The sequence below is a fragment of the Pterocles gutturalis genome, unplaced genomic scaffold, assembly GCF_000699245.1.
Source record: "Pterocles gutturalis isolate BGI_N339 unplaced genomic scaffold, ASM69924v1 scaffold6791, whole genome shotgun sequence".
Lineage (NCBI taxonomy): Eukaryota > Metazoa > Chordata > Aves > Pterocliformes > Pteroclidae > Pterocles > Pterocles gutturalis.
This window is the reverse complement of record NW_010100195.1, coordinates 69,242-135,364: the sequence shown is the minus strand read 5'-3', so window position 1 is coordinate 135,364 and position 66,123 is coordinate 69,242. Positions and strand designations below refer to the sequence as shown.

Sequence of the window (66,123 nt, the reverse complement as noted above, 5' to 3'; positions counted from 1 at the left end):
GAAAGAGGTGATTGAGTTTCGCTGTACAATGTAAGGCTGGCGAGCCCGGCCGGTAACGTCAAACCCGCTGTTCTTCCCGCGATGCACGGGGAGAGCAAGCGCCCCGGTCCCCGTCGCTCATCGGCAGGACGGGAGCGTGGGAGAGTAGCGCTGCCTCCGCGCAGAAATGATTGAAACGCTTTAAATAAATGTTGCACGGAATATACTCATCTTCCTGCCGATCACAGAAAGTAATGGGTAAGGAAAGAGCGATCGCCAGCGCTATAAATCAGGCGCTGCGTTAGGCTAACGCTCTCCCCGCCGACCTTGGCTCTCCGAAGGCTTTACATCATCGCGGCTCTGATGGGTGATGCGCGTTTGCGGATCAATGGCTCTGTCAGATCTGACCCATCTCTGATGCTGCCCCGGCTCTGTCTGACGCACTCGCACCAGAGCGTTGTTCCCCTCTCTCCAGCCTGTTCTGGGTCTCGCTCTGTCCGTCCTGCATCCCCGCGCTGTCGCTGGGAGCGGTGGGGTACCCGCAGCCCTGGGGATGTCCACCTCCTGTGCTTCAGATCAGGGTGAGCTTTTTCCTGGCCCTGCTGCGCGCTCCAGGCCAGTACCTGTTCCTCTGCAGCCCACCTGCCGTACCAAGAAGTTATTCAAGGTTCTAGCTTAAATCTTAAATCCTATGTGGTTCAGATCACGTTCATTTTGGGGCGAAGCTCTTTCCTGGACGAGCGTGTCCCATGTTATAGCCAGAGGCGTGTGTCTGCACAGTAGCTTCTCCTTGCCAGGTGACAGAAGCTCTTCAGTCCCTGACAGCAAGGTGCTGGAGTTAAAATTCAGACAGGGGAAGATGTAGTTATTTATTACTTTCTATAACTTGGATATTTTATAATGGGTTCTTAAATTCATAGTAGGAAGTTACCTGATTCTCAAAGCCTTGATAAATCTTTGCTTAACTTGAAGCAAAGTTGTTTTATAGCTGGGGTTGGGTTTGTGCCACGTACGTTCTCAGCAGAGGATTATTGCAAACTGATACCTGATAAAAGCATAGCAGCCTGGCTCCTGGCAGAGTGGATCTATAACACGCCGTATCCGTTGGTACCCCGTGTTTTTCTCCATGGTGCAGGTCACCTGAGAATAAGCTGCACTACAAAATGCAGAGATCATTATCCCAGCGACGCTGAATCTGCACCTGGGGCTTGTCTGACCGACACAGGACCTCGGTTGCCGCAAGACAGGGAGTTGTGAGTGAAGGCAGCTCAAACCTTTCACTTTTCCCTGGCCGGAGGAAGCCCGGAATAAACAGCAAAGCCCTCTGAGGCAGGTCTCAGTGGAGCTCAGGGATTAACTTCGAGTCCCTTGTCCTCTGAAGCGTGTCCTTTAGTACTGGCAAAGCAAGCTGATGGTCACCACGCTTCATCCCCTGTTTTGATTTGCTTTTTCTTTTTTGTAAGTTTTTTCTCCCAACTGTTGTGGGTATGTGATAGACCAATACCAAAGCTAAATCTCTTATCTCATGCAGGGAGGCCTTCGGCTAGGTTTTTGTTTCACAGGCGCGAATGCCGTAGCGTAGCTGTCTGGTTTAACAGTGAACTGTGACTTTCCTATGCCGCTCAGAGCGTTTTGTACTTCCACTTTTGCCTTATAGAAACAGATTGTTTTCTTAAGGATTAACTTGTCCAACCCAATTTCGAAGCTTCTGTTCTGGGAGAGCTTGGTAATCTCATGCTATTTTTTTTGCAAAAAAAAAAAAGATACTTTCTTGAAGCAGGGAGAAAATGGCTACAGAGGGATAAAGTAGGCCAGTAACCTTTAGCAAAAGGACAAAGATTCTTTGCAACGTGTGCTGTCATTATAGAAATGAGAAGAAACCTACTGGGAGCCGTACATTGCTCTCAGGAGGAAGCACGGAGCCCAGGTGGACTTTGAGCTGTGGCAATCCAGCTCAGGGTAACAGGATGAAGCTCTGCTGAGTCACAGAAGTTTTTTTTCAGAAGTCACTTGAGCAGATCCTAGTGAGATATGGGTTTCAGGATATCCAGGATAATCTGATGAAAATATTGGGAGCCCAGGGGCTTTCTACCAGTCCTCCTTGATGAGAAAAAACACCGGAGCCAGGGAGTTTTAGGGTAGGAAACTTGATGGAAACTTGCCAACTAAGTTATGCCCAGGATTAAGAAGATAAGCTTAAGTGCTTTGTTTATTTTTATCTGGCTCCGTATGCTTCCTGAGTACAGCCTTCATTCTGGCAGCGGTGCCAGTTAGTCCTGGTGTGTGCAGGGGTGATTTAGGGCTTTACCTAGCTCAGGAACAAATTGGAAACTTTGGTATTGTCCAACCTAATCTTGAAAAATCGGAGTTTTGCTCTCCAGACTCCTTTGAGATATTCCATGCTTATTTCTCCTCCTTTGAGCTGTGCTGCCTTCATAAAAGCTCTGCTATTACTGCACCACCTTCTGAATCAGATACGTTACTATCTCCTTGCTCAGCACTATTTTTTGTAAATGTTTTGACAATAAATGCAGTGAGTTCTCACTGACTGAAGGCAACGAATATCTAATCTAGACTTCCTTTTCCAGGTATTACCCATGCCTGCTGCCGGTTGTTTCAGAGCCCTGTGAGAATGCTGTGCTATACAGGTACCCCCTGTGCTTGTCAGCCAGCCCGTGCAGTATCCTGGAAGTCTTAGATTTAGTTCCTTTGTAGCCTCCTTGTCCTAGGTTGGAGGACAGGTAATTGCTGCAGGCTCCTGGTTAGCAATCCCCGTAAGCCGCGAGTTCTGAGTAGTCCTCACCCACCCTCTGCTAACACCCGCTCTACACGTAGTATAGAAAACAGCTGGAGGCTTCGGTATTTTCCGCTTCTCCGAATGTGACATTTCTCTCAAATGTGTGGGTCACTCTTGCTTTCTGGAGATGGGAACGCATTCCTCACATCTGGCTGTGATAACGCCTCAGAGGAACAAGCTGCTATTGTCTAACTCTGCTGTGCAAGTCAGCGTTGTGGCATTTGGATGCTCTGATGGAGGCGGTGTAACTGCTTTGGATCTGGACTAGTTGATAAAATATTTTCTTGGTTCAGCCAAAATGGACTGGGGAGACGTGTAAGTCAATAGGAAGTAGTTTCTTGCACGCAGGGACTGACCCGAGCGGAGCCTGTGATGGTGTGAGTACTGAAGCTGGTAAGTGCTTTGGAACCTGGTATCTCCCGTGCTCCGGTTCTTCTGGCAAATAACACGTTAAAGAGTTAATACGAGCAGTAGTGCAGGCAGAGGTAAGTCTGTGATGACAGCAGACCTCATCCTTCCTGAGTGATGAATGTAGTCCAGGGGTTTTCTTTAAATTAAGGAGAAGGTTCTCCATTCACAGTGAACAGGTGAGGGGTCTTTATTTTTTCCATACATTGAGCTGGAAGGTATCACACACCACTAGACAGTCAGGGTGCCAAAAGTGAACTGCAGCCACTGTCGGAACAAAGATCTGTCAGGTTAATTTAATAATCTGTGCCTGAGCAGTGCTACCTTTCAGTTGCAGAGTATGGCAGAGTGGCTTGGGGCATTCAGGATGGAAGCTACTAGTGAAATGAATGCTAAATACACATCTTGGGCAGATCCTCCATCTGTTCTATAGTCTATTGAAAAATCTATATGCTCTATGTGACAAAGAGCGTGGTTTACTTAAGAAGTAGGAAGGTCAGAGCTGCTCCTTCCAGGCAGGGTGAAATGAGCAGCCTCTCTGCGAGGACAGGTTTCTCTGTGATAGGCGCAGAGTTCTTTGCTAGAGACTGGATGCTCACGTGTCTCTTTCTCTTCTAGGTTTAACTGGACTGAGCTGATCCCTCTGCGGGTATGGGGGAGGACCCTAGGCTTGCAGACAGAAAACTCGCAGTTCCTCCTGGAAGGCATGCCTTTCCGCATATTTGGAGGTTCAATGCACTATTTCCGAGTCCCCAGGGAATACTGGGAAGACCGCATGCTTAAGATGAAAGCCTGTGGCTTAAACACCCTCACGACGTAAGTGTCCCCGCTCCCTAGGCTCTGTCACATGTCACCTTGCAGCCTCTCCCCTCTTCCATAGGCGTTGGTGGACTTTGTCACTAATTCCAGTGGGCCACGACAATGTCTTTCTGTGCTTGTTATTACGAGAAAAGGCACAGAAAAGAGTAGCAGGGACTCGGGTTTTCTTTAACCGTCGCACACTTGTAACGTGTACGTGCAGTAGTCTCTGGATTGGTTCCTAGCAAAGGGAGCGCACAGATTTTTCTGTGTTTCACAAGTGCCATGCCCTTTGAAGCCCTCCACTGTCCTGACTCTGCATTTCAGGTACGTGCCGTGGAACCTTCATGAACAAGAAAGAGGGAAGTTTGACTTCAGTCGAAACCTGGATCTAGAGTACGTGGTACAGACAACTCTATTATTGAATACTCCTGTTCTGAGGGGAGGGCGTGCATGTCGGTTCTGGATGGAGATGTCATTTCCAGTTTCCGAAGCGAAGCCTGTGCCTTGGTCAGGCGATGGAGGCTCTCGTTCCTTCCTCTGCTTTCTGGAGCCTGGGGAACTTACAGGTTTAGTACCAATCCAGCGTAGTTGCTTCACCAAGCAATTCTCTTCTGGTTCTGGTACTGAAATGTCATGGTGATTGGTGTATTAGGAGTGCGTGGAGTAGGGATTCTGCAATCAGACGATAATTATGCTGTCTGGATCTCTAGGGCCTTCGTTTCACTGGCAGCTAAAAATGGACTGTGGGTGATTCTGCGTCCTGGACCTTATATCTGCTCTGAATGGGACCTTGGTGGCCTGCCCAGGTAAGTGTGTAAGCAGCTCAGTTGAGGGAAGCATTTGGGACTGTGGAAAAAAAAAAACAAACACCAAAACCCATATCGTACAGTTGTACCTCCTCCCAAGATGTAGAATAGCTGGCTGTCAGATGGGAATATTTATTTCCTGTGTCCCCAAAGCAGGTGAAGACCCGTTATGTGATTGAGCTCTCCTAAGCAGTACAGATAGTAAGCCTGGAACCAGAATCTCTTCTGAGCAGTTATTCTTTAAAATAATAATTGGGTGATGGCATAATGGTTACAGGAAGAAAACAGAATTGGGAAAACTCATCTTCCATTGCTCTTGCGACTTGACTGGCTGTGTAACATGAACAGGAGTATTAGCAGCTTTATGTAAGGATTCGCTTCATCTCAGATCTATTTTAGAAGTCCTGCTAGAACATATGTACTATATAGCTGGCAGTAATAAAGACCCATAACTTTTCCAGCCTCCTACTGCATTTTCTCCTACAGCACACAGCTTGTTGGTAAGAGGCTTGGAGATCCCAGCTGAATACGTCAGCATTGAGACTTGCCTGGTTACTAGATCCCAGTGGAGCCAGTGCCAGTTCCACTTGTTTTCCTCACCTTCACAGAGCATAAACCCCAGTGGAGACACCTGCCAAAATATAGGGATTCTTTCTTTCAATCTTGTAATTTTTCAGAATGCCCTGCCTTTGGCATGGGAGAGTTCAGGTGGAGAACTGCGAAGGTGTGCCAGGGACTCACCACGAGAGCATGGCTGCTTGTGAGCAGAGGCAGGAGCTCGTTCCACGTTAGATTAGGAGAGGTGGATATATTGTCAGTCGTTGCCACATCACCGATGTATTTTTTTAGCAGACAGATAAAAGATTCTGATAGCGAGCAATGGCTGGTGTTACCTCGTGCAGCCTTGACGGGACAGCAGACTCTAATAGATTCTGTTTGCCGCTTTCCTCCTAGCTGGCTCCTGCGAGACCCAGAAATGCAACTGAGGACAACGTACAAGGGCTTCACAGAAGCTGTGGATGCCTATTTTGACCATCTAATGCCTATTGTAGTCCCTCTTCAGGCAAGTACAATCCGTTACCCTCGCTGTCCACAGGTGGGGACTGTCTGCACAGAGGAGTGTGAGCTGTGTGTAGTGGCAGCAGGTTGAAGCAATAACAAATCTACCAGCTTTGCTTTAGGAGCCAGTATGGGCTGCAGCTGTCTGTGTCAGCTCTCCAGATCTAGCCGGGGGTTTATGCATAGACTTTGGGAGGATGAGGGGTTGCAACTGAGTCTGTCTGAGACTTGTGCATCTTTCCTGCAAGCCAGTGACACTGTAATTTCAGTCCCTCTGATTAGAAATCATTGTGAGCAACGTCTCCCTTTTGTTCCCAACAGTACAAGAAAGGAGGACCCATCATTGCAGTACAAGTGGAGAATGAATACGGTTCCTACGCCAAAGACCCAAACTACATGACCTATGTCAAAATGGTAAAGTTAGCACATTTATTTGCTTTTGTGATGTATCTCTCTCTCATGCACCACCTTCCTTATAGTATTTTTGCCTTCTGAATAACTTTTGATCCCGGCTTCAGAAACATGATGTAACATTGCTTAGAAGGTTAATGTGAAGCGTGTGTACAAACAAGTTAAAGAGTTAATTGCCAATCTGAACTGATAATGTCCAGATTGTTACATCTACAGTTTCCCTGCCTGTGTCCCACCAGTGCAAGCATATAAGCAAATGGCTTTCAGAGCCCTAAATGAACGGGGCATAGAGCCCCTGTTGTGTCTGAACACATTCCGACTCGGTGCTTGCTTGTCCATATCTCAGTGATGGAAGAGCTTGTGATGTTTAACAGACTTGTCGGAACAGATCATGTTTCCTTGCCAGGCCTGTGGGTGTATTTTTGCAGCTTTGCAGTGCTGTTTGCTCATATTCTGGTATTGTGTGCAACTTGCATCTGAGGAAGTATATTATAGTGGTTGAAGATGAAAATGTGGGAAAGCAGGATTTGCAGGGCTTCCTTTTTGGTTGGAGTGGGATCTAATGTGAGGCGGAGCTCCTGGTCTTTGTTCTGGTTTGAGCCTTGAGCTTTGAATGTGGCAAACTGATTAATTCCTATCTGCATCTCACACATATGGCAATGTTGCAATCTTCCTGGAATTAATATATTTACTAAACCGCCCCCCCCAACTGACACAAAACCTGAAATCCCTGTCCTTGTCTCCCTTTTGTGGGTGCAGGACCTTTGCCTTCCAAAGCATCTAGACCATGAAAGAGTGCATGCACACACCTGGGGCTGCCTCAGACCCTGGTTCTATTCCTGCTTTCTCCGCTGCTCCCTGCAGTCCTGGAATGCATTTCCATGTGTGGCAGCTCTCTGCTGTTTCTCTGTTTTGCCCTTATATTCAAAAAGAAGGGAAGAAACTTCGTATAATGCAGTGCTCAAATAATTATCTTAATAAAGAGGGTTTCATTTGCAGCTAGGATTCCCTAACCTCTCCTTCAAACATCAGCCACTATTCTGTAAAAAAAAAAAAAATCTGTAAGAGAGAAATCCTAATGGGAGGAGCTTGTGTGTGCATATGCATTTTAAAAACCAGAGAGTGCTATTTCATACGGTGCTGTGATATTGAGGAACCGGTGAATTCATTCAGACTATTCAAGAACATAGGTACCTGAGCTGTCCTGGGATGGCATTCGCTGGCACTCAGCTATCTCCTCCTTTCAGCTTCCACTGCTAGTCAGGAAGGGTGAGCTGCTTTTCTTTTTCTTCTTCCACCTGAAGCCCTCTTTTGATGGAAAGCAGTGAAGCTATTTATTAAACTGATCTCAGAAGAAGAACATAAAATCCTGAAGTTTGATGCATCAGTGAGAAACTGATCCAGCTTTCTAAAACAAAATAAGATCTTTCAGTTGTATTTAAGCTGGAAGAAGTAGGCAGGGAAGCTTCAGGAGGTGTCACAGGAATAATATTTCTTACCAAGCCACTACCAGTTTGAAGCTATCCCAAGAAAAGGTGATAATGTACTTTAATACCCTGACAAATACTAACCTCAGGCTGTTAACACAATGGCTTTTCCTCTTTTTCATTCAGGCCCTGTTAAACAGAGGGATTGTGGAACTGTTAATGACCTCGGACAACAAGAACGGGCTGTCGTTTGGCTTAGTGGAAGGAGGTACGTGCTTGTAGGAGGGCAAGGAAAGACTGTTCTTGGTGGCAGCTGATGAAACATAGCCTTGAATGAGAGCAGTAGGCTTCATTCGCCGAGCTGCGCCCATTAACTGTGTTCTGATTGCTCCATGGAGAGGCAGCCTCTCTGCTGTCAAGGACATCACGCGTGTGCAGACTAAATACCTTGCTGCCTTCTGTCTGGTATAGGCGACTGCGCTTCCCAGTGAGGTTAGCCAAGAGATGGCAGCACCTAGCATTTCGTCATGCTGCTTCCACCAGATTAAAAGGCTGAAAATACAACTTCTTATTGCTTCATTGGGATATATATTAAACGAGTACCTCAGCAATTACTGATAGTAGTAACTTATTCTTAAGATACTTGCTTTGCAGTTAAAAAGAGAATAAAAAAGTCCATCAAAACCTTGATTCTGAAATGTAACATTCCAGAAGTTTAGCAGTAGTTTGCGGGGCAGCCCTGTCTGCTCATCAGGCTTGTGCTGGGGTATATAGCCTTTGGGAGGTAGGTAAAGGAGGGTATCCATTTGCCAGGATGTCCCTTTTCCCTTTCCCTTTTAAAAGTGTCATTCTTAGCACCCCTCCTGCTTTTCACTGTGAAGAAATGGAGGTACAGCAGTTTGTGTTTCACTGTGCCCTAAATCTGACTGCGTGGGGCATAGTGCAAGACCGATTTTCAGATTTCCAGATCCAGTTCAGCTGAGATTTACTATGTACTTGGCCTTTGATCCCTCCTGTGTTTCTATCAGTTGCCTGTCTGAGTAGTAATTGCTTCCCTGAATGACATGTTTGCAGGGTGCAGTCTCTGAGTGCTCCTGTCATCGCTCAGTTGTAAATACTGATAATTTTCTAATCTCAGGCATGAGACAATTAAAAGGAAAGACTTTTCCCTCTTGTATTTTTCTCGTTTGTTTTTTATATGACAGTACGAGAGGGACAAATTCAATAGCTCTGAAGTCCACGGGCCTTCACCAGTATGGTGGTCTTCTCAGTTTTGGGGTTTTGTGTGTGTGTGTGCAGCAGTTTCCAGCCTTGACCACACAGCGTCAGTGTCTCCCTGCCAGAGAGCTGATCTGCAGCAGGGCTGCTGTGCAAATCCCTGTCTAGCCCTTACCAGCTTCTGCGGGAATGTTTACTGCCTCGGAGCTCGTTCTTGCTTGCAGTTGTCTTTTCCAGCGTGTTGCATGCTGAGAGCTCTTTGATACCAATTTGCCTCTTAGATGTCATAACAGTCTGCTCATTAGAGTCAACATGTCAAATAATCAGATGTGCGGAATAACTAGGGCTCAAAGCAGTAGAGCTGCAAGGCGGTTATGAAAGCGCTAAAGGAGGGAGAACAAAATCCAGAATGTAGAAGTGTAGCAATGCATAAGAAAATAGAAGACTCCATACTGGAGTTGAAAACTAATGCAGTGATTCTGTGATTTTGTTTGTTCTGTTCATCGGGGGTGTACCAGCCTCTTTCCAAGAAGCATTTGTAGGTTCCTGTTAATGCCAGGAGCAGTCAGTCTGGTGCTCTGCAGAGCAAACTGTTGGAGAAGGGCCTGAGACTAAGCGTTGTAGCCCTTATTCAGTGGCTGCAGCACATTTTCAGGGGATGAGGAGGAAAGCTTTTGTTGTTGTGGGTCCCTTCATGCTCACAGGTAGAGTGGGATGTCCCACGCTGTAGGGAAGAAATCTCGGTCAGTCTCAGAGTACCTGTGCAGCTCCTGCAACACTCCTCCCTTCCCAGGCACCGTCAGTGGCAGGAATCCCAAGCCGGGTGGCTCTAATCTGCCCTGGTACTGTCCTTCTGGGAGCTGATGGGTGACAAAAGAAAACCTCTGCCCTCCCTCCAGGCCATTGCTGAAGCCGCATGGTGGAAAGCTGTGTGTGTGTGAAAGCTACCTGCTGTGGAAAGGATGAGTAAGGCTTTGAGGACTAGTTCTCCAAGGCTTTACACCGTTTTCAGTGGTGTGCTGTTAATCCACAGCAGAATTGGGCATGTTTGCCTTCAGGATGGCCAACTAATGTATTAACATCAATGCTAAATCCACATTTTGTTTTGTTCTCCCATCATGTTTGCCTGGGCCAAATTCTTTAGCTCAGCACGCTACATAGGTCAGCCCAGTAAAATCAGGGTATAAATAGTGAGAAGTGAGCTTGTGCTTCTGGAAATATTCTGTTTGAAGTGCTCTGACACAACTGGGGCTGGATTACAAGCTACCTTGTAAGAAGTCAATTTTTAATACAGAATCATATAATTGCTCCTGCATTTTCAAAGTTTCTTGGGAGAAATATCCTTAATGTGACCGAGGGCTGGAAAAGTATGGAAATGGTTCAAGTGTGTACCAGGGCCTGGGACACTGACACCAGATGAGTGTCTTCTAACACATCAGCTCCTGCTGACAGGTCTTCCCACTCCAGTGCTTGAAGATCACGCGGCGGCTTTCGCTATACATGCAGCACACGCAAACTAGTTGCCGGTTCCCCCGTGCTGCACAGGGCAGAAGCACAGATAAAGTCTTCCAATTACAATTTCTATCTGGTTCACTTGTACTGTGGTTTCTCTCACCCACCCCCACAGACATGACAAGCTGTAAGATATTGCCTGGGTAGCAATTCCTGCAGCTAAAGCCTGGGAGATCAGTGTGGCATCCAGATAGGACTTTCTAATAATGTTTGCCTTTATGTGGTGCCTTTTATCTGAGGATCTCCAAGTACTTTACAGCCTCTAATTAAAGCTTGTGACACCCCGTGAGCTGCTCTGATGTACTCTTTCTAGTATCTCTGAACATTAGAGCTGAAAAGATGGCCTGCAAGTACTCCACTGTGTGCTCTGGTCCAGTTGGAGTCTGCATACTAAGTGAAGACTTTGATGGGAAATTTCTGAGGAGGTTGTATTGGTGGTTCAGAAGATGTTCCAGTTCCCTCTGAGCTTGTGCTGGGCTGATGCCTAAAGTGACTGTCCCCGAGGCATTTTGTACGTGTCTAAATTAATAAAAACCTTTTCTTTTCCCCATAGCACTGGCCACTGTTAACTTTCAGAAGCTGGAACCTGGGCTACTGAAATATCTGGACACAGTACAGGTAAGACGCAGAAAAACTTTGTTCATCTCGATTTTCCAGGACAGCATTAGAAATGAAGCACTCAGAAAAGATACACCCCCAGGGTAACTTCACAAAACACCTTCCACACGGCACAGTCCCAGGCTCTTCTGCAGCCCAGCCTACTTGGCATTTAACAGAGAAAAGCATTCAAATTCAGTGTGTTGCTCGAGTGTCTTCAACCCCCCGTGCTGTCAGAGATGTGAATCAGGCACAGGGAATTGCCTAATGAACACTTGATGCGAAAAGTATCTTGATTGTGTGATGAGGGAGTAGTGAGGGAATAAGCGTTGATTTTTAGTGACAGGTTTTCTTTCTCTTTGTATCCTCTGTCCTCTTCTTTCCCTGTTGTTCTTCTTGCTCCAAATATCAGCCTGGAAAGATGTGAACAACTGACATCTGCCCCTGGTCGTGATCGATTCTCTTCTGATGTCTTCTCTTGGCTTTTGCCTGGACTGTGAAAGGCAACCTTGCTGCTGGCATGCTGAACATTGAATCCTACTGCTTTAATTTTTCTTTTCCTGTACAGACAAATGAGGCTCTGCTGCCTGTGCTTTTTCCTTCTTTAAAACCCTGCAAATGAACAGGAGGTGGCACCTTCCCCACCACCTGAATGCAACCTGGCCCAACAAAGGCAGCTCCTCCTTTGCCACACGTACTAACTGTAAGATAGGAAGCCTGTCATTTATATTTGGAAGGATTATGAAGCTATGTTATTTTTCCTTGTTATGGTCTTTTATTCCAGAGGGTGATAAAACTCCTTTGACTGCGGACGAATTGATTAAACGTGTTTCCAAGAGCTGGTCTGAACCTGGAACAATCAGATTGGTACAGGCACCTGCAGTTGTTTTCTCCTAATGGAACACGAGTTTCTTTAATGCCATTTACCTTGGCTATTTCACGTGGCATCAGATAAAGCCCTTATCAAATAAAGGGCAACATTGCCTTGATGAGAAATAAATACCACGAGGAGGGAGTGCCAGCCAGGCTGAGCAACTTGTTGTGCTGCCCAGCGTGATGGGAGTGGGTGGAATTCGACAGGAGCTGAGGGAGCTGGCAAGCGGTGCCAAATGGGAAGCAATTGCTCTGTGTGCAGAGCCTTTTTAATGAAGACCTAATTCCTGCAAAGGCTAATTCTTTCCTGCCAACACCATATGCAGCATTAAAAAGGCATTAAGCCGCTAAGGTCTGCTGTTCCTACCTTGGCAAGCACTGGCTGCAGTGCACCTGCAAGCTCTCAGCTGGCAGTGGCGTAGCTGATAAGCAGACATTTATAAATTTGTGTTTCTAGCAGAAGCTAAACAGTGACAGTTGGTTTTGCTACAGCTCTACCAAACAACAAGATCCAGAACTGTTTGGTATCACCTGATTTGTGTGCCGTGGTTTTCGCTTTGTGCCTAGCAGGGTACTTCTCTATGCCAGCTTGAGAAGAAGACACTCTTGTAAACCACGTCGCCAAACTGCATCTGAACAAAGCTTCTTTGGAAAACAGGAATGGGTGCAAGACTGCCCTGTCTCCATTTTAACTCTGGTTTTGTTTTGATACAGAGAGATCAGCCAAAGATGGTGATGGAGTATTGGACCGGATGGTTTGATAACTGGGGAGGCCCGCACTACGTCTTTGATGCAGACGGTGAGCACCGTATACTGCTGCTCGCGTAGACAGGCGGGTTTATTGCTCAGCAAACAGTCCCGGAAAAATGACATCCAGCTTTTTCAAATTTTCTGTCCTGCTGTAACCCTAGCTTTGTGTGAATCTTTGTAAATGAATAATCTCTCAGTGAGTGGGTCACATTGCTGTGCCTTGGATTTTCTCTAGTAGTGTTAGTAAACAGCAGCTCTTTTTAAAAAAATATATTTTTTTTCTTTTTATTCCTTGAAGACCTCTGGGGGGTGTGCAGAGAGCCAAACATCTTAAGATATTAGCGTCAATGTGTCCTAAGGCCTCACGCTACTCTATGTTGATTTTAAAACTGTAGCCCAGGGATTTAAATCACCTCTTTTCACCTCCTGGGGTAATCTAAATCCTGTGAGGACTTTATTTTTTTTTTTTGTAAAAATGTCCCAAGTTTTGCGAAACCTCCATCATAATGACATGACTTGTCTAGTGAATATGTCAGTAGATGTGCTGCCCTGAGTGCGGGCAAAGCACGGATCACAACACAAATCCCTGTAATTACACAGGCGTGACTGACGGACAAGGACCAGAATGGGTGTGTCTGCTCTGAATGACTGGAAGAGTGTTAGCCTAGCTCCTTGGTCTGTGGCCTTCCTGGCACTGCCCTTCCTTTACAGAAATGGTGAACACTGTAGCAAGCATCCTCAAATTAGGAGCATCCATCAACCTCTACATGTTTCACGGAGGCACGAACTTTGGCTTCATGAACGGTGCGTTGCAGGCTGATGAATACAAGTCAGACGTCACCAGTTACGGTGAGTTTTCTTCCACTGCCTTGCCCATGTGCCCATTGGGAGAGTGCGGCTCAGACCACCCTTGAGGGTAGTTACAGTGGACAGAAGCATTGAGAAATGGTCAGTACAACCACTGTGTCATGGAGAGACGAGTTGGAACATAGCTCAGAAGCAAATGCCCATCTAAAAGGGGGCTCACATTAGTATTTCCTATTTCCAGACCCATTCCAGGATGTGGAGGATTCCCTCATTCTGAACTGGGAATAGAAGTCACAGATGATGACTTTGCTTTACGTTATCTCCATGCTGGCTCTTCTTTCTAGGGCATGGTTGTGATCCAAGATACAGTTCTGTTTTTTAATTTTACCAAGTCAAATTGTACCGTAAAGGTCTTTTCATCCCAACAGCCCTTTGTTAAAATTGTTAATTGTTGAATTGATCTTGTGTGAAATTCTGGATATGTGCAAATTAGATCTCTAAACGTATGTTGCTCCTTGGTGAGTGGCTCTTCTCCAAGTTAAGCAACTCTTGTCTAGCTCCATTCACACACACAAAAGTGTACAGGTTTCCATAATACAGACAGTGCCAAGAAAACTGTGTCTTGGGCTTTTAGTTCTTTGATGACAGTGCCCACGAAGGCTGTCCCAGAGCTGCTGTAAGTTTTTTTTCAAACATATGTGCTTCCTTTTCAGATTATGACGCTGTGCTGACAGAGGCTGGAGACTATACATCCAAATTTTTCAAGCTCCGACAACTCTTCAGTATGATCATTGGTAATTATAAATCCAAGAACCAAAATACTGTTCTATCTACAGTGTTAAATCAGAGACGTGTTTAACCCGGCCCTTCTGCCGGAGCCCTGTGACTCTGGCTGGTTGACTAGCTGGGTGCTTTTTCCAAAAGATGGGAGGGAGGACCAAAGGAGGTCTGGAGGGGCCTTAAATCTCTGTTGGCTTTTTGCATCTGAAATAGGTTCCATCTTTCTCTTTCTTTTTGCATCACAGGTCAGCCTCTTCCTCTCCCTCCCATGATTGAAAGCAAGGCATCGTACGGTGCAATCCTGTTGCATCAATATATCTCTCTCTGGGATGTGTTACCATCTCTTCTACAGGTACTAACGGATTTTAATGCATCTTCGTACTAAAAGGCATCACCTCTTAGCTGGAAAAGGTGATGAGTACACTGGCTTGTTATCCCATGAGGATAAGGTTGGGGAATGTTTTGTCAAGGATATGCAAAGGAGGCAAATCTCACCTTTTTTACTGCTACTTCTGTTCTCTTGGAATTCCAGTTTTGCAAGTGCTTGGCTCCCTTTTCTGGTACCTTGTCCTCATTGCGGTAGCTTTCATAGAGTCATAAGATAATTCAGGTTGGAACAGACCTCTGGAGGCTTACAGGGTAGATGTAACCTGTGGCAGAGTGGAACACCTATCTTAAATGAATTGCCTCTATGCGGCTTGTCGATGCTGAGAGGCTGCTTCTGCTGTTAAATGTGTTTCTCCTTTGCAGCCCATTAAGTCTGAGCTTCCTGTTAACATGGAGAATCTGCATCTAAATGACAGCAGTGGGCAGTCGTATGGATATGTGCTCTACGAGACTGTCATATTTGGTGGTGGACACCTGCATTCAAGGGACCATGTCCGTGACCGAGCACAGGTAAGCGGCAGAGGGCAACAGGGACTAACTTCAGTCAGATGTAAATGCTTTGCTCTTGGCAGCTAGGCAGGAAACAGGTCAGCCATGAAAGATTTGCTCTTTTCAGTTCTCAGCTAAGCCCCGAGCCTTATCATCTGTAAAACAGCTTGAGGTTCCAATCTACTAAACCTTATATCTTTAAACATCAGAATATTGAATGTTCTGAGAAATGCTGTTTGTGATTTTTTTTTTTTTCCACCTAGACTGAATCAGTGACACAGTTACGGACGCTGAGTTCTAGTTCAAGTAGAGATTATTTCCTCCCCAAATACAACTTCAGTAACCTAGGCAACACATGATTATAGTATAGTTGATGAGAAGTTGCTCTCCTCTCTTGTGCTCTATCTGCAGGTGTTTGTTAACACCATGTACGTTGGTGAGCTGGACTACAAAACAGTGGAGCTCTCCCTTCCTGAAGGACAGGTAACTAAACGGAGATTGCTCACAGCAACAGTGTGTGGATAACAGAACCAAGACCGCTAAAGAGGCATAGCTCTCAAGAAGGCATCTCCCACCTAATCCATTTAACTAGCTGGTACGGTAGCCTGACACAGGGTTATACCCTAATTAGACACTATTGCACTAGTGAAATACAGAGTGGTGTCACTGCCAGGTTACTACTTGTGATTGAGAAATGGTTTTTGAATACTTTCCCATGGAGAAAATTCAAGTTAGTCCTTGCGGCACGAAATTTGCCAGGCTTCCTGCCACACCCACAAACTGCAGACAGCGAGCAGGGGTAGGACCCGTGTATTCACTGAATGGGTGTCAACAGGGCTGTGCCTGGCTCCCAGGAGCAGCTGAGGGTGGGTATACTAGCTGTTCTCATGACCTGTGGGAGAGCTGTATGACATAAGCCTGTACTGCATCAAACTCCATTTCTGGCTCTGGGGGTGGAATCAAAATGGTACTTAAAAATTCAACAGAAAAAAAAGATCTTTTATGAAAAGGCTGAGAGTTCCTCAGTGGCATAACTGTTCGCAGTAGCTGAAAGATCCGAGGACACTATTCTGTTACATAATCTAGAACTTTAAAGTAAACAGATAAATTGCAACTGCCAAAAGTATGGGTGCCACCTCCCCTCCTAAACACCTCTACTGACCTCTGTTAACCAAGCGTTATGGCTGATACAGCACACGCTGCATGCTGGTCCTGCTGATGCTCTTCCTTTTTTTTTTTTTTTTTAACAGGGATTCAGGCAGCTAAGGCTCTTGGTAGAGAACCGTGGTCGCGTCAATTATGGCCTGGCATTGAATGAACAGAGAAAAGGTAAGTTAAGTTCTTTGTTCTCAAACTGTCCTAGACGGTTCTCTGAGTTTAAACACTGTAGAACCGTCTGTCTTGTGTGCTTTACACAGAACCAAACTGAAGACTCAACACAGCTATTGCAGTGCTAGCCAAGACTACCATCTGGGAGTCGGTGGGAGGTACTACAATGGAGAGAACTTGTTAAAAAAAAAAAAAAAACAGTTCGTCACCCCCTGTCTGGAGTGATCGTAGATGAGAAGTAGTGACTGCCTGATGGCTCGCGTTAAGGCTTCTTGTTTTATAGGGGTACAACTAAACCCAAGGCCATCAGTGGATCTTATTCCGCTCTAGATTTGCTGGGTGATGTTAGGGTACCTTTCTCTTGCTCTGTGAGCATGTTACTTCACAGGGAGAGAAGGAGAATACCTTTTTAAGTCTGCATTTTCCCCTGGAGGTTTGATACTGGAAGATCACAATATTTAAAAACTCACACAATATCAGGAGGAATAAACTGCATCCTGTTGAGCAGAATTTACTAAAATGTTCAAGTCTATCACACACAATTGTGGTGCTAGAAGAGGTCAAAACCCCAGGATTCTATTTTAGTGGGGAACTGTATGCAAAAAGTATACAAAATAGACTAATGGAGTAAGGCACATGACTGTACTAATTTTACTTTACTGCAGAAGAGGTGTGCTGCTTAGGCAGCCTCAGTTGCAGTCCTGTAATTAGGAGGCTGGATTAGGACCCAGGCTTTGCCTGCTGCATGGAGAGTAACTTTATCTAAAGGTAAATTACTTATTAAGGTGTTTTAAGATCCTTGGATGAAAAGCACTGGATCAGCACTGGACACGAGTGCTTGCCCATGTTATATTTTTCTGTGCCTATTAGAGAAGTAACTGATCTACTGCTTTAAAAAAAATCTATATATGGACAGCTAACTAAAAAATAACAATATAACAACAAAGCCCCATCTGCTGCGTGTGCCAGCGCTGTTTTCTGCTTGGAGGGTGTTTAACGGCTTGGTGAGTTGAAGCAAAGAAGAGAGTGGAGAGGCCAAAGTATAGTAATGTTCCCCACTCAATCTGGATGAGCAATGGGACCATATGGACTCTAATTCCATGGCAGAATGTGGCTGCTTTCCATCTCCTGCTGTTCTTTGCATTCAGAGAGGAAAATCTATCAGCTTTAGCTGTTTTTCAACTCTTCATTACCCCCATTGCTCTTTCAGGCTTAATTGGTGACGTCTTCTTGAATAAAACCCCCTTGAGGAACTTCAAGATTTACAGTTTGGAGATGAAGCCTGATTTCATGAAAAGGTTTGTGGGATTTAAAAATTTTTTCTTCCTCATTTGAAACCAACTGGTAAAACCATCAGTACAAAATCTATTAGGCAGCGGATAAATGTATCAGAAAGGCAACACAAGGTAACAGTAGGTAGGTGGATTTTTGCACTGGTAGGTTCCTTGCCGATACCTTTGCCTGAAGTAGTGCAGAAAATTGTGCCACTTTATCCATTATTTAGGGGTGAAATGTATTCCTGTACAGCCTGTACAGCAGGGTTAGATCAGGCAGGTAAAAGCGTGGCTTACTCAAAGGGCTGGGTCCCAACACACCCACATGTTGGAGAGGTTTGTGTCTTTCTTGAAATTAGCAATGTGGCTGATATATTTAGTAATTCAAACTCACAAGGGACGGATTAATTCTGGGAAGCTACTAATAGTACATTAACAAGTCCAGATGGCTTCCTCTCTTTTAAGTTATTTTGCTTCAATTCAAGAAAAACTGAAAAAGAAATTTAGTAGGGGTAATTCAAGGAGCCTCTGTTAGTAGATATAGAAAACCTCAGCAAATGTTTAAGGCAACAGCTGCTCCATGGACTCTGCCATGATCCAGAGAGACTGTTTTCAGTTATGTTGTTAATACCGGAAAGTAACACATGTGCATCCCATAAGATATCACAGCTCCCGCATTTTGTGTCGGAAGGAGAGAGAGGCCACGTTAAACTGAAATGGCTTTTAAAAGAAAAAACGTCTACCTTGTGAAATTTCTCAGGACAATCTGAACAGGGGCTGGGGAGCTAGCTGAAGGATTCTTATTGATGGGGTAACTCGTGTGACCTTTGACTGCAGGGTTTTAGAGGAGTATTTCCAGCAAGGAACATCAAAGCAAGGGAACTGCCATGCCCAACCAAAAGCAAGATTAGTCAACTCTCCTGTTAGTTACTGGCAAGTGACCAGTAGCCATGGAACACAATCAGCCTGCAGTCACTGCGTAGGAGGATGGAGTGTGTGGTATTGTGAAAGGAATTGTCGTAGGCTTTTAGCTGAATAATTCAGTAGCAGTCAGGCTGCACTGGATCAATAACTTCCCTGAATCCAAGAGATGCAGTTCGTAAGGGTTGGATGGACCATGTTCTGACAGAAGCTCAAGGCTTCTGTGGGACTTCTATACTCTGTTTTCTCTTCTGTTTGTCCCCTGCTCCCAAACTGTTGCCATAGGTAAGAATGAATAATAATGCCAGATTGCCCCTAATTACAGTAAACTTGCAGGGATGTGTTCCTGTTTCTTGAAAGGAACATGGGCAGGAATGTCTGTTTTGAATCCTATCGATTCTGCAGGTTTTCCTTTAGCCTGTGCAAGCCACGTGCATTTAAAGCTTGCACCATGGCACTGTCATACCTGAAGGATGGGCACCTCAGCAGCCAACACGAAGCAGAGATTTTTATGTTGCTGTAAAGTATTAGAGATGGTGATAGCCCCATATATCCTGTTCTTGTACCAGAAACTGGCCTATCAGTGGTGTAGCAAGCAGGGGATAATGAAGACTGAGACACGTACCACCGGTACACTTAAGTGGAGAGGAGAGATCAGCTAGGCGCTTGCCTGGAACGCTTACAGGAGATAAACACTTCATCCCTTTGCAGCATGAGGAATATTATCTTCAGGCCCTACCACTAGAAAGCACCTGCTTCACATTTCAAGCATGTAAGGAAATAGCAACCTTGTTGTAGCAACATCCATCCGCTGTGGTAAGCAGTGGTTTGAAATGATCTTGAGACCAGTGTTGTGTTCCTGAGTGCCGCCTGGTGCCTCCCTGCTGGTCGCTGCATTTGCTCATTCTCTTCCAGCTTGCGACACACTGCTGGATGGAGTGCGGTCCCAGATTACTTCGTTGGTCCGGCTTTTTTTCGTGGAGGGCTGTGGATAGAGCAGCAGCCACAGGACACTTTCTTGAAGCTACAGGCAAGTCCTTTTTTCTTTCCCCCCTATTTTTTCTTGATTCAAGATTTTTAAAAAGCTGGTTAGAGAGACACTTGGGTAATAGCTCTGACTGAGCTCTGTCTTGTAGTCTGTAGTCAGTCTGTAGTCTTGGTCTTGGAGAAAGCAAATTATTTTGAGGGTACAGAAGTCTTCTCAAGCTAGCCAGTAATTCTTTTCAGTCTGTAGTGGTCCTGATGAGAAAACATGAGCAATACTGACCCTGCAGAACTGCTAATGAACAGTTAGTCGTCTTTATTGACATACAAATGCTATTTCTTTTCTAGCTGCAGAGGAGTAAAGAGCACAAATTACCAAGGAAGCACTAGTTTTATCCCTCCCTCCTCAATGTGATGTGGAGTCACTTCTTTGTAGACATGGCATGAGAGCTAGCATTCACATCTTCCTTCTGTGGAAGATTGCTGCTCTTGCATAGAACTTAAGATGAGATATTAAGTATTATTAAGCTTCCTCCTCTGATTTCACTCCTTTAGAGCCGAGGTTCATGCCAATCATGATTGTTCTGTGCACTTTTCCATTTATGCTTTGTTGTAAATTGTGCTAGTCAGTCGCAATAGGGTATTTCTGTCACCTGGGAAATAGGCGAGGGGAGATATTCTGTGCTTGGGAGGAAATAAAGATATGTCTGTTGAGAAGGATGAAGTTTCCTGCACAAGCATGAATCATGAATTGCACACTTTTTGAAAGCTTTATCCTTTTAATTAGTACATTAAGGATAACTCCTGTTCAACAGGGCTCACTTAAACGTTCATGGCTTCAGGGAGCTGCACGGGGAAAGCAAGCAGAAAAGCTGCAGAAAGTGGCTGAAAGAATGTGAGGGGGACCTTGCTTGGTTTCCCGTGGGGGTGCTAACTGGGCAGTACAGCTGCGTCGGTAATTCTGTGTGCTGTCCTGATTCTAGGGCTGGGAAAAAGGAGTTGTGTTTGTCAATGGTCAGAACCTGGGCCGCTACTGGAAAATTGGACCTCAGGAAACACTCTACCTTCCTGGCCCCTGGCTACGGAAAGGGAACAATGAGGTGAGAGGCTTTGGTGGCATTTCTCTGCGTTTGTTTGTATCATTAAAGATCCTGCTCTAGACATATACAGTCTATGAATTGCCTATCTCTAGCTGAAAACCAGCACAACAGAGAGGAGGGAGACTGTTGTCTCCTAAGATCTGTGAAAATCAGGGAAGGTGCTGCTCTAAAGCTGAAAATATGTCTCTGACAAGCATGAAGACATGAAAAGGATGGCAGCTAAACTTCAAAGCACTGCATCAAGTTAAAAATCAAGACAAACCTGATTTGATGCTGCTTCATTTTCTGCATCATGTGGTGCTGAAGAATAATCACAGTTACTGTTCAGACTCATATTGATTGATCTCTTTAAATGATGCTTCCTTCCCCTGCTGTGATCCTGTGCCTTTTCCTCCTAAAAATATTTGAAGTAACTCAGCCTTTGTATGAAGGAACTTTATATATCCCTCTCTTCTGCAGATTGTCATTTTTGAAGAACGCACTGCAGGACGGATAATACAGTCTGTCGACATACCTTATTTAGGAAGGACCCAGTACGTGGACTGATGAGAGCTTCTTTCCCATGTTTGGTTCATCTTGAATATTCCTGGTTGCATGTCTGGGGACATGATGGCCCAGGCACTTGGGCATGTTAATTTCCACTAGACCCAGGTAAAGGATTTACTCTTTGGCAGTAAGTTCAGAAGAGAGAAGGGCCCCAAAGGAACCGCAGTCCATTGTTTCGTGGATGGATGTGGAAGCTCATCTCCCTGCACTACTGAGGACCCCCAGCTGGGATGGCTGCGCATGATGCTATGGACCGTCTGGTGAATGTGAGGGAGTAAAAAGGTGCTGGAGGCAGGAGAGAGAGAGAGAAAGAACTGAAGCCAACTGAACTGACAGCTGAGCTTAGCTCTCCAGGGACTTTAAAAATGTGTTACTACTGGCCTCCTTGTTTTTATGATTAGATAGGGAGAAGATAGTTGACGAACATGTGAGTAACCAGGTGTGGAAAAACATTTTGTTGTGCTTCCAGGCAGAATTTAGCAACTCGCTCTGCAAAGAGGCCATTACTTGTTCACTTGTTGGAAGCCAAGTTCGTTATCAAATGACTTTAATTTGAGCTTTTTTTTCCACTGAGTTTTACTGTGGGGGTTGTCTCTCTCTCTCAAAAAGGAAAAAAAAGTTTTAAAAAGTGAAATGTGTTTTGTCCTCTATCAAATATATCGTGATGTTTCAGGTCAGGCAGGAATGAGAACTTCCAAGGAGGAGGTGCAGGAGGAGAAGAGGACAAGTTAGTCTGTTTCAGCCCTCCACCCCTGCTGTCACTGTGAAACACCTAAAGATGAAATCCCCACTTGTAAAATGAGCAGGGATCGGATTTTAGTGGGGATAGAGAAGTAAAGGGGTTGCATACATAGTTGCAAATGGGAGAGCACAGCTGTACTTTTTAGTTAAACCTGATATGAAAGCTTGGGATCTTGGGTCCTGTTTTCTTTTTTCTTTTTGCCCTTCAAAACAGAAACATGGGATTTAGGATAGCGGTATGTTTTTTTAACTCACCAGCTCCGCAGTCACTGAGGAGCTGCCATCTCTTTAGGGAGAGGCAGAGATCAAATTGAAGCTGCAAAACTGTTCAGAATCTCCACGAAGTCGCTCAGCCCCTGCTTTCTGTTCCAGTAACCAGAGGATCAGGCTATGAGAGAAACACCAAACATGCGCACTGTCTCTGCTAACGGAGTTGCGGGGTATTCTGGCTCTTAGAAACCATAATTTTATTTAACAAATTTAAGTACAGTTTGTTTAAAACTGAGAACAGACAGTGCAGCTGTAATACACTCCATCCTGGCCCGAGCCGGTCTTACTGAACCTCGTATCTCTGCTCCTGAGGACCACAGTAGCCTCTCTGCAAGTTGGAAGAGCCCAGGCTCATGTGGACCAACTTGGAGGAGAGTGGAGCATATATGCCGGGTTGTGTTCAGGACTTGATCCTTTTTCTGAAAGTTATTTCCTTCCAAGGAGGGAAGGCTGCAACCCAGCAGGGACTGGAATTAAGATTAGTGAAACAAAACATGCAGCTAGGAGAGGACATTAGTTGGAAACTATTTAAATGGCATGAAAACTTTGTAGTCCTTTAAAAATGTCTCTTTCCACTGTAGGGCTTGCTGACTGAAGTGAGCTTGGAAGGCTAATACAAGAACAATAAATCTGCCTGAGTGCAGAGAGCTGCTGGTTAAATACAAGCTAACAATGCCCGTTCCCACAGAGCAGCCAGCAGCATCAAATGCTTTCTATCCCAGTAGCGCTTCAGCCAATGCATCTAAAGGAACATTTTAGTAAAGGCTACGCAGCAAGACTTCTGTGACTGGGAACTAAAGAATGCAACTTCTCCCCAATGGTTTAGATATACAGTGGGAGAAAATAACTTACCAAAAAAATTTTTTTTCAATATTAGGAAACACACAATTGTCATTAGTCCAAGGGGAGACTTCTGCACTGTGAAGCTAACAATCAAATCTATAGCATTTTAATAGTTCTATGTGTTAGGGCTAAAAATAACCATGTCTATTTCCAAGATTACATTTTCCCTCAATTCAAAGGTAAAATTGTGCTTTAGACCTTTTTGAAAGAATTGGGACAGTGGAGGTTGATCAAAGGTTTGACAACAAGGGGAGGTAAGATTTGGTTTTCTTTTTAAAGGGGCCGGAGATGGGGAGAAGGGGTATGTTGTACCTCAGTTTCTTCCTCAGCCAGTTTCTCAATCTCAAATACAGAGTCAAGCAAGGTAGGAACACCCAGGTTCCTCTTCTGCATTGCTCAGTCCTGTGTCTCTCACTGAGAAGCAAAATACAGTTTCATCAGAGAACACCCTTTTATCAGTGCTATCTCGGGTCCTTTGACATTACAGAACAGGGAGGAGGTGACTAATGTTCTACAAAAATAGTTTTTCAACCTACCTCAAGCCAGGTGCTGAAGAAACAGAGCACTAAGCACAGGATCCCCTTTACAAGGGTGCTGCTCTATCCATCAGAAGTTAACTCTCCAATGGCTCCAGCGTGGCTTTTCACGCCAGTAGCTCTGCAGTAGTATGGCATGGCCCTGAAAAAGGGGCTAGGGCTGAAGGATACATTCCAGTAGAATGGTAAATGCACTAAAATCAGCTTTTATCATTCAATCCCTAGTTTTAAGCAGTTAACTTTATTTTTTAAGAGTGGAAATTTGGCTTTATGTAGAAGCACCCTTCAGAGAATCCCACACCTAATGCTTATGTGAACCAAATTAGAGCTAAACAGAACCGAGATCTGAGCCTGGATGAAGTGTTATGGTGCATGGCCACAACAACCTCATTAAAACCCACTTCCAATTATTTTAGCATGGATGAACAGAGAACCACATGCTGTAAACACGACTCCATCCAGGAACATAGAGGTATGTCAGAGTGCCCTCCAAACCATGAAACTAATGAAGGGAAAGGAGAGGGAATACAAAGAGAAGGGAGATACTTAATGGATTTGTTCTAACCTGCCTTGCTTTTCACCCTCCCCCAAACCCTTCCTGTCTTGTGCAGCGTAATAAACACTGATTAAAGTAGGTTTAAAATTAAGGGCTAAGGTGCCATCTCAGAAGGCAGCTGTCCCCTCCGTGACCAGAGAGCTGCTTAGGCTGTTGCACACATAGCCACAAGGTACGTGTGTCTCAGGAAAAACAAGTCCTCAGGGGCCAACACACTCCTGTGGGCATTCTCACCCTTGCTTTCAGGTCCTGTAAAACACCCCCTCAGTCTAGGCTACCATTCCAGCTGGGCCACCCGCGTCTTCAGTGCATCATGCCCTGCATGCACTCCTCCCAAACCGAGCATCTCGCGAGGCAGCTGGTCTTCTACAGAAGCTGATGTTAGTCCTGTATTTTCTGTGCTTTTTCTCCACCTCCGGAGCGTCTGGTTCTGCTCAGAGTCCAGGAGGAAGGGCAGGGGAATCCGGGTAGTTTATGTATGCAGTGTCGCTTGTTTTCAGTACGCTAAAACTCTTGGAAGTCAGCAGAGGTCCTGGCTGCTGCCTGTCTGGCTGGTTGTATGCTGTGGAGAGGAACCTTGCAGGCTGTGCGTGAAGAAATCTGCAAGAGAGACACAGTGAGCATGTGTATTGCCCTTCTGCCTCTCCGCAGTTAGCTGCCACCCCTTGGAGCTATCCCAAAACCCATCCCGGATTGCAGATCTGTGAGTACTGCTGCTAGGCAACTGGGTGTTGGTGAAAAGCAGTTGTGACAGCGCGGAAGAGCTACGGCCTCTCTGCACAGCCACTATATATAGCCCAGGTAACACGCAGCGCAGGCTTTCCTCTGCTGTCCTGCCAACGGGCCGCCACGGCAGGCCACTGCAGCAGGCAGCGCTCCGTCCCGTCAGCCCGGGGGAATGTGCTATAAGAGAGCTCGTTACTGGTAAAAATACACTGTTGCTGAATGGATTTACCCTTTTCCTTTGTGGCTTTTGCTTCTCTGTATTTGAGAAGAAAAGAGAACAAGCAGCAAGCTTCTCTCCCCTCCAGGCCTGGCTCTACGCTGCAGTTAAAGGCAGCTGTGCATTTATTTTTTTTCCCCATAATAACGAAGAGCGGCAGATCTATGGATGCAGATATAAGCGAACAGCCCATCCTTCACTCTAACAAACCAAGTGCAGAGTGCAGTCTGGAGATAGAGAAGATGAAATGCACCCAGATGCTCAGGTAATTACAGGTGAGAAGCCTGGGCATGGACAAATGAGCAGGAAGTCAGCCATCGGTGTGTGTTCCTTCCTCCCCTCCGTGGAAGAAGACACGACCCGCTCACCTTAAGCAAACACCTCGTGGGGTTTAATCCACACCCTCCCTCACCTGTCACTGACTTTGTGTGGCTTTCATGTGGATATAAATTAAACTCAGTGAAAGCTTCTGCCTGACTTAAAAATGCTTTCGGCTGATATTGCCTTAGCTTTCCTGAGGCGTTTGCAGGTGCAGGAATCCACATCCTTCACCTTGTGCTTTAGCTATATTAGTACAGTTAATAAGGCAACCTTCTCATTTAGACAAGGGTTTGTTTTTTTAACAATGCAATTTCTGCCTAAACTCACTCCCTGGATTCCTCTTCTTCCACCCAACCTCTCACCAGCTATCTCCCCTTTAGCAGCTTGTCTTAAAGATAAAAAAGAGAGGTTAACTAATGGTCTCAAGAAGTTTTGCAGCAAGTGAAGATCAGAAATGTGAAAAATGGAAATCAAAAAGCAGATTTAATAGAGCTCTTGTCTTTGTTCTGTCATTGTCTAGTATTTTCCTTTTTCACTGTTGTTTCTCATTACTGTTGAAAAATGTAGCTCTTACCTGGTGTTGGTCTCCACTCAGCCACGCAGTCAGATTTCCACGTTGGGATCTGTGAATCCTTTCTTCCCCTCATTCACCAGCACAGGCTTTTCTGTCCTCGTATGCCAGACTAAAATCTGAAAAAGCCAGAAGAAGTCATTAGCTGCATCTCTTCTCTGCACTAACAAATATTCTTGCACATTAAATCAATAGTGCAATTTAACCATCTACCCTGGAGCCTAATGGCGCATTCACAGCTGAAAGGAGGTTTGCATAAAACTTCATTTAGGCAGGCCTACTTCTATCCAGAACGCACAGTGCACAGAAATTACCCATTTTACAGTGTACTGTCGTGGGACATTAACCTGCTCCTTCCATGTAGTTATCAACCATCTTCCTCGAAAGGCTCATCAACCTTTTCAGTGATGTAAGGCAGTTCCTTCATACCCGGAGAATCACATGCATGTTTCCCCATAGACCATGTTCCTTACTCTGGTTCTTGGTTATCATGTTACTACATCCTTGGCCAGTTTGGAGTTATGTGCTAGACACAGAGTCCACATGCCAATTCTTGCCACTTCAGGTCACATCCTGACTCGTGCATTACAGGGAAGAGGCAGTTACACTGAGTACCCCCAGCTGCTCCAGTTGTCACCGGTGCCTTTGGTTGTGTGAAATACTAAAATGGATTTTTCAGCGTGTCTCTGAAAATCCATTATTGGAGGAAAGACATTAGTCTGCTCTCTAACCTCACTATCACTTCTTTTTGACTTTTAAATTCTTCTAAGACACTAGAAAGATAGGGGAGTGACACTGATCTGAGAAGTACTTACTGCTGCTGCGGCTCTCTGTTGCAACCTCTGCTGTCTCAGAGCTGCAGGGTGCAGGAACTACTTACAGAACACTCTGTCCCACATGCTCTGGGCTGTACACTGCCCTTTCATAACCCAGCAAGCATTAGCCTAGCACATCACCTCAAAAGCCCCATACCTATCTCCTTGAAATGCTGGCCCCGTGCTGCCATCCACTATTCTGCACCAGGTCCAAGACGCTGCATCACTTTAAAGCCCCTCTCTAACTTGCTTAAAGCAGAACTGAAGCTTCTACTAAAAGCTTCCCTCAGTCTTAGCAGCGAAGATTAATATAGATCAACATCTGTGGAGATGGAAAAAATACAAACTGAAGAGGTGGTCTAACATTTTTGGATGGGGGAATATTACAGGTAAACAGTTTCTACTCGCTGTGCTATACTGCTGGCGCAGACAGTTCTGGAAGCTGTTCAAAACACCCTCCCCTCACTAGACTCCATCACACTTACTGCTTTGCTCTTAGCACCTGGATTGCTGGGGGCAGCTTTATCCCTTCAGAGCTACAGCTTCCTGCTTCCCTTCACCTGCTCACATGGATATTTCCTACCTTGCAGGGGTTCCCCTCTTGTTGCTATGACAATACTCTGCACGTTTAATCCAAGTATCTGGAAACCATTTCATACCCAGTCCCCGCTTTTCTGAAAAACGAGGGCACGTTCTGTTTCTAAAGGATGAACAAAGCCCTTTTCAAACTCTTGTGGTTAAACAGCAGCACCCCCACCTTCCCAGGAAGCTGTTTGACCAAATTTGTCTCTGAAGTGAGCAGTCACCTCCTGTGCGGGGCTTAAATCTCACCTGCTAATACTAAGGCAGTAGAGACCAACTGCTGTCTGGAGTGGGTCCAAAAAACCATTTCGTCGCTCCCCCACAACCACTTCAGAGCCCGCTCATCAAACTCAGCCTTTATTATAGCCCTGCTCACCCACCGCAGCAACGCTGCTGCAATTACTGCGTTACTTTCCCATGAAAAGGCAAAACCAAGCAGGTCTGTGGAAGTGGCTCTCAGTGCCATGTAAGCATCAGTTACAGACTCCTCATCCAACAAACAGAATGTATAAACCTTAATGCAGTCCAGGTGCTAGAAAAACCTTGTAGTTAATTCTCCTTTCCAGCAGGAGCAGGTAAGAGCTCTTCCCACTTCTGACACATGAACACTCAACCCTGCTGATGGCCAAGGGCTGCGCTCTGCCAGGAACGGGACTCGCACTTCAACAACTCTACCCACATACTCATAAACAGCAGACCGCAACTACACACTATTAGCTTTTCTTTAAACTGGATCCCACTTTTGCATTGTTAAAGCCAAGTGCCAGAAAAGACAGATATGTTAAATGAACTAAAATGGACCAATTTTCAGAGCTTGCGGCTCGGTATAGCAGCGTCTACCATTTTTCATGCTGTGCTCTTTAATGCGGGAGGGAGATCACCATTTCGTACAGAAACACCTGCTCTTCCTCTCAGCCAGTTGCTTGACTTTTTCCACAAGCCTCAGGGAAGCTCTGGCTTGTGCAAAAAGTACAGTTTGCAAGTGAGCAAACAGTGAGGGGGGACGAAGAATCTGCCTTCCCCTGAGCAGTGCTCCCATACAGGTCATTTGAGGGAGTCCCGTTTAAAAATTGCTACTGCTGTGAAACACTTCCAATCCTTTACAGCCTCGCCATTCAGAATCAGAGGACTCAAGAAAGATTTAAGAGATTACAAGGATTCACCTCCACAGCAGACTTCTTCATTGTCTTCTAACAGGAAATTAAAAAGCAGAAAGGCAAAGCTGAACCTGCAAAGCTGAACCTGCAAAGCTGCACTCAGAGTTTGCCAGGAGCAGACAGCATTCAGTTCACAACAAGGACCCTTGTAAGATCCCCATGGCCTCGCTAACAAAAGAAACGCAGTCTGCTTCAAATCCTGGCCAGCAATTCCTGCTTCCTCTCCATCTCTGACCTGCAGCTCTTGTGTGACAGCACTGACACGGCAGCCTGTCTGACAGCCCCGTTTTTCTTCCTCCTGCCTGGAAATAACCTTTTCCTTCCTCTCCTTCATCCATGTGTTCCTCCACAACCATCATCTCCTATCCCCAGCTTCTAACACAGCTTCTTTCCAATAGTTATTTACAGCAGGGACAACATACCAAAGATTGTGTAACCGGTCACGGAGTGAACACCCCTGATCTTCTGTGCAACAGCCTAAAAGCAACCTGCGCATCTCCCTTGGCCTGCTGGAAACACACTTCTTTCCAGCCAGTGCTTTCTTGTTAGATAGCAGGGAATGCAGTGCCCAAGAACAGAGATCTAATTTTAATCCAATCTCTTTTTCCACCCTTGGGAGACCATCTGTGTTATTTATGCCAGTGCTGGACAGCCATAACCACAGACATGTAGATTTTAAAAATGAAGCACAGGAGGTATCAGACAAAAAACAAAATTTCTTCCCCCCCTCAGCTCTTCTTCCTTATTCCTGGACTCCTTGCCTGAGCACAGCTGAACATCAAGATCCTGGTTTTTCCATGGCTGTGGGCAGTGGAGCAGTACAGATAAAAAGCAAAGACAAAGGTTATTATTCAAATTTTTTTCCTGTCCCAAAAAGGGATGGAGACTTGGGACCAACTCTGGGTCTGCAGGCAGTAACAGCTCATCTGTAAAAAAAAAAAAATCCTCCTGGGATAATTAAGCAATAAAGACTCTCTAGATCATATCGGGTGGTGCCTATTACAGACAAAGGCATGTCAGTGCTACACAGGGTCTGTCGTCTCAGAGGACCCCCTCCATGCCTGTGGTGCTCAGCGGACCCACTCACAAAGCTTTCAAAAGCACTTTGCAGCACCTCCGTTGCTGATGTGCTGTGATTGATGCGTGTCACACTAACCAGCGTTGTCTCATTGTATGTCACACGCTCCCCTGTCATTCCAGATAGATATTCATCTGTTGTCTCTTGTCTTAGACTGGGAACTCTTTAGGGCAAGAAGCATCACTGTGTTCTGAGTTTCTATGTTATTTAGCACATAGGGGTCCTGCTCCGTGACCTGGTGGCTCCTAGACCATGTGTAGTCAAATAATTAGCAGTCATTTGACAGCAGAAAACCCTGCCGCAGATGAAGCTTTATGGAAGCCTCTCAGAGCAATGTGACTGAATGATGGGGCTGAACGGGCTTTCTCCTACCTCTGGATCCTTACAACCCACGTACGAGAACGAGACCATACCTTAGTGCAATTGGCAGCTTTCGGCTCAAGGTCATTCAAGGTCACTAGTTCCCGGAGCAGGCTGCTCTCTTGGTAGCCTCCCTTCACTCCCCGCAGTTTGAAGTAAGCCTGAGATCGCTGGAGAATCAGCCTGAGGTTCACAGCAAACCCCGCCATGTCTATAGCGAAGGGGCGGTGGGGGTCAAACACAGTTTTCCAGCCGTAGACCTTCCCTGCAGCGTTCACTTTGGGAGACTCATAGCGCAAGCCACCGACAAAGGCTACTGGCCACACCGACACCTTTCTGGTGCTGCGCATCTGGAGGCAAGGAAAGAGAAGGGTATGGTGGGTGCACACAGAAGGACTGGCTGCGTGGGACTTCCAAAACACAAACGAGCACCCCATCAGAACAACTTCCCCTTGCTCAGTCGTACACAAGCCCACAGCTAAGAGCCTGGGTGGGGTTCCCAGACACCCTCTGGGGCTCGGACCAAGCCGCAGAGCTCGTTACTCACCTGTACAAGGATGCACATCCTGGAGCTGGAGAAGCAAAGTGCTTTGGAAAGCAGCAGCTAACAACAGCGATAGTAATGGATAGCCACAGAACCAAGCATGAGTTCAGCACTAAAAACAAAGCTGCCAATAATAAACATAACGGAGATTTAAGAGTGTTTTTTTCTCCAAAGGTCTTTAGAGCTGTGGAGCATCAGTCCTCCACGTGGACGGCTGGGGAAAGCAGGACACAGAGGAGGAAAGCACCTTGTCCAAGGCCATCTGGAAATGCATGAATGGCACATCTAGGAAGAAAGGTGCTTTCTTGGAAAGCTAAGGAGTTTCAGCTGCAATCTCAACCTAAAGCCACAGTAAGGCTAAAACCATCTTTAGAGTGAGGCACTGCAGCTGTAGCCCACAACCCCAGGGACAGCTCAGAAGCACAGCCTCTCCAGAAACTCCCACCACGCAGGACAGTGCTTTGTAGCTGCTTCAGCTACCCAGCGGAACGATGCTGGATGCCTCTACTCCCTGTAGAGTCACCAGGAATAGACACAAGCCATCAAGGGACACTTCAGATGCCTGCATTTGCCAACAGAGATGATCTGAATGCCAGTCTGCCCGCTCGCCCGCCAGCACCCTGTCCTGCTCTGCTGGCAGGCTCAGCCTCTCGTTCTGCTCTGAGCACAGTCTCTTAGATCAGGGATCTCCCAGAGCTAATCTCATCACTGCTAATTACTGCAAACGAGACCAGAAGAGCTCTGGCACTTGCCCTTCTGCATTATACACATGCTAACGGCAGCCCCTGTCCACAGGGAACAATAGTGCGTGTCTTCTGCATTTCACAGCACATTTCATTGGCTCCGTGTGACCTTTAACTGCAGCTACATATCGGAGAGGAGAAGCCTCTACAAGCACAGCACACGGGTGAACCAAGGAACCCTTTCTGCTTTATTAATGTGTGGTGTCTGTCTCAGGATGCTGCCAGAACCAGCCTCAAAGGGGACTGTGGAAGAAAGACATTCAGTCGGAATTTGCTTTCAGCTTTAAAAGCGTATCTATTCCTGTGGCTAGCCAAGCTCAAGTGAAAGCCATACGGGAAGGGAAAGGGGGGTATGTATGGAGCAAATACACAGGAGATCCCTGGTATGAAAACTGGCAATGGGTGGGGAAGGAGGCAGTCCTCCTTTCTTGTCCCTTGCTGCAAGAGCTCGGCTCAGGAGAGCAAGGGAACAAGTAATTCTGAGCTGGAAGCCAGGTAAGGTACAGCGTACCTGGCACTGTAAGACCATTGCGTACCTGCAGGCAGGGCAAGGCACAGGGATTCATTTAGAGCCCCAGCAGGAGTGGAACAAACAGCAAAGGTGGGAAAGCACATGGGAATCTGTGCTACCTCAGCTGGGGATCTGTGCAGGGCAGGCACCAGGCTCTTGACAGCTACAGAGTTTAACCAGTGGACACTCTGGGATGAGAGCAAACAAATGCAAACAGCAAGCAAGAAACAGAAGCCCCTGGGGCTCCTCAAACAAGAAGAAACAGGAATTGACAGCCAAGTGCAATACATAGGGGTGGTGGAGAAGAAATGTGGGTAACATCAGATCAGGAACCAGCCGGAAATCTCCTCCAGGGTGGGGCATGGAAGGAGGATGGCTGAGGTTTCTTTTGCTAGGCACGTGCTTCTGCACAGGCACGTCAAGACAGCAGGCGCTGTTCAAGGCTCCCCACAGGGCAAGGCAGCTCCTCATTAGCTTTCTCTACAGTAAAAATTATCCACCTTCTGATCACATGCCGCAGGATAAACTGGGGTTCCTGTTACTTTGACACGGGGAAACACACACTTTGCAGCGCAGTAACCAAGCCCCACAGAAAACTTTAGGACAGCTGCAGTGGGACCCCTACCCCCAGCTGATCCAGAGCTCAGGAGAGGATGTACACAGCATCTCCTCAGCTCAGAACACAGCATCCTTTACACCCCACATGCTGCTTTCAGCCAGTTGGGGCCCCCCCAGCAGGGTCTTACCTCCTCAAAGAGCTCCAGGCTGTAGGTGTTATCATCATCGGCAAAGTAAACAATCCCTGGCTGGCTGTTATTTTTGTTAAAGGTCTCTCTCAGCCACCTCAGGGCAAGGTTCCTCTGCATGGTACCCCGGGGAATGCGGGGATCCCTCATGTCCCCCCGCAGCTTGTAGTTACGGGGTGTTTCCACATTGAGGTGGGTGTAGTTGAGCCCCGTGTCGCGCAGCAGCCGGGTGATGAGAGGCGTGCGTCGCTGTGAGTCCTCCACCAGGATCCAGTGCAGGTTTGGCACGTGCAGGAGGGTGTTGGCCAGGCGCGTCAGCTCTGCCTTCTGTACGGGCCGGCTGTAGGTGGGTGTAATGACGTGGATGGTGGGAAGGGTGTCTGACCATGGGGGTGGGCGGGTATAAACATATTCTGTCCTCACCACCTCCACAATGTCCCGGTCCGACAAGCAGTATTCCTTGGAGTCCAAGCCTGCAGCGAGATCACGCCGGGAGTCACCACCATCATCTGAGCAAGGGTATGAGAGAGAAGAAAAAGCCGCATGGACTCAGACCTCTAACACCCCCCGACTGAGCCAGCAGGCTGCTTGCTAATAGCAGGTTACCCTCATGGTTTCAGAGGAAAGGAAACAAGCTTGGATGGAGGCTTCAATAAATAAGTACACAAATAAATAAAAGAATCAGGGACAAACACAGATAAGAAGAGAAGTTCCCGCTGTTAGAAAACCAGCACCAAACAAGGCCTGAGAGCCCAGGACAATGCTGCAGCTGAGTGCTCAGAATAAGTAGCTTCAAAAAGAACCCAGCAGAGACAGGCTTGTACCACAGTTAGATCTAGATAAAGAAAATAGCACCATGGATTGATGATCTGTCATTCCTGAAGAGGTCCAGGGCTCCGGGCACCGTGCTCAGCGGGGCAGCTCTGCACTCAGGCACTGGAGCACCCGGACTGGGAGGCAGGGACCTAACCAGTGGAAAATACCGAGCCAGTGAAGATCCCCCAGCAGCATCGTCTGCCCAGGACACTGCAGTACCTCTGGTGCATCCTTCACACTTGTGTACCACTGCAGACCAGCCGGAATACGTGGGTCTGCAGCTAGGAACTGGCAGAGATGAAGGGCCCCCTCCATTCAGGACAGAAACCAGCTGCTCTCCAGTGGGCACAGAATACTCTGAGCCATCGATTTTGCAAAACCAGCTACTACCAGGAACTTGAGATGAGAAAGAACAGGAACAGACAGACATTAGATCTGATCCAGCGGGGTACTACCTATGGTTTTTTCATAGCATGTGACTCTCCCAGCAGCATAGACTTTGATACCAGCCCTGAACTGAATGCAGGCCTCGTACTCCATGGCATTGACAGAGGGAGGGTGAGTACCTGCTGGGGGGGGACAGGGACGAGCTGTCCTGCACATCTTGCTGTCAGGCCCTATATAGAGCAAAGCACATAGCAGAGCTCTCTGAAAGCAGAGAACGCTGGAATAAATTCAAAAACAGATCTGCAAAATGCATTGGACACAGACACAAATGTAATTAGCCAGGATGGTGCTTGAGACAGTTTGCAAACCCCTGCAGGTCAAACCCTCAGCTGCAAATCCTGGCATGTGGAAGCACTGCTGTTCTGTGCTCGCTGGCATAGAGATTCACATTTTTTTTCAGCACCTGCTATCCAAGGATCTCAGAAATGCATTACAAGAACAAAATGATTTCTCCCAAGAGCTTTCAGGTTGGTCTCTGTCGCCGCTCATTTTCCACTGGGGTCTCAGAGAAGTGGAGGCAGAGGAAGTGTCTTACCAGGGTCATTGGTAAGTTCAGGACGGACTCAGAGCAGAGCAGTCTGTGCTGTAACTTCATTGTCTGTGGCTATTCACAAAAATAACAGCTCCTAGGTTTTGGGGAATTGAATCAAACCGGTACACAGACAGTGTATTCTTAGTAGTCTGTCAAGTCCTGTTGTAGAGCCCAGTAGATCCCTCATCCTTTACAACACTGTGCACATTCCAGAGGGGATCACAGTCATTCTCCCCTTAAGAACTGCCCAAACCACCTCATGGGTTGCTGTCAGTCCTCCAGGAGAAAGTTACAGCTTCTCAGGACAGACTCTGAACTTCTGACAACTCCAACTGCACATCAGACTGTTCAGCAAAAGGATAAGCAACTGTGGAGGATGGGTGCGAACATCAAAATGAAAAGGGGAGAGAATCTCCCAGAGAAAGGGACCAGAGAGGGAAAATGAGCTGACATTCTTCCCCACAGACAAGCCTCCCCAGGCTGATGCGCCTGCCCTGGTGCTCAGCACAAGGGCAGAACCAAGAATGAAGTTTGCAGCAGGCAGTGTGGCTTCTTCCAGTCCCCAAGAGCTCTCACAGCCTTTGGATATTGCTGCTAAGCCAAGAACAGGATAAAAACCAGGACACTTCTGGCCAGAGAGGATGGATGCCCCAGAACTTCCTGCATTCATCTATTTAATGCTTTGTGTGACAGGTAGTGCAGAAGCTAACTCTCATAGCATTGTGACTCCACCAAACAATCGGGTGAGATGCTGGCTCTTGCCTTCTCCTTCAAGTGCAAGAGCACCAGTTTGCTGATTTCCTGAGGACACTTAAAAAATGCTCTTTGCCTCACACCTCCCAGAGCAGCTGTCTCAAGTGGCAGCTTTGTTTCCTCTGCTCTCTTTTTTTGCAGTTTTCCTGCTGGACTAACTTGTGTGCAGAATGCTGCAAAGACCAGCAGGAAGGGAACAAAGAAAAGCATCTTCCTTCAGTACGCTGACTGATTCTGGATTTAGGCCACAAAGAGCTCTCCAAGTGCAGCAAGCATATCCCATGGCTTGAAGTTTGATGTGTCTGAAGAACCCCTGAGAGCACTGGGGCATTCCTACGGCAGAAGTGGGGAGGCTTCTGCATGAGCATGGACTGGGAGCTGAGATGAGGATGGCTGCCATGGAGAAATGAAATGAGAGGAGAGGAGATGAGGACAAGGGAGGGATGCACAGACTAGGCATGGGCTGGTTTGATTTCTCTCACCCTTGTGCACTGCAAGCAGTGGAGCAATGGTGCTCTGGTGCCAGACGGTGATTAGTAGCGTCCAGGGCAGAACTATCAGCACGATAGCCAGGATGTCTCGTCTCTTCGGCATCTCCAAGACTGACTGGGCCCACAGCTCCTCATTACCTGACAGTGAAAACCCCAGAGACAGAACAGCAGAGCACATGGAGAACAGAAATAAATGGGCAAGAAGGAACAGGGACAGAGAGAGAGACCGCGAGAGAGGGAGAGAGCAGCAAAGGCGACACGACTCGTAGGTCTTACCAGTGCTTACAACCCACCCATTGCAGAAGCAGGTTTGGAGGGGCCTCGGCTGCTGGGACCAGGAGCAGGAGGGCACTTCTACAGGACACTGCTGGAGCTGCCAGCAGGAACCTCAGGGACTCATTTGGAAGGAAATCTGCAACACAGAGCAAAGGTGAGTAGGCAGAGAACAGTACTAGGGAGCTGCTGCACAGAGTTCACAAATCCTCCTCAAAAAGAGCAAATACAACTGGGGCAGTGAGCAACAGGAATGTGTCCCACCCCTCCAGGGAGAGATGCCTCCTGGGTGTCCAGAGCCTTGCTTTCCTTTGCAGCCACTTGTCAAGCAAGGCTCTTGCTTCAGCCAAGCAAAAGTTGCTCAGTGCCGCAGTGTCTGAACCATCCCCCAGCGTAAACGGACCCTCCATCACAAGCCAGCCAAGCCTCACAACACCACCTGCTCGGCACAAGCCCCTAGGAGGAAGCAGAGACCATAACGACCACATTTCCCTGCCTGACACACCAGCAAGTGCTGTGACCCAGCAGCCCCTCTCCCTCCACCAGGCAGAGCACTCAGGGTGACCATGCCTATGCTCTTGGGGACACAGCTCCAGCACAGCTAGTGACCCTGTGCTTTGCCCATCACTGTAATCCCCTCAGCTCAGACCATCCCGCTGGCATCTTTGATGCAGCCAGTTTTAACTCAGGCTTCCAGTGGCCTGTTCAGGTTCATTTCTTCTATCTCAGAGGTGTTGCAACTGGAGTATATTAAACTGCCACAACGGCTTAGTTTGATTCAATACAACCGCATACAAGATTTAAGCAGACTGTATTTTATCCAAGTATCTTGGCAAGCAAAGTACATCACTTAGCAGGGACACGCAGGGTGGACAGTTTGCAAACACGGGTAACAGTTTAGTACCGCTGTTCCCATGTGGGGGAACGCATTAGCCCGCTGCCAAAAAGACTGCACTGCAGAGAAGGGAGAGCCCAGAGAATGCCGCAGCCGAGAGCAGGGAGCGGTCGGCTCTGGGGCAAAGCACAGATCTCCCACTGCACAGCCCCTGGCTGCCTGGTCGGTCACTGCCACTGTGGTGCCCTGGAAACGATCAGATCCCCTCCTTAAATAACAGGGGAGCTCCTCAAGCCTGGGCTGTAGATACAATACTACTTTGCAAATGTTTTTCCTGAGACCCTTGGAGCTTGCTTTTTCTTGGTTGCATGGGCGGTCATGGAGACATCCAGGTTTAAATTGCTGATGAGCCCAGTTTGGACTGATCTGAATTTCCCTTGGCCATGCCCTGACCACTGGGCTGTACACTCAGCCTCCAGCACCGAGCCCAGTGGAAGACTTGAAGCAAAATGGCTTCAAGAACCAACAGGCTGTTGTTTTAAAGTGCAAGCAAGGGATATTCCAGTTGCTGGACAGAACCTGGTTCTTCCAAATTAGCACTTCAGTTAGAGAGGTATTAATTTACCAGGGAAAACAAGGGGTAGGGAAAACACAGGCTGGCCTTTGTCCTTAAGAGGGACATGTGCATGTCCCTCAACAAAAGTTTCAGCAAATACATTTTTTTTTCCACACATACAAAAACCCAACTTGTCCAAAAATTTCCAAAAACAACAAACCTCTAAACCAACCACCAAACACATCTGGTTCTACAGAAAGCAGGGTTTCCTGCAGTCAAGTATGGGGAACCAGCAGGAAAAAGCTTTTCAGAGCTGAAGGATATGCTCTCTGCAGCCAGACACCCTGTAGACTTTCAAGGAAGCATCTCCCAGCAATGCGGATTTGTCCCTGTTTTTTTTCAGAACTGGAGAAAGCAGCCTCACCCAGACAAAATAAACCAGGGAGGAAGAGGAGGAATTATTCCAGCAAACATCAGCCTTCTGCTTCATCCCTGTCCAGCACTCAGAGCCAGAGAAATCCCACTGACCTAGCACTGCCAAAGCACACAGTGCCCTCAGGAAAGAGCATCTGGCCTCATCCTTGCTGTCCCTGTAGTTGCTGTCAGCGCCTGAACAGAGGGCACTGAGTGCTGGCATCCTTTGAATCCTCTAATAAAGCCTGAATGTGTCCCTTGAGCATCCCTGTAGGGCAGAGCCGTGAGGGGCAGCTCTGCAAAGCCTGAACACCTCGCTGCAAACGCACCAAGGAAAGGACTCAGCCCCTGGAGAGGGAGTGGGAGGAAATGACATGCTAAAAGAGCCACTCAGAGTCGATTCACAGCGTTTGGCAAGCTGCCACAGTGGGCTGGCATGCATCAAACGCCCTGTTTGTCAAGGGCAGCTTCCTCCAAACACAGTGCTCTTACCTTAAAGACGCCTTTTCCCTGCCTCCTGCCAATCCAGACTCGAATCGTCAGCATCTCCCCATAGGACAGGCTGACCCTGGGCTTTGTGTGATGGAGACCGGGCTGGGGTGCTACCCTGACACAGGGGAAAACGAACAGGCTCCAACGATCTGTGCATTGGTCGCTTCAGCATCGATTCCTTTTAATTTGCTCCAGAGCATTTAGCAGCTCCCTGGTCAATCATCCGTCACTCTGGTGCTCCAGCTGCCAAGGGCCAACACAGCCCATTCGTGCCCCAGGAGACAGAGCTGTCGGCTTGGCTTTGCAGCTCTGCTCGGGCTGGCAGCAGAGAGCCCTGGGGATGCTCTCTGCCATGGGAACGCTTCCTCCCCATGTCCTCCTGGGGCTGGCTGAATGCTGGGCTCCTTCTGCACCATCAGCATCAGAGGGCTGCAGAGGTGAGTCAATACCCTGCGCACTGGCTGTAATTAACGTTCCCTTCCCTATATACAGCACGCTCCACACACCCAAGGGACACAACCCCAGTATGGATCCGAAATGCGGATGGCGATGGTCGGCTGGAGGAGAACGTGGAGCCACAGCCCACAGCCCACGCTTCTGCACCCCGAGCTGCCTGTCGGCACCCACCGTGTACCACGTACCCTGCTCTGCAGCAAAGACATTCGCTCGCTGCTAATTCCTGAAGCAATTTGATTTTATTGATGACCCTGAGAAGCCTAATTGAAGGACATGGTAAGAATTCACTTGGGGGCTGCTGTGAGCACTCTGAAATCTGGATCCAGACAAAGTATTTCAAGCGTGTCCCCTCCCAACACGCTCATGCAGGGCTTCAGCGCAGGGTGACGCCGGTTCTCAGTGTAACAAAGCCACGCTCCCACCTCACCGTCACAGGTTAAAGCTGCAAAAGGTGAAATCCATTTTCTCCTCTGAACAACATCAGCTAGGAAATACATGGTCGCCTGCAATTTTACACTGCTGGTGAGAGAAGTCACAGCTTCACAGCCCAAGGCAGACAGCTTGCCCCGCATCCAAATAATCCCTTGCTACCAAAGCCACACGATGCTTTTTCTTGCTGTTTATGGCACAAGTCAGGCTAGCCAAAAATTAGTCTGGGGAAAATTAATCTCCTCTTCAAGGCATTCACTCTACTCCTGCCCCATCCTTTTCTCACTGAAAACGTTCAAAACAAAACCTGGCTTTGTTCAGATTGTCAGCTTTAGGCTTCTGCTATCTCCTCCTCCGCAGGGAAAAGGAGGATGATGAACAAATTTAAACATGAATAAATTAAAAAGATCAAACTTTTTTTTTCCGTTTTGAAAAATCAAGCAAAAGACAAAAATTACCAGCTCAAATGTAAGCTATTTTTGGGGTTAAAATATTTCAAAAACAAAGCTGTTTTGCATAGTTTGGAAAGACTTTCATTGGCAGAAATACATTTTGACGTGCCGCAAGCAGGAGGGCTATGGCACATGGTGAAAGAGATTTCACATCCTCCGGCAGAGGGCAATGGTGTCAAGGCACGACAATATTAAAAGGGCACTCATCTAATAAAAAAGCCTTAATAAATCCTGGAGCCATGTGCCAGAAACGTGCTGGATTATTAAATGCTGAAGGTTCTTTTTTTAAATCAAGTTAATTGGCGTCAGCTCTGACACTCACCGTAGGAAACACTGATTTGATCTGCAATCTGGTTTACAGTCAGTGTTCCCATCTTCCTTCCTTTGGGGCTGACCAGCCCCAGCGTCATTGGTTTTCCCCCACTGAACAGCAGTGATTTAGAACATGCTGAACTAAAGAATGGCTTGAGTTGATTTTGTATATACACGTAAGTCACTGGAGTAAAAACATTGTCTAGACGTAAGAAAAACACACACAAAAAACCCCAAACAAACACACCAAACACTTACTTGTATTACAAAACATCCAGGAAATAACAAACAAACACAGCCAAATGCTACAACAAAAGCTTTACAAAGAAAATAAACACTCCTACTTCAGGATACAAACTATATTCTCACTAACAGCTTTTCCCCCTGGGCAAAGTCTCCCCTGAACCTAAACGCGGGGTTTCTGCGTTTAGTGACGCAGCACTGTCACACCCATTTTTCCGTTGAGGAAACTGAGGCACAAGGCAATGACGGCTCTCCCTTGCAACCCCACAGCACAGCAGACAGCGGCGACACGGGCAGGCATGCTGGTGGCTGGCTCCAGGTGCTCCCTACGCACGACAAGCCTCCAAGATTTCGGTATTTGTCAGAAAAGGCTTGTAAAGCACAGGCTAAAAATAAAGGTAGTAATAAAAGCCTCTTGCTCGTTAATTACTCTGTAAGCCATTACTGCCTAAAAACCCCATAAATTTAATGGGGGCTATTATAAGTATAGTAGCAAAACTGCGGAGCTAATTACTGTTTAGTTATTAAGCAGAACATAGCCAGAACTGAATAATGAGCACGCAGAATTGCTCGTTCTTTGAGGATTTAATCAGGGGTGCTAACTTCAACCTCAGATGCTCCTGACTCACAGGAGGAAAGGACAGAGGCTGTGCAGCCCAGCCCTCCCAGAAGGCTGCACGCTGCTGCATGGGCAACGCATCACCCTTGAGCTAGAGCTGATCTGCACAACGTGAAGCTTGAATTGCAAGTCCAGAAAGGGAGCGAGAATGATTCAGAAATGTTTCAGACCACTGTTACCAATCTGCCAGCTAGAAGAGAACTGGATTGATCCACAGGAATCAAAAATGCTGAGCCAATGCAGGCTGGGTCTGCGATGGAGGGTGAGGGTTTGCATCATCTATGCATCCAGTATTTGTTTTCTTCTTTTAAAAAATTAAAAGAATTCCTATGACCAAAAAATAGACAAATAATGTGTTCTTCTATTTTTCTTTCTTTCTTTTTTTTTTTTTTTTTTTTAAACCCAAAAAATAGAAAATTCAGAAACACTGGAAAAGCCTGGAAAAGAAGCCTGGTTTTAGGAGGCTGTTTTTCCACTGGGTACTTTTGTCCAGCTTCACCTGCAAACCCTAGCCCTGTCACTGCACTTGCCTTGGCTACATACACAGGGGCCACTCCTTGCGTTTTCCAAACTGTTAGAGAAACTGAGGTGCAGAGATTGCAGAATTTCCTCAACCTTGCAACAGTTGAGGCAAAACCTGACCTACTCTCCCCTTTCAGTCCTGAGCCCTTGAGCCCTGTTGCAAGAAATGGGATCAAGAACACAGATTATCTCACAGAAAAAAATAATATTAACCAAGCTTCTCAGAAAGACACTTAAAATTTAAAGCAAGCATGAGCAAAGTGGATCAAGGGAGCTCAACACAAGCACAATTAGCTTCTGTAACTTATTGCCACAGGATACTAAGAAGAACAAGAACTTAACAGGATTCGAAAAAGGATTAGTTGTGTATGTGAATAAACTGCATATCCAGAATTAGAGTGAACCACCCACCAGTTTAGAAAACATATAAACCCTTGAGTTTCAGAGCTCCAGCCAAATTTTAAGAAGCATCAGAAACTTTCTCTTCTCCAGATGAATCTTCCCGCATGCTGCTCCACCTCTGCAGACACTGGCAGAGGTGGCCAGAGCGAGGAAGAGGACAGGAGATGCGATGGCACTGCCCTTATGCTGACTACACTGCCTAGTCCCCAGGATTTCACTGCTTCCAACAGCAAGGCAGATCTTGGAAGGGGCAGGTATCCTTTTATTACAATGCTTTTGAAGAGGGTTGAAGCAGAGCTTTGCAATCTTCTTGCGGTAAACAAGGCAGAAGCAAAAAAATGTGTCATGCACTTGGTAACAGAAAGTGGCAAGGCTGATGTGGATCCCTGATGCCCAGGAGAGCCTCATCAGTCTTGGCCTGGCCACATGGGAAATCCTGTCTGTCGTAGGGGCAGCACTGCCCTTACCGCTTCCAGAGGATGCGCTGGTCCGTCAGTCAGGATTGGCAAAGCTCGGTCCAGACTCTCTCTCAAGCCAGGAAAGCTGGGGGTTGACTCAGGTCTTGGATGAGAAAGCATTTACAGCACCCAATACTTCTTGATAAACTGCTGCGCTTCACGCATGGTTTTTAAAAAGCAACTCTATCAAGATGAAAAGCTGTTTGACTTACAGCCCACTTCCAAGACAGAAAGAAAAAATGGGAGTTGTTTTCTTAAGGGAAATGCTGATGACAGCCATGAAAAGCTGTTCACCTTTCTTTAGGGTTGCTTGTGGGTGAATGCTGAGGCTGCTGGGAAAAGGGTGCTACCGCAATTAGCTCATTTGAGGGCTTCTCCACCAAGTCTTCTCCAACTGGTGACACAACAATACCTTGAGATATCTCCTCTGCTCAGCTTAGACCATTTCAGCTTTGTCAGAAACAGACATATTTCCAGACTCTCTATTTCCACCTCTGTGGTCCGCATTGCACTGAATATTTTGTGCACCGCTGACTTCCATAGATTTTAACAAGTGACATTAACAAAGGATGACCCAATTTCAACATGATTGGACTAAATTCCACAGCTCCATAATAGGCTTTGCATACGCTTTGTCCAAAAGGTTTGAAGACACACGTGTTTCCGCATGATACCTCGTGTAAGAGAGGCGGCAGGCTGTCACGACCAAGCCTCACCTTCCCACCCAGCGGGCCAGCGACCGCCACTGCGTCAGGATCTGCAGGACTGAGTCATTGAGCCAAATGTGTCAAGCTAACACCAGGCTCCCTATGGACTTGCCTTTCTCCCTCTACCCAAGGAAGGCTAACAAGTTAAACACACATAACATAGCTGGGCGATGAAAGGATGGACGTGGCTGTCAGAAGAAACACCGTGACGCTCGCTAATGCTGTAGTAAGGATTAGCTCCCCACCACACCGCTCACAGCTTTGTTGTTACTGGGTGAGAGGAGTCCCAGGCTTTTACATACTGTCTGAACTCGGGGTGCAGGATTCCTGGGTGCATCCGAGAACCCCAGGGTGGTGGGATATGCTGGGGGCTGCCACCCATCACACCGGCACCTGGGAGAGTTCACAAATATGACTATCAGATATAAAGAGCTATGCCCAGCAAGCCACAAGCCCTAATTTTATCTTCCAGCTGGCTCTGAAATACATTCCCAATTCCAGACCTGGGGATGAGACTGCTCACCTCCCACACACTGTTGCCTCTTGACTCGCTGGGGAGATGAGGCTGGGGGAGCACCGCAGGACCCACCGCCCCGCTCAGCTGTGGGTCAGGACCCACAGCACATGGCACACACCTTTCAGCATCAGCTGGAGGGCAGCTCACCAGCTCTGTACCTGAGACCTGGCTTCATAGCCATCAGCACTTGCTTTTAATTACTGAGCTCTTCCCTACCCCTGAAGAAAAAAAAAAATCCTTCTCTTTTTAAAAAGAGTTATTAATAACCTGACTCTAATGCATTAAAAACAGGGGAAAAAAGAAGCCTTGCAGAGCTAGTGAGCAAGCTAGCCTTCTCCCAGCGCAGCAAGCCACCACTGTGCAACCTAAAACACCTTAAAAAGGGATTTAGTTTTCAAAAGCATAATTTTTCTTTTTTTCAATGGCAAACATCAAGCATCTTAAAGGTAGGTTTTTTGAAGGCTGGGGAAGAAAACATGCAGGCATCCAAATTCTCCATTACTTCTGAAAACACCAGCTGTTGCAAGCACAAGTCCCTGAAGATGCCACTGAAGTAAAAACCGCTTTGCTGGAGCTGTTGTCAGAGTTGCTTGACAGCGTGCACACGTCCAGGCTGAGAGGAGCTCCGGACAGGCAGCGAAGAGCATCTATTGCCGTAGGAGCACGATGGTGCTGCTCCTGTGTAGGGGAGGCAGGGTGCTCCCAGCACGCTGTAAATTCACACACGGCATCTCCTCCGCACTCCTCCCCTCACCACCTCCAACATGTGCTGCTCAGGAGGCAGCCGCAGAAGCCTGGAATTAGTCGCTTTGTATTTCAGAGGCACTGAGAGCAGCCATGCAGGTAATTTCAGCTGAAGAGCTTCTGGGCTATAAACTCACAAATAAATTCCTGCCTTATTGCAAACTACCTTCTCACTGCAGACAAGCCTGCAGCAGGGCCAGGGTTCCCCGGTTAGCTGCTGCACCTACTCAAGCAGCCTGTTCAAGGGTCCTTGTTAGCTGCTGCCCAAACAGCAAACCCTCCCAGCACCAAAGCACACCCCAATGCTGTGGAAATAAATTTATATCATAGCAGCAGTGCTTGGAGGGACTGGGCCATTCACTGAGCCACAGAAGTATTTCCTGCGTGGCACTTTCATCTCCCTGGTTAGCAGTCGGTCAAAAAATCATAGCCAAAACCACTACCCCAACCTACAGAGAAAATTCTCAGCTCCCGTTGCCATTAGGTGGCTTCTTTGAAGAGATGAGGCTCTGCTCAGTGCTGGGTGGTCAACCAGGGCACACAGAGTCTGACAGGCTGTGACCTCTGCAAAAGTCACTAATGGGACTGCAGGATTAACATCGATTCTTTCATGCCACAGCACGGAAAGGGAAGGGGGGGTGGGAGGGCAGATCCGGGATGATAAAGCAAACACCCAACTATAATTCAGCAGCTTGCAACACAATCAATCACCGCTTGCAGTTCTGCGGTCCATTAGTACAGTCACAAACCTACACAACCTTCTCCTTGGAAACAGGAAGGTCATTTTAAAATTATCTCCTTTCAATTTCTGGTCCCTGCTGAAATTCAGCAAGGTCTCCTAACTCAACTACGCCTGCTGAAAAGAAGCGCACAGGGCTTCTCGTGATGCACTTGTCCTTCTTCCCTCACCTCCTCTCTCCACAGTGAACACGGAGGCTTTTGCCAGCCTGGGAACCTTTGGCATGTCAGAATAGCACGGCCCACCTTCCATTTGAGAAGCATTTGGAAGGAAACTATTTCTTTTCCTCTACTAGCATAAAAACCCCATAGGCCAGTCCAACACACCCAGAGCTATTCCAGCATCGCCCAAAGAGGTGGATTTGTCTCTCAGTGAGAACATGAGCTAAATCTACCAGTTTGTCCAGCTTCCAGCCTAAGCTTGGTTCTGACTCTGGCTTCCCCCGTGGCTTAGTTATTTTGGCTCACCTGCACCTCGGCTTGCTCTAGAGGTGAGATGAAAATAGCTGCCTACTTTTGGACAGGAATCACAAGGTTCAAGTAGCTCACAGGCTAAATACAGAAATGGCACAAGCACTGATGCCTGAGGTCCTGGCAAAGCGCGACTCACACCAATCTGTCGGCCTGGTGTGTGTGCCTGGGGAAGGTCATTTCTCCTAATTTTAGAATCACCCAAAGGCCAAACTCAGCCTAGATCTTCTCCATATGAATGAGACACGGAGAAGCCAAACAAAAGCTGGAGCCAACAGTTTCGCGGTCCAACTCAAAAAAAGCAGCGAACAAGCAGCCCTCACAGAAGACAGGCACCTACGAGTGCCTCTCCCTGCTGCCCAGCTCCCCAGGACCACTCACCAGTTCCTGCCATTTCCAAGAGCATCTTCATCACTTGCCAAAGCTTGACCTGCTCGGCCAAGCACCATCCTGCCACCAAAGCAGTTGGGACATTGGGAAATATTCCCTGTGGTCTGCAGAGTGTCTCTGACCTACAAGTGGCTGAAAGCACGCGCATGTAATCTGACACAGAGAGAGATGCAGACACGCTGACGGACAGACAGACTCCCTTGCAGGGTTTTACTTGCAAGGTGAGGAGCGAGACAAGCCCTTGGGGAGCTCTGAGAAACTGGAAGATTTTTTTAATGGCTGCTCTAAGAATGTTGTAATCATGCAGTAATTATGGTGCATCTCAAATCAACCAAGCAAATTACATCATTATTATTACAACTGTCACCAACCTTGCATGGCAGGGACAGGGAGGCAGGCCGTCCCAAAGAGGGAGCAGGGTTAGGAGAGTATCAACAGAGCCACAGCACAGACCCACCACGCTCCCTTCAGGCCTGTCCGGCCCATGTGGTGGCAGCCTGGCAGCTTCCTCGGGTGACAAGGACCACATCTGTACTTTGCTAGGCTGTATCTCAAGCTACAGCACTTAATTAGTCAGGTTGATTTTATCTTTTTTTTTTAATTAAACAAATATCTTCAAGCACAAGAGCAGCCCTTGTGATTTGATTGGAACTGTCAGTCTTTCAAATGCCATTCCTACAGATGACTAATCTTTAAAAACAGGAGTTACTAAACTCTTTGACTCAGTTGATAATGAGCCAGAGCAGTAACGATGGTTGAGCCAGAGAGGGAGAAATCAGAGCTGCCTGCACTCAGGAGGGCTCAGGGCTGCACGTGGCCCTGAAGCCTTTTTGCAGCAGGAGGGACTGGGGACTGGGGCTTCCTGACAAATACAGAATGCAGGCTATGAAAACGGGGGATGCGGCACATCTGTGAGGACATCCCGGCACACTTGCTCCTCCGAGTTGCTGTCATGTTGACAAAAAAGAGAAGAATTTCCTCTTTCAGTCTGTCTGAATGTGCTGGTTTCCTCAGTGCAGAGTGAAGACCTCACTTCATTCTGCCTCCTCCGCAGGCTCTGTTTTGAACAGGCTTCTCTGGACTCCCCGATGCTCCACTTCCCCATATCTACCCAACACAGCGCTGCTTTGGGAAGCATCCCAAGCCACCAGTGCACCACAGAGTGAGGCGCAGAGGAGCGCACGTGCTGACCCCAATGTGAATGTGGACACTCACCCACTCCACAACCCCCTTCTCCCCACAGACCGGGGCCTCAGCCCTGGATGGCTGCGTAGTTCACAATTTGCTCTGTAACAAGAATGACTCAGGCTGCTGGATAAGTTATTAACTTCAGCAGCCAGAGTCTCTTCCCATTAGAGCGTTATGGTACGAGATGCCTGGGTGAGACAAAAAGGACTGCCAGGCAGAGCACAGAGCGCACGAGACAGCCATGAGAAATAATGTTGGCAGCATTATTAAAAGATAAATTGGAGGAAGAAAGGAGGTGTACGTGTGGGGTGACAGCTTCAGAGGATTGCAGCAAATCCTTTGCCACCAGGGGCTTCATAGCCGTCAAATTTCCCAAAGCCAGGGGATGGGGCAGTGGCAGGGACACAGGTCAGGAACCCTGCTCCACAGGTCAGAGCACCCCTTCCCCACACCTGTCCTGCAGGTGCGAAACCCCAAAAGCAATATTCAGCAGCAATAGGTTTACAGAGTGCAATGTCTTCCCGACCCCAGCACCTTAGCACATGATTATGGTGACAATAATCCCAGTACCCTCACAACACCATGGACTCCTCCACAAAAAGCAGAAATTGGCAGCTCTCCCTCCTACGGTCCTTTGGGCTTTATCCATGGAAAGGCACCTTTTGTTGCCATTTTTGCTTCTTCCTGAGGCTAGCAGTCTGCCAGGCTCAAGGCAGAGATAGTATCTACACCTCCAGGATCCAGACAGCTCCACCTTGCTGCCAAGGGATTCATCTTAGAGTAATTTTATTCACAGTTATGCCTGCCAGGCCCCCTTCTCAGTCCTCTTGGCTGAACACTGGCTGCTTGCACTTGGAGAATTTCAGAGCTGAAGTAACAAATAACTAATAACCAAGGTAGATGTGACTTCAAACTGAGCCACCCAAGAATGAGCTGGACCCTCATCACATTGCTTCACAGTCTCTTAACAATCTCCTGCCGCGCCTGAATCTCACTGCTCAGGCCAAGCTAGCACATACAAATCTATGAGCACCCTCCCCTCTGCCCAAGGAGCCGAACACCACACAGACACCTCACCCGCACTCCAGCGGCTTCCAAAGCAGGCAGAGCTGTCCTGGCCCCCACCCTTACCACGTTCCACCCAGTCTTTTCAATGCTCCCCACTTCAGCACTTGCAATTTTTTTCCTGGCAAACATCATGTCAGAAATGATGCTCATGTAACTGACAAACAGAAACAAATACTTCAAACTCTCGGAGAAGGTCATTCCAGGAGCCGCACACCCTCTGCAAATGAGTATGTTAGAGTCACGCCTTGTGGATGCGCCACAGACACTGGAAGAATTTTTCATTAGCAGTGACTTCTGCAGCTCTAATCTCCATAACCAGCTGCTGTTCTTCCAAGTGGATTGCAACCCATCTGAACAAACCTTTGAATGTCCATACAACCCCACCTCACACAGCCAAAGCCAGCCTCTCCTGGGGCATTGCATCCCTGCAGCTACTGCAAGAGCTGAGGATGGGAAGGGTAGAATATTCCCGTGTCTCACTGAGGCTGTAGGGAGCATGCAGACAGAGTGTGCCATAAACTGGCTGGCAGCCTTTCAAGGGTGGCAGGCTTGTGCCAGATTATACTTCTATCTCCCAAATTAGAAGCAAAACGTGCCACTAGAAAGTCAGGTGAAAGCTGTCTCTCAAGGAAGCAAGAGGCTGCCTCTCAGTGCCACTGCGTGAGGCAGCATCTTAAAGCATCCTGCTAATCTGAGCACAGCTGTTGCCTCCCAAAAAAAGCCACAGCTCTCAGGCTCCAGCCTTGCTTTGTGCTGCACCAAACCTGCCTGCTTGCCCTGGGAGACACGTGTCATGCGTTGCTGACCCTCACCATAAATTGTGCTAGGATTTAATCCCAGCGCCATTCTCCTCCCACACACATCCACACCAAGCCCATCATGGAGGCAGATGAATGGTATCATTACTAATATTTATCTTCCTCAACCCCAGAGCCTGATCTGGGCAGTGGTAGATAATGACCGCAGGAGACAAGAAAAAACCAAACAGGCACCTTCTCTGCCTCAGGGATGCAGGTTTACCATCCAAGCATCATCCCTGCACAGCCCTGCCAGGCTTCCAGCATCCAGCAAGCTCCCAGTTCAGAACAGGACTGCAGCTTACTCCATATGTCTCACTCCCTCTTTCAGAGACCCAGCCCACTCACAGATCTGCCTCTCAGCAACCAGCATGTGCATCTATTATTCAGAAGAAATATCAACTTATTCATGAGCCAAAATAGGTTCCAGGTACCGCACCCAGTCTCCAACAAAATTCCTCCTGCAAAGCTGCTCTTTCCTCAGCCTCAACTCAACCAAGGAGCGTGCAGCGCTGCTCTTGCTTTGATCCCTCCGGAGGGTTTTACAGCTTTGTTACGGTCAGGAACAGGAGTTAACAACCCTGTCAGGCCGCTCCCTCATCATCTGGTTAATGTACCTCGTTAATGGCCACAGCACAATATTGCTCACCTCCTGTACACTCCACAAACTCCAACCTTTCCCTCGGGCTTGCAGTTACAGTTCGCCAGAGGGATGGAGGGATGGGAGGGCAAAGAAGGGCACGGGAAGTGACGTGGTGCCCACAGGAGGACAGTGACTTACCTGGCACATTGTCACAGCCCCCTGCAGAGTTATCCACAGACCAGGGAGGCACCTAGCTACAGCATGCACGCAGGGGCTCACACAACAGCACTACATTATGCTTCCCTTCCATCAAATCTGAATCTGAATGTGGCAGCGCTGGACTGCTCAGGGCAATGTAACAGCTGCCCTGGGTTGAAGAATGGCTCCTGCGCCCATATGTATGAATGATTTCTTCCAGCATTGCCTCTCATCCACACACACAGAAAATCTTTCCAGAAGCACTACTTTGCTGGTGACAGGTAATGCTGGCTGGCTGGGCAGGCACAGAGAGGAGACAGGAGGAGACATGTAACCCTAGTGCATCTCTTGTTGCACTGCGAGCACTCACAGCTGTTCTGAAAACAAGCAGAGCACATCAGTACAGACCACAAAAAACGCCCAAAATCCTGCATTGGAGCGCCCAAAAATGTCACAGCATGTCGATGAGCTTCTCCTGCGCAGAGATGGGTGGAAGGCCTCGGGACAGTGGTTCTCACAGTACTAATTCCTACCATAGGACTGCTGCGTCAGTACAAGGGTGGCACTGTTTTTGTGGTTGTACGAGGAAGTCATGAGCTGAAGCTGGGAAAAGATCCCTTGGATGCACTAGCCAGAAGCCCTGCAGTGCCATCGGTGTCTCAGCACAGCTCCAGGTTTACTCTCTGTGCCACAGTCTATGGGATTCAGATGGAATAATCACAGAAGATCATCTAGTCTGGTCCTGTGTGGCCAGAGCAATGTCACTCCCCAGCGCTTGCTGGCTTTGCTCATTCCCTTAGAAGCAGGGCTCCTCCAAGGACTTTCCCATGCAGCCTCCGGTAACTATAGTCCTGGCCCTCACAGGGCCACCTGTGTTCAGAGAAATGCGCTGGTACACATTTCTTCTTTAGCTTTAGAAGCTGCTAAACAGATGGAAAAACAAAGGATGCAACATAGGGAATTTAGCCAGAACACTTCAGCACCAAGGTGGTATTTATAGAGCAGCCCAGGGGGAGGTAACCCAGGCACCCACTCCACCGTCACGCTGCGTTTCTCTGCAAGAGGCCACGGTGCGCTCCTCCGAGGCAGCGTCACTCGTGCAGCTTGCTCAGCACCCACACACATATGCAACCAGACCCACTCATTCACAGCAGCACATAGAAGCATCTTAGCCCTCGCTTTGTGCCACCAGGACGAGAGAAGAGTATGGGCTATTCAAAACTACAACTTACCAAAAGTGGGATCCCTCTCCTACTGATGCTTTTTATTCACTGAGAGCTGGAGTGGTCCCCAAATCACACTGGCATTAAGTTATGACAACGCTAGAAGTATTATAAATTCTTTGCATGCCTGACAAATCATGGAGCAAGCTTCCAAATCCCCTCAAAATCCCCACTTGCATCTCTACATTCATCCATTCATGAAATCCAGAGCAGAGCCTCAGCATCCATCCTTTTGCTCCTGGTCTCTTTCCAGCTAAATGGAAGGTGATGCAGTCAAGGTATTTCTTCTGGATTAGACTTCTTTCATCTCTCAGGTGCCAAATCTGAGGAAGCAGCTGTGCCAGGGCATTTAAGAATGACATCCAGCGAGGCAGCTCAGACAAATCCCATGCCCCTTTCGCCTGTCAGAAAGGGAACCGTGCCTCATTCTGCACACGCTCTGGCCCCCATAGCCACATCGAGCTGCAGCACTGAAGAAACTGGGGCTCTGCCACCCACACAACGTAACGCATGGTGTTCACGAGGCTGGAGGAGTGACACACTGCAGCTGGCCGGGAGGAGAGCTTTGTGTCACAGCTGCAGTTGCAGACATCTGGCTCCAGATGAATTCCCACTCACAAAAGGTCAGGTAAGAGCTGCACTGGCCTTGCAGTGCCCAGCCACAGGGGCACAGGGTGGGAGACACCCACCTCTGAGTCCTGCAGTGCCACAGGTGTAGGTCCCCACAGCACAGCTCGCTGTTGAGATTCTTTTTGCAATGAACAGGGAGAATTCATTTGGCCGGTTTCAGATGAATGCCTTCAGACGAGATGAGCTGCACCCTGGCAATGCCCACTTGCCCTTGCTATACAGCTGAACCTACACGAGCCGACATCCGCATCTTCAGTACACTTAAGCAAAGGGTTTCCCACCTTTCCAGGGGGTAAGCAGACTCAGCAATCACTTCTATACACAGGCCAGGATGGAAAACATAGGTGTGCAAAGCTGCCTGTGCAAGTGTGCTCCAGGCACAGGACAGGCACCCATCGGGTATCTATGCTGTGCAGGAGTCATTTTAGGAGCCTGTGAACAATGTGCTTTGGAAAGTACCACTTGGTCCAACTACCATATCCACAGATGGAGAGGGCCAAGAACAGGAGGAGGAGGACTAAACTGGCTAAATTTGTGGGACAAAGCCGTTAGCACTGCAAGAGGCTGCGATCTGCTCCCCGGCACAGTGAATTGTTCAGTTATTTCCTCAGCCTCTCAGTGCCTCAGTTCCCTGGAGGCGTGGAGTTCCCATTAAAAACGTAGGAGGATATATTCAATAGTGACTAATACGCTGTATTACTTCGAGCACTTGGGGGTGGTCCACGTGTCTAGATCAGGATACGAAGATTAATTAGGGGCCACACCCTGTGATCTCCACTCAGCAAAGCCCTTTTTAGCTTCTGAAGGTGACTCCAGCCCTAATGTCAACTTGCCAACCCAAACACAAACCGTTGGGGCTCCCAGGAGGGTTGTGGGTTGAAGCCATACCAAATGCACCTCCAGCCATATCCCCCAACAAGAGTTACAGCTACAGCCCACCTAACTTTTCTACACTACTGCATGCAATGGAGGGCTGCTGAAAAAGTGACAAGTGAGAAAGCCACAGAGGGTATCACCCACAGATAAAGATGCTGACCAAGGCCTGCTGCATCCCCAGAGGTCAGAGATCTTGCTGGGAAGCCCATAGGAAAAGTAGCCCTGGAAGCCAGACAGCCTCTGGCACTGCTCATCCCTGCAAGACAAAAAGCAGAGTGATGCAAGAAAGGACCGTATCTTCTCTTCTGATGGATTCAAATCTGCCCACTGGTCTTTCTTTGAAGAAGAGAAAACTGCTTTTGCACAACTTTTTTTTGAGCTGGTAGAAATAGATAAAGGGCAGGCGAGAGCAAAGGCATTGCAAAAGGCAAGTCCCCAAGAAACACTAAAAATTAAATTGCAACATTTGCCCTGGTGTCCCTTCAAAGCCAGTTCCTTTAAGTCCCCAAGGCTTCTGTTGTTACAACATGAGGGTGCTGGAAAAGACTAAAAGGGCAGACACATCGTTTTGCTTTCAGAAAGCATTATTTTGACATTGAGCAGACAGCTTAGCACAAGGGGAGAGTGTGCGCTTACACTTTGTTACTGGAAGATTTCCTGGTCAGCTTAGGCCAGATCTCCCAGCTACAGCAATTGTTTGCCAGAAGGAAGCAGCGTTTGTGAGCATGCTAAAAACCAACAAGGCCTCGCACACTGGAAGCACTCGCTGCTCTTCTTGCTTCAGAAGGTGCACAATTGCAGAGCAAAAACCAGACAGACGCAGAACAACGCTGCAGGTCAAGGGAGGATAGGGAGCAATTCCAGGCATCCCTGCAGCTGGCTGGAGCTCTGTTAGACACTGCCCTGGTGAGGACAAAGGCACAGGAGAACAGAATCGCTGACCCAGTGGCACCGCGTCAGGCCTGTGACACTGACAAGGTGACGGTCCCTTCCTAGGGTTGAGGCACTATCCCCCTTTGCATTCACTCTCCACTACGAGCCACCTCAATGGGCCAGGAGGCTTTGGGATGCCAGCTAACAAGTGGGAAAGCTCTCCCACCTGTTTTTACAGATGCCCTCTCACTTTGCTCTCCTAGAGAACCGAAATGACAAGAAAGTTGGGTCCCCTCTTTTGCACCATCCTAGGGTCAGCATAGCTCAGAGGGAGGCAGCTCTCATTAAAGCTGTTACTGCGTGTTACAGCGTTGCTAATGACTCCAGGTTCACAGTGCTCTGCCTGAGAAGCTGATGGCGTTTCAGAAGGAACGCCTACGGGAGGTGCAGGGAGAGGCTGATAACTCAGCTCCATGAAATGCGAAAGTACTCAGAGCCAACGTCACCGATTTAATTTTTCTTCCTCTGTCTTTCATATGTCCATATATATTCAACCAGGAAAATAAAATCATTGGCCAGCTACCTTCCAATTCTAGTAGCGTCTGCTGTCCTGCTAGCTTTGGCCATTTCCAAAGCACTTGGCCCCCACCACGGAATTAACCCTCCTGGGAGAAATATCCTTCTTTTTCACTGTCTAATTATTCAATTCCTTCACCAGAACATCTTCCATATTCCTCAATGCTTTGACGCTGACAGAGAACATAGAGTTGGGAGCTACCTACAGAAAGAAGATATTTTACCCTCTTTTCCCAAGTGCCTCCATTTTCCCACATCTTTTTGATCCCAACTCTGTCAGGTAAACCAAGGAATCCCAACCATTGTAACCTTCTAGCCAAATCTTGGTTGCATCAGAGATCTGTGTACAGAGAAGGACTAATTACAGAAACAAGGCAAGCAAGATGCATCCTGGGTGAGTTAGGAGAATTTCCTCGTATGAGCAAGGATTACTCACGAAACAAAAGAATGGCTTGATGCTCCACTGTACCCCCTTCCATATTTATGGGTATACATGAACACATCCATCCTCACTCATTTACACAAGTTGGTGACACCACTGTAGACGTTCAGGGACACTTACAATTTAGACAAGTGTGTACAGACCTATGCAACAGACTGCAGAGTCTCTTCCAGTCCGTAACATTGGATCATAGGATCCTCACATGTGTATAAAAGCTTTTATGTCAATTGACGGCACACTGGGGCTCATAACTTTCTGCACTGCGTGCACGTAAGCGGGGACTTCTGTGACATGTCATTATCTAAGTAACCAAAGCAAATGCGTCCTAATCCCATGCCAAGACCCATCAAGAAGCCCCCAAAGGCAAGGGGAGGAGAGGGTATCTGACAGACAGCAGAGAATAAATGGATATTGCAGCAGCAAGATCCTGCCAAAGATAGGGAGGGATGCCCAGCCAAGACCTGCACTTGCTGGGATCAAGTGGATATGGGCTCCACAGCTGTAAGTGCCAGGTTCTCCTCAGTGCTTTCCCACACATCTGGGCGAAGCCACCTCCCAGTACTATGTGAAGTTGCACTGACTGACAGAAATTAGGACTTTCAGGGTCAGAGACCCAGGAACTGAGTCAGAGGGAGGCCCAGCAAGGAAAAGAAAAGCATCATTTGTGGACATCTTCACTGACCACTGTGGACTTTCACTATTTTTCATCCCCACCTGCTCCCACAACATAACATGACACAGAGATCACTCCTCAGATGGCAAAGCATTGCTCAGCCATCTCCTATTCCTCCAAAAGGTAGCATGCAGAAAGCTTTTTCCTTTAAGCAGCCTCAAAGTTGGCTCTCACCACTGCTGGCACGAATGAAAGAGATTTCAGTTCCCCCTTCTGCTAAATCCCAGCCCTTTCTGTGGTGAAGGAAAGGCAGAGGATGACCGAGGGAAGAGAAAAGCAACTCTCTTAGTTGCCTCTCACCTCCCTCCCCTCTTTCTGCACGGATGCACCGCTGGGCTGGAAGGGCGCGGGGCCATTGTAGTCCCCACGCAGCTTCCCCGAGAGCCGCACACAAGCCCAGGAGGGGAGCCCCAGAGCAGGTGCAGGTCTGGGAGGGCAAGGCTGGGAGCACAGTGCTCCTGGAGGCAAGACACAGTCATATATCCCCATAACTCAGCCAGCCTTCCCCAGGCAAAGCAGCTCAGCATCCTCAGGCACCCACCCCAAGAAAAGGGGGCAAAGTAACCTCCAGCACTGCAGCCCCCAGGACCCATTCTGTATCTTTTAAATGCACTGGGAGAGGTAGAAAAATTGCTTTGAGTCTCTCCTGCTTCTTCCCACTCCATGCCTGCTGCATACACACATCCATACACACACCCAGCCCTGTGCATAAAGGATCTCTGTCCTGCTCAGCTGAGCCATGCAATGCCTGCAAGAAGCAAGAGTTACCTTATTCCCACAGCCTGAACCGCCTTCTCTCTCCATCGCGGCTGGGAAGCTGCTCCCATTCATGCTTTAATCCCTGGGAACAGAGGCACGATTCAAAGCCGCTGTTCACCCACCGGAGTGGGCTCCCCCCAGCAATGTCCTCCTCCTTCTCTCCTCCCTTTTCCTCGCTTGTTGGGTCCGGATTTTTTTTCTTTTTAATGCATTCTTTTTTTTAATCCAGGCAGCAACCAAGACGCTCTCTCATTGCCTCTCTGCCTCCCTGTTCCACTCGCAAAGAAACGGCATTGGAGAGCTCCTTCCTCCTCTACGGGCTCTGTGGACCTCCGGTTCCCCAGGTCTGCCTTCCTGCAGCGTGGCGTTAAGGGAAAGAAAGAGAGTGAGAGGGAGGGAGCGTGCAAAGAGGGAGGAGGAGGAGGAGGAGGCCAACAGGGTGCAGGAGGAAGGAGCCAGAGCGTGGCTGGCTTCTTTGTATCCAGAGCAGTGCTGACAGCCCCTTCCCTCCCCCCCACCAGAGGAGGACCTGCGCTGCTAATGGTCTGTACCAATTTATTCCACTTAGGCAGGGGCACTTCTCCCTGCGATGGGAGGAAAAGACAGGGAAGGCTCTGAGATGGCCCCTTAAGGAATTGGTTCCTGCTCTCCACACTCCTCGGCATCACCCACCGAGTTTACAGCCACGGGCTAGGGGAGACGCTCTCCCAGCTCAGCTGGCAAACAGAAAGTGTGCGGCTAGGAAGGGCTGGGTGTGGGGAAGGGTCTTGCGGGTGAGGAGGCTCAGCACCTCTTGGAGAGAAAGCCGTGACCATACGCTAGGTGGAAAGCAAGGTTCCCCTCCAGCCTCTTGGGAATGCAGGCTGAGCTCTGCTCCACTTCCTTTATGCACACTTTAGGGGAAGATGCTCCACTCCTCATCGTGCATCCCTCCATGCCCGGACTGATGGCTCCCCAGCTGAGTCCACCTGCGCTTTGCAAGCAGTGGGTAACACTTGTTAGATCTCATGCAACTCCCTTTCTGACTAACAGCATGTCTTCGTAACACTTGTTAGATCTCATGCAACTCCCCTTCTGACTAGCAGCATGTCTTTCCATGGCCCCACTCAGCCATCCCTACCCAAACAGCAAGGTTCCCCCCATCTACCCTGGCAGCTAAGGGCCCCAGCACTGGGCAGAGGACAGCAGGAACATCTTTCCCCCATGGGAAGGAGGCTCTGGATGTGACCAGGGCTGTCTCTAATCTGGGGACAACTGCATCAAGCCCAGTGGGCAGACAAGGCACTTCTGTGACCTCTAGCAATGCAGTGGGACCTTAGGGATACTCCCTTCCTTCATAGGGACCTGGAGGGTGTCGGGCTGGAGAGCAGAGTGAAGATCTGATCTCCTGATACTGCCCTTCAATAGTTAACCCAGGCAGGGCTGACTCATGCTCAGCAGCAGATTTCTCCGAGATGGCTGAACACCACAGCACATGTGTCTCTGAATGCCACGCTCACAGCTGGACAGTTTAACGTGAGCCAAAAGTCAGTCCTGAGGTCAGAAGCGAGTTACCTTTTACCTGTCCTTCCACTGCTGCCTGCTTGCCTGCTTCCAACCAGATCAACCCTCTCCATACACCACCATCTCTTCCTGGCTACGTGTTCCACAGTGGCCACGCAGAGATCCTCAGGCACAGCTACTCCCTTGTTACTCCCTCTCTTCCAGATCTGGTAAGGTTACAGTACCATGGTAACCTGGAGGTATAGGGAGATGTCCTTACACTTTACCAAAAAAGGAACAACGAGAAAAAAACACAACCTCTCAGTTACTGTGAAAAGCTTCAGTACTCAGGGAGCTGAGGTCCACATCGTGGAGCAATCTCAGTGATCTCCACCAGTGACTCCCACCATTTTCACCAGGCTTTTCATTGTGAACCTATAGCATTCAATCCCAGTTTTAACTTGTGGATCTCCAGGGGCACCTGGGAGCATAGATATCTGCTACATAGCTTGGAAGTCTAAGCATTACCTACAAATTAGCAAGCATCAAGACACACTGACAAATCCCAACTGCACCATCACAGGGCCATGGACAGCAGCTCCCATTCTCCTTCTCCCTTAAATGAAGCAAGCTGGAGGACTCCATGCACGGCCCCAAGCCACTGCCTCAGGTGGAGGTGAGCTTTGCTGAGACAGACAATGCCTGCACTGGACTAACCAGGGAGATGATGCCTCCAGGCCAGTGCTGAAGGACTATCCATGGTGATGCTTGAAGGAAGGCGCTTTATAACGGCCTGTCCCCTCAAGCTGCACCTACTCTGTGGGTGAACAAGGATGAACAAGGACTGCCAATCCAGAATCCTTCATGCACCGCTCAAGAGACCACGCAGCCAGGCTAGCTTCTGCTCAGCCACCTCCTCTGCAAAACAAGGCAGCTCTCGCAATCAAAGGGAACATGGCCTTTTTTTGTCCTTGGTCTCATCTTCTGCAAGGTACCTAGGGAGAGATCAACTCCAAAGACTACTTGCCTGGGAATTTTGTGCCAATTCAGCTAGTATTAAGGGTTTCACTGAACTCTATGTCTATTAAAAATGCATAATGTCCACTTATATCAAAAGGGCGGATTCTGACCCAGCGCTTTTCCAGCATGTCCCAGGCTACCTGCTGTTATGGCATGCAGGAGATGGACAGGAAGGAACTGTCCCTTGAGGCTGATATCAAGAGATAAGAAAGGGCACATTCATTGACTATTTCAGGGCTGGGTGAGAGAGGGGAAAACAAGGGAGAAGAGACATAAAAACGCTCCTGCCACAAAATCTAAACACATAAAAACTCAGGGAGGAGGGAAAGGAGACGTGCTACATCTGAGATTTATAAAAATTATGGGTGAGCAGTAACATTTCAGGCTCAGCCCTGCATCAGCATCTCTGAAGACTCATAAAGGTGAAAGGCACGGGGAAAAGTGTCAAAGAAGCTCAGGAGGGACATAGACACATACAGAGAGGCACTGCTGAGTCCCTCCCCTGCCCCCCAGCTGAAAATTACAGCCTGACTCACTCAGAGCTCCTTCTCGTGATCAGAACAGCAGAACAATGGTGCAGAGACGCTGCTCTGACATTTTCCAAGGTTGTCCCTTTGAACCTTAGCATATCGACTTGTTTGCATGCTGGGTACGGAGTGTGCCACATTCACCAGAGCCAAACTCCAGGAGAGGGCAAGCCTGCCAGCAAGTGGGGTACGGGAGGAGAGGCTCAGGCAGTCCTCCTGAAGGATCTCGGGATAAAGGGGGGAAGGGTGTTGTTTGCCTGGAATCCAGAGTGCTTCACAGAGGATGTGAATCTGAAACACGCAGCATCGCTGTTGACAGCAGCGTATATAAACAGAGCAGTATTTTCCCCGCTCCCTCCCCCTTCTTACTATAGCACAAAATACCCCGAGTGAAATACATACACACAACAATCCCCTATAAAAGGAAAACAAAGCCCCAAGCGTGTGCATGCGCACACACACATAGATATTCTTCTGGAGAACGTAGCTTATATCCAACACCTTAAATGAAATTTTTAAATATTAACACTCTGCTTCGGGCTAGGTTTACGTAAGGTTTATTACAACAGGACTGGAGGCACAAGAAAACCTAACTCGATGCTTACAGCCTGACCCACTCTGCCTGCCCCAGCCCACTCCCTGACCGTGCTCCGTCTCCCCTTCCAGACCCCAAAGCCGCGCAGCAGAAGAGCTGGGGCACACACACTCCCACCAGGCTTCTTCCCAGGAGGGGGCAGAGCTGCAGTTCCCTGCTCCCCTCTTCCCTGCGCTCACCATCTGGCACTGTCAGGAGGATCTCCGCTTGGAACTGTGCTGCAGCCAGGCACAAACATGAGCGGATGCCTTTCTGCAGCTAAACAATAACCTCATTAGACGAGGCAGCCCAGGGCAAAGGGAAGAGCGCGAGGGCAAATATTCAATAAATAGCAGGGGATGTTTCAGTGGTGCATGCACAAGCAATGTGCTGGACTGTTGGGAGGGAGCAGTGTACCAGCTGGAGCAACCCAAGGGCTGATGTGGTCCATGTTTCCCCATCTAACCTGGCTGGCACCTCCTCCGCTACCCCAATCACAGCTTCACTCCCTCCAGCAGCGCTGGCTTGTTTTCAGGCTGCAGGCATCCTGAACATGGAAACTACCTCGCCTCAGGCTTTCTTGCATTCTCCCCAGCCAGCAGGATGGCCTCCAGGTTACTACTGCCTTGTGGTGACAGACTTGGGATACAACTATCTGCACAAACAGGACAAGGAAAGAGACAGGCCAGTTTTTGAAATGACATGTCTGAGCTCTTCAGAGCCAACCGTGACATTGGGGAGGGAGAACTGCATTTTATAGTCTCACTACCTTGTCATGCAGATGAGAAGGACCCTAGGCTCTGGGAGAGGCCATGGAGGAAAAAACCCTCAAAATTTGGCCCCTTTGCCAACCTTAGACAATTTCCTTTCTTCCCACGGGAGGGCTAAGCAGTAGCTGCTCATAACCACAAATCAAACTAACCACTCATGTTAACTCTCCAAGCAACAAAACCCCTCAACCGATCTATGGTGCTCCCTTTAAGCACCACTGTCCATCCCACGCTCTGGAACGGATTCTTGCTCCTACTTTGGTTGACATGCGCATACTGGGCACAAACATCCTCCAGCAAGCACCTGCTAGCCTAGTTATTTTTCTCCAATGGCTAAACAGAGGCCAACAGGTTTTCAAGCAGAGCATAAGCTTCTTATGGAGTGGAGCAACACATTCTGCTATTTGTACAGACCATTTCCAGCAACTATTGCCCTTGTTGCTGTGCTACAGTAAGCGATTACCAGCCTTTTCCTCTGTTGGGCTTCAGTGGTGGGGAAACTGGCAGATAATTCTGTGACAAATCTACTCTGAAGACAAGGTTTCTTCTCCTTCTGGTAAAGGTGCAGCAAGCAATAATGAAACTGTTATCCCATCCAAAATCTCCTTATGTTCCACTCAAAAAGTCTGATCTCATGGGCTTCACCTACACAAGCTATCAGAGATGCTTCCTCACCACCCAGCTTGACTTGCTGCCACCAGCCTTCACGTGAGCAGGACAGGCACAGACTGATCGCTCAGCACTTCCCAGCTGAGCCGTGCCCTCAGACAGATGCAAGGAACCGGGACACCAACAACAGGCTTCGGAAGATGGGCAGGGCACCAATCCACCTGATGCAGTGAATGTCCAAAAGGACCTTTGGAGGAAAACCATTCCCTAAGCAGAGCCCATCTTTACCTTGAAGACAAGAGAGGGAGATGCTCTCTTCCCTGGCAGCACTGCCTGTCAGGAGCTGTTTCACCCCATCAAGGCTCTTTACATGTGGGGGGCATTTATACGCCCTGACGTGTGGATTCAGTACGCCCTCAGGATGCTTCACAGACACGTGCAAATCACATTTAGGAGCGTGTCAGAGCAAGCACTGGGGAAACCAAAAGAAAAGCCATGGTGATGTGTCAGCAGGTGGTGCTCTCCCCTTCAAATCAGCAAGTAAATGAAGCCCTAGGCTGGTATTTCCACTGGTGTTTCCTCCAGTAAAGATATCCCTAAAGCAAGACCCCTCTTCTCTGCACTGCTGGGAGAGACAGAGCCTGCATCAGTTCAGAGCCCAGGAGAGGAGAGCCGCACTCTGCATGAAGCTCCCCTCAGACAGCGGTGCCTCTTAACATCTTGGAATAAACTCTTCCTGGGCTAAAGACCCACCGTAGGTAAACCTAGCTCAGGGGAACATCTAAAAGGAAATGGTTTAGCAAATTGCTGGGAGCTGGCAGGAGTGATTCAATAACCCCTGGACTCCTTGTCCAGCTCCAGCCTTTCTCCGATCGTTATCTTGGCCAGAATCCAAGGCAGAGATTGTTCAGAGACTAGCGCAACCCAGACGGTGCTAAATCACATACATCCAAACTGTTCTCTGAGGGATTTTAATTTATTGGGAAGCACCCTCTTAGCAAACAAACATACACAGCAATCCAGCTCTCTCTACATTGCTTTGTAATTAAGTTCTGTCTCCAAAGCCTCCACCCATCATACAGCTCAGAAACTCTTCTCTTTGCTCTCGGTGCCACAGTTTGAAACCAGAAGAGAGGAGAGAAAGCAAGAACATGCATGCACCACTGGGATTATTGGGGGTCTCTTGGTGTGTTAAGTGAGACAATCACAAATGGGGACTTCCAGATGACATTAGTCACAGATTCTTTTTGGTTTTAGGGCTCAGAAGACTTACCAGCAAGTCCAAGCCAGAGGTCTGCATTTCTCTCTGCCTTAACGCTTTAGCTGCACTGTTGACACATGCTCTGCCACAATTCCTGCTCTGTTGTCCCCACATTTTCTACCACTACTTCGCCAGGCAGCTTTGGATCTTACTGAGAGAGAACCTCCTCCAAGAGCAGGTTGTGATGCTCTGGGATTGCAACACAATTAACTGAGAAAGTGAGACACAGAAGCACATCATCATCATCATATCTCACACGTCCCAAGCCCACAAAAGCAATTTAGGCTCTTTTTTCATGTCCTGTTTATAAATATTCATTTCAGAGCCATTGTAAACCAAGAGACCCTGATGCAGCATTGCTCCGTGCAGTGTGCAGGGAAGCTACACCTCTTTGCAGCCTCACCTCATCCTGCCAGGGAGAGCGTGGCTCCACTGCCTTCCACCTACAAATATTCACAGAGCATGACAGCACAGCACAAGAGAACCAAATAGCAAATATCTCAGTATCTCCTACCACTCCTGTGGCAGTCGTGTCCCTGCCATATGCCCACTCCCTGCTATTAACCTCCATCTCAAAACTATTATGTGACAACATGGGAATCGTGTCACCTTGTCTGGGTTTACTCAGCTGTCACTAAACAGAATCACTTGGATCTACAAAAAAACTGTTGTGTTCATGGCTGGAAAATAAAAATTAGTATGCAAGCACAGTGATAAATCCTCTGATGTGCACATTTATGTTTTTATCATGTAGTTAATCAGGAAAGAGTATGTTCAGTTTAGATACAGCTCCACACTTCGCCTCTATAATCCGAATCCCAGAAGGGCCTTATAAAACCATAATCTGCAATGCAAAATCGCAAAGCATATGGGAGTGTCTATAGATTTTCCAAATCACCTGTGCCCTAATTTAATATGAATAACAATTAGTTTACTCTTATCAGTTAATTGTGCCCCTTGTGGATTCAGCAACACTGCATCTCGTCACCAAACGCCTTTGTCTGAGCAAACTTTAATTACGCTTCCTCACTTGGCCCAGCCCTACTTGCAGCTTTGGCAACAAAGGCGAAATTGCTGTTAAACAAAACCCCCCCAACACCACTGAACGACAAAAAGGGAGCGCAGCACACTGCTTTCTGATAGAATCGGAGAACTAAAGAAAAGCAGTCCGGGGTTAATAGCAGGGAGTGTTACTGCAGTCCCTTCGAATCAGCAAGAGCAGCAGGCATCCCCACGGCATCCTAGATGAGCAGCACGAGGAGTTTCTCCAGCTTCAGACAGCACTGACAGCCCTCCATCCATATCTTTGCTCCAGCCGCTCCAGGAGGGAGGTGATGTGCCTCCCAGCCCTGGGCACTTGCAGCAGAAGATTGGAGAAGGCTCTCATTTCACCTGCGGTGCTGTGATTAGCAGAGGATTGAGAGCCAAGACACCAGGGTCCTATTTCCAGCTCTGCCGCTGATTCCAAATGATCCTGTGCGAGACACTTAACTCTGAACCTGCTTCCTCACCCATTTCAACAGCACAACACTGTCATTGGTAAAGCTGATGGGATATGCACACGCACTCACCCGATGCTTTTGTATCAATCCTGCACTGAAAACACTGTTAATACACCAGTAAGCGTTGTAACATTTATCTATTGGCATGGGATATGCATTTTCTCTTCAAGGCCCAGAAGTCCCCTGGTGAATCATACAAAAAAACAGATTGAGGATGACTGTGTTTCTACTTCCATTTCAAACACTGCGGGGTTTTGCACGCATACAGGCCTTAAATCTCAGTTACACCATCACCTTGGCAGAAAAATGTTGCCTTTGCGTAGTAGAGAATGCAGGCTACAAACCCTTAGGCAGATGAAGGAACAAGCCTGCAGCAGGGCAGATAAAGCCTCTGGTGTTAGGAGTGTTCCCAACTCACCAGATTCAGCCCAGGAATGGAGAGGCATTGCAGCGCCAGAATTAGATGCTGAACCCACAGAGGATGTGCACGCTTGCACTAAGGCTGCTGCTGCTCTCTCTCCCTAGAGGACTGGTACCACCATGGGGATTTGGCGCAGATGGTCGCTTCCCCTCCACAGCACGAGGAAGTCCTGCAGCTTCTCGCCTCACAGCCTTCAGAGCAGGTGTAAGGGAAGGCTTCTTCATATTCCATGCTGACTCCTGCTCCTGCACCGCCCTGAACACAGATGAAAAGGACACTCACCCTGCTCAAGCCAGGGAATCCATCACCTGCCACACCAAATATGCTCATCACCTTTCTATAGCATAACCTCTGCAATTCTCTAAAATGGGATATCTCCACCCTTACAAAGGAATAAGCTGCTATGAATATTTAACTGCTTTTATTACTCTCCTGTAATTGTTATCATGACCTTTCCATGCACTATTTTGGCGTGCCTCTCACCAGGTCATTGTTTGTGACCCATAGGCTCCAGTGGAACAGAAACATTAATCTCCTACAGACAGCAGATGCAAAGCTCATGGTGTTTGATCTCTCCTGATAAAAAAATGTTGCCACAACCTAAACCAGATTGAGCTCTGGCATTCTGGCAATACCATGAAAGATCTCTGACTTTCCCAGTGGATCCTCCCACTTTCCTCTTTGATCACCCCATTAGTTTAGCAAGCAGTGAAGAAAAGACAACTACAATTACAAATTTTAAATAAGGCCAATTGTCACTCACTTGAGAGACTAGAACAATCTGAGTCCAAGCTACAGTGGCAAGGATAATCCTGCAGGCAGCATTAGCTATTTGGACAGCAGAGTGAGTCACTCCCCAAACTAATTCCCAGCTAAAGAGAGAAATCAGGCTTTTATTCTCCACAGAGATTCAAGCAACGCCACCTTTGCGATACTCATTTCTGCTCCAAGCCATCCCACCCAGCACACTGCCAAGCACACGCAGCATCAGTCAGGACTAGCTGGCAGGCGAGACCAGGGCCTGTCTTCTGACCATCTAATACTTCTCAGAACAAAGCTTGTGGCTCAAGCCGGGCCACTTTGGCTGCAGAAAGAAGCTAGAAATATAAACCAAACAAAAGCTTATTCTGCAGACCTGCCAGGTTTGGCAGTGTTCATGCAGGTCTGACACTCTCACCCCATAAATAAATTGTTTCTCGTGAAAGCAGAGGAGAGATCTCATCCATCTCAGATACTGCAAATCCATGCATGGCACAGAATCGAACTGGCCTTTCTGAGACTGTATTTTATTAAGAGTGCTGTTTAAATGGCTACCAACTGATCAAAAAGCTTTGTCATAAACACCAATTTTTAACATTTATTCATGACATACACTGATGACACACACACAGGCAGGAAAAGGCACAGCATTTGGATTCAAGCACAGACGCGCAAACGTGCACTCTTCCTGCAGGAACACAGATCTGAGCGTTGCAAGTCGGGCTGTCTCCAGCACACAGAGCATTTATGTCTGCGGTGTCCGTGGACACGCGGGCTGTGCGTGGCATTCACATCCAGCAGCATCCTCTGCCAAGGAGCTGAGCCCATCATTTCAAAGGAACACACTATTATAAAAACAACAAACATCTCACTTCTAAATAACCACTTTGTTGCTGAGTCTCAAAGCCCTTTTGCACAGCTGCTGCAATGTTTCTCTCACACAGGGGTGACAGCAGAGACAGGAACGGGATCTGGACTCTTCTTTGGGCCACAGGGCTCCACTTGGAGGACATTTTCAAACCGGCCCAAAGTGTCCCTAGAACTAAATAAACTTGGGTCTGCAAATACCAGATGCTGACTAGTTTCTCCCCAATCTCTGCTCCAACCAATGCAGCTGTTCAATGCCAGCCTAAGACAAGGAATCAGAAGAGCAGGGCTCAGAGGCTTGGTTGGCCGTGATGCTCCACTTCAGGCCTGCAGGCTGCAGCACCAAGACACCACACTGTTTTTGTTGCTTACAACAGTTCAGTAGCTCATGTCCATTCAGGTAAATTAAATATTGTTCTGATACATGCAAACATTCTCCACCAGCAGCTGAGAAACAAACAGACAAGATAAGAATAACATTTTTCCCTTGCAACGAAAGGAGCAAGCGCAGCGCTCCGCTGGGAAACGTCCCTGTGAAGACAATCGTTTCTAATCTGGATGACGCACAGTGCCGTTCCCACTAGGGAAACCACTGCCATAACCACATATGTATTCACCGAACGAGGCTTCTGCCCATGCCACTCCTGGGAAGCTGCTCTTCAGTCCATATCCTTCCTGAGACCAAGCTCTGGCTCTGCCCACAAAGTTGCACGCACAAGGCAGCTCGTGCCCAGGGTGTTCGCAGTGTGGCCAAACCGCCGCTCACCCTGACAGCGTGGCCTCAGGTGGGAAGGGTGAAGGATT

At 47.9% G+C, this 66,123-nt stretch overlaps 2 protein-coding genes across 2 annotated transcripts; one reads left to right on the top strand and one right to left on the bottom strand.

Moving 5' to 3' along the window:
* The first annotated feature begins 1,547 nt into the window (after positions 1–1,547).
* GLB1L2 (galactosidase, beta 1-like 2) lies at positions 1,548–21,533 on the top strand. The gene is made up of 20 exons (XM_010078759.1): positions 1,548–1,552; positions 2,568–2,627; positions 3,803–4,000; positions 4,310–4,378; positions 4,696–4,791; positions 5,746–5,854; positions 6,172–6,264; positions 7,875–7,956; positions 10,972–11,036; positions 12,603–12,687; positions 13,350–13,487; positions 14,159–14,239; positions 14,471–14,577; positions 14,976–15,122; positions 15,513–15,584; positions 16,352–16,430; positions 17,641–17,728; positions 19,541–19,655; positions 20,593–20,709; positions 21,169–21,533. The coding sequence occupies exons 1-20, from the start codon at positions 1,548–1,550 to the stop codon at positions 21,253–21,255; spliced, it is 1,893 nt and encodes a 630-aa protein (XP_010077061.1). The 3' UTR covers positions 21,256–21,533.
* Positions 21,534–23,897: 2,364 nt separating this feature from the next.
* On the bottom strand, positions 23,898–55,608 carry B3GAT1 (beta-1,3-glucuronyltransferase 1). The gene is made up of 8 exons (XM_010078748.1): positions 55,537–55,608; positions 35,888–36,023; positions 35,603–35,749; positions 32,573–33,081; positions 30,082–30,378; positions 26,040–26,155; positions 25,736–25,738; positions 23,898–24,801 (listed from the first exon to the last, which is right to left on the bottom strand). Exons 3-6 carry the CDS (start codon positions 35,712–35,714, stop codon positions 26,069–26,071), a joined length of 1,005 nt encoding a protein of 334 aa, XP_010077050.1. The 5' UTR covers positions 35,715–35,749; positions 35,888–36,023; positions 55,537–55,608; the 3' UTR covers positions 23,898–24,801; positions 25,736–25,738; positions 26,040–26,068.
* Positions 55,609–66,123: the final 10,515 nt, after the last annotated feature.

Coding starts and splice junctions, on each gene's coding strand:
- GLB1L2 (XM_010078759.1), top strand. Junction 4,792..5,745: donor GACCTTGGTGGCCTGCCCAG/GTAAGTGTGTAA, acceptor CTTTCCTCCTAG/CTGGCTCCTGCGAGACCCAG. Junction 15,585..16,351: donor TCTCCCTTCCTGAAGGACAG/GTAACTAAACGG, acceptor TTTTTTTAACAG/GGATTCAGGCAGCTAAGGCT.
- B3GAT1 (XM_010078748.1), bottom strand. CDS start 35,714: ATGCCGAAGAGACGAGACATCCTGGCTATCGTGCTGATAGTTCTGCCC. Junction 33,082..35,602: donor ACTGCTTGCAGTGCACAAGG/GTGAGAGAAATC, acceptor ACCCTTGCTCAG/ATGATGGTGGTGACTCCCGG. Junction 30,379..32,572: donor GCCTGGAGCTCTTTGAGGAG/GTAAGACCCTGC, acceptor CCTTGCCTCCAG/ATGCGCAGCACCAGAAAGGT.